This window comes from Hypanus sabinus, unplaced genomic scaffold, assembly GCF_030144855.1.
Source record: "Hypanus sabinus isolate sHypSab1 unplaced genomic scaffold, sHypSab1.hap1 scaffold_591, whole genome shotgun sequence".
Taxonomy (NCBI): domain Eukaryota; kingdom Metazoa; phylum Chordata; class Chondrichthyes; order Myliobatiformes; family Dasyatidae; genus Hypanus; species Hypanus sabinus.
This window is the reverse complement of record NW_026781448.1, coordinates 82600-154688: the sequence shown is the minus strand read 5'-3', so window position 1 is coordinate 154688 and position 72089 is coordinate 82600. Positions and strand designations below refer to the sequence as shown.

Sequence of the window (72089 nt, the reverse complement as noted above, 5' to 3'; positions counted from 1 at the left end):
CTCCCGTGGTCAGACACAGAGTGAATCTCCCTCCACACCGTCCCATCACAGACACCCAGGGTCAGACACAGGGTGAATCTGTCTCCGCGTGGACCCATCACACTCTCCCAGGGATAGGCACAGAGTGAATCTCCCTCCACACCGTCCCATCAAACACTCCTGGGGTCAGACACAGAGTGAATCTGTCTCCGCGTGGACCCATCACACACTCCCGGGGTCAGACACAGAGTGAAGCTTCTCCTCACCGTCCCATCACACACTCCGGGGTCAGACAGAGAGTGAATCTCCCTCCACACCGTCCCATCACACACTCCCGCGATCAGGTACAGAATGACGTTTCCTCCACACCGTCACATCACACACTCCCGAGGTCAGACACAGAGTGAATCTCCCTCCACCTCGTCCCATCACAGACACCCGGGGTCAGACACAGGGTGAATCTTCCTCCACGCAGCCCCATCATACGCTCCCGCGATCAGGTACAGAATGAAGTTTCCTCCACACCGTCCAATCTCACATTCCAGGGGTCAGAAACAAAGTGATCCTCCATCCAAACGGTCCCATCACGCACTCCTGTGGTCAAACACAGAGTGAATCTTCCTCCTCCCTGTCCCATCGCACAGTCCTGTGGTCAAACACAGAGTGAATCTTCCTCCTCCCTGTCCCATCGCACACTCCCGGGGTCAGACACAAAGAAAAGTTCATTGGACAGCATCCGAAAACACGATCCTGGTGTCAGAGAGGGAATGAATCTCCCACTGCACCGTCTGATCTCACAGTGCCGTGGTTAGACAGAGATTGAGGCTACCTCCCCACCGTCCCGGCACACACTGCCGAGGTGAGGTACAGAGTGAAGCTTTCTCCAAACTGTCCCATCGCACATTCTCTGGGTCAGACACAGAGTGAACCTCCTTCCACACTGTCCCATAGCTCTGGGGTCAACCTCGGTCTGAAGCTTTCACTCCACCACACTATCACACCCTCCTTTGGTCAATCATGGAGTGAAGCTCCCTGCACACTCTCCCATCACACAGTACTGCGGACAAACACAGAGTGAACCAACCTCTACACTACCTCTATAAACCCTCCCGTGATCAGATAGGAAATGAGACAGTCTCTGCACCATCCCGCCGCATACTCCCGTGGTCAGTCAGAGTATAATGCGCCTTCTAGCCAGTGACGTCACACAGTACAGGGGTCAGAGAACGAGGGAAGCTCCCTCCGAACCGTCCAATCAAACAACGCTGGTTTCAGATATGGGGCGGCATTCCGTCCAGGCACGCGTCACCGTTACTTGTGTAAGACACAATCATGACCACGGCACATCCCATCCCAAAAGCACTCACCCCCCACCGCCCAGCCAGACCTTCCCATCACACGCACGCACTGTCAAACACAGAGTCCCATCACAAACACACGGGGTGAGGGGGTGAGACACAGACTTAAACTCCCTGCACACCGTCCGGTCACACACTCACAATCAGACGGAGAATGAATCTCTCTCTCCATGCCCCATCACACACTCCACCGGTCAGACAGAAGGAGAAGCTGCCACCAAATGGTCCCATCGCAAACACCCTAGTCTAACACAGCGTGAATCTTCTTCCTCCCATCTTATCACACAATTCTTGGCGTGTCAGAGAGTGAAGCTCCCTCTGAACCGTTCAATCACACCCCACAGTGTTCACACAGAAGGCGAAGTTCCGTCCACATTCTCCAATGGCGCACTCCACAACATCGAATCACACAATCCATTGTCACACAGAATAAACGTCTCTCAATAACGTCCCATCACACACTCCCGATATCAGACACAGACTGAAGCTGTCTCTCCACGAACCCATCACACACTCCGGGATTCAGATTGAAACTCTCTTTCCAAGGTGCCATGACACACTTCAGGGGTCAGACATGTGGTGAATCTCTCTGTGCACTGTCCCATCACACAATCCCGCTGTCAGACACAGAGTGAAGCTGGATCCACACAGTAGTGAAGATGCAACTTGTTCCACGCAGCCCCATCACACATCACTGGGTCAAACACAGAGTGACGCATCGTCTCTCCATGCCTGCCCTGTGATGAGGAGAGGGTGAAAGAGGGGGATGATGCCTCACCTCTTCTGCTGGTCAACAATTCACAGATTTGAGCCTTGGTTTCGTTGACAGATCTGTACTTCGTTTCCATCTCAGTGAACTGCTGACGGAGATCGCTGTGCATTCGTTTAAAAGACGGACGAATCTGTGATACTGAGAGAGATGGTGAAGGATGTTTAGCGTTTACAGAGAAACGGGAGTCAGCGTCACGCTACCGAACGGGTCACAGAGAGTGTTGAGTCAGTGTCACGGTGAAGCGTGTCACAGTGAAGGATGTGCCGGTGTCACAGTGAGAGGCGTCATCGGAAACATGAGGGGCGTGTCTGTGTATCTCTGAGGGGTTATCAATGCCCTGGTGAAGGTTTTGTTGTTGTTACAATGTGGTCTGTGTCGGTATCGTGGTGATGATCAATTCACAGTCACAGCGCGGGGCATGCTCGTGTTGCTGTGATGGAGGTGTCTCTCGACATCACGGAGAGGGAAATGTCAAAGTGAGGAGTCTGTTCGTGTCACGGTGGGTGGAGTATCTGTGTAACGTGTGGATGCTGCTCTCATTGAGAATGGTGTCTGTGTCACCGTGGGAGGCATGTCATGGCCACGGTGTGTGTTCGGTTGCCACGCTGAAGTGTGTGTCGGTATGATGGATAAAACTTTGTCGGCGCCGTTGTGAATTTAGATGTCGGTATCACAGTAAGGGTTTTGTCTGTGTCAGGGTTAGGTGTGGGTATTTGCTTCGGGGTGAGGGGTGTTACAGTGACGTGTAAGTCTTTGTCACGGTGCGGAGCTGGACGGGTCACGTTGAGGAGCCTGTAGGTGTCAGTGGTGTCTCAGTGTCACAGTGACGGGCGTGTCGGTGTTACTGTGAGGTGTGTTTCGGAGTCTCCTTGTGACAGGTTCTCTGGGGTCATACGGGTGGGAAATCTCACATATCTTACATTCAAAGTTTGAGTTTAACTCTTGGACTGGTATTCGACATTGGCGTTGGTTCCTGTTCATCTCCTGATTTTCTGCCCAAAGGAGTTTGTAGTTTCGTTCAGGAGAGATCTGAGATGGTGAAGGATGTTTGGCGTTTATAGTGTGTCAGTGTCACGGTGAGGGTGTAACAGTGAGGTGTGTGCTGTTGGCACAGTGAGGGGCGTCGGCGCCACAGTGCGATACGTGTCTGGGACATGCTGAGGGGTATATTATGTTACCAGCGAGGTTTTTGTTGGTGACACGATGGGAGCTGCGTCAGTATCGCGGTGATAGTTGATTCCGTGTCACACCGAGTCGGTGTTTCAGTGAGAGACGTCTAGCTGTCATTGTGATAGGTGTTTCTGGTTCAATGTGAGAAATGCACCGGGTCATATCGCGGTGTTTCTCTATGTCACGGTGAGAGATATGTCGGAGTCACAGTGCGAGGTGTGACGGTGTTGCAAAGAGAGACTCGTCGGTGTCATAATGTCCGGTGTATTGGTGTGACAGTGGACAAAATGCCGATGTCACGGTGAGGGGCGTGTCTGTCTCACGAGGAAGGACCTGTTGTTGTCACGGTGGATGTGTCGGTGTCACGGTAAGTGTAGTGTTATTGACACGGTGCAGACTGAGTGGGTGACGCTCTGAGGGCTTGTCGGTGTCACGGTGAGGAAGGTGTCATTGTGACGGTGAGTGTTACGTCGGTGTTTCGGTGAAGTGGCAGTTACTGTCATAATAAGAGATAAGTCGTCTTAAAATTGATGGACATGTCTGTGTCACAGTTAGGGATGTTTCTACGTCACAGTGCGGGACGTGTCAATGTTACAGTGACTCGGTATTACATTGGTATTACGTTGAGGGATATGTTGGTATCATGTTGAGGGATGTTTTGGTGGGGGTTGTGTCGGTGTGACGGTGAGGGGTGAGTCGTGGTCATGCTGAGAGACCCGTCAGTACCACAGTGAGGGGTGTGTCGATATCACCGTAAAGGGGTTTTCTGGGAAATGATGGGAATGTGTCGCTGTTACAGTGGCCATTTTTATTCTCTGCGGTTTTGTCGTTCCGACCGGTGTGAAACTCACCATGAATCCTCCAGCAGATACCCGTGATAATGAGGGTCGCTGTTAAAACGCAGATTAGCCATATGCTTGGGTCTGATCTGTCACTCCTAGTGGATCGATCACTGCCCATTCCGTCTGCTGAAAAATCATTCCTTGTCTTTGCCAATCCATCGTCATAGTCCTTGATCCCTGCTGTTCCCACCCTCTGCGTTCAAATCACTCATGCCGAGCAGTGACCAGAAATCACAGAACGGAGCAGACCCTTCGGCCCGAAACTCGGCTATAACAATTATACCTTCTATCTAAGCCGGTTTTACGACTTAGTTGCTCATCTCCATGCAATCCCTGCACATACACGTGCCTACCAAAGAGCCAATTTAACGCCTATGTCGATTTGCCTCCACCTCCACCTCCAACCCGGACAGCACATTCCACTCATCGCACTCTCTGGGCAAACGAAACATTGCCGTTCACCTCTCCTGAAAGGATACTCCCTCTCCACTTCCACCGCGCTATTAGTCATTTCTCTCCGGGGATGGATGAGAAAGCTACCGGTTGCCTGGTCTATCTCTGTCTTGTTATCCGTCTGCTTGTTATATTATGCATCTGATAGTTATCTTTCTGTCTTGTACATTCCCTCTGTGCTTTGCGCCCTGCGTGACCGTAGGTTTTCTGTTTGGCATTCGGTGACATTTTCCCTCCCGAGTAATGTCACCCCACCTCCTTTAATTCCTTCCGTATGTAGACGGCTGAAACTAGGGATCCCAGAAATATTGGTCTGTCCGACTTGTTCCTCCTGCAAGGACTCAATAATGTCTACAATATCATCAAAATGTGTTAGTTCATGCCCTGAGCTCACCCGCCTTTAAAAAAAACTTACAGCATTGAAATATACACAGCTCAGAACACCAGTATCATCGTTGACAAAGTTCCGCACGGAAGGTTAGTGAGGAAGTTTCAATCGTTTGGTATTAATTTTGAAGTCGAAAAATGGATTCAACAGTGACTGGATGGGAGGTGCCAGAGAGTAGTGGTGGATAACTGTTTGTCAGGTTGGAGGCCCGTGACTAGTGGTGTGCCTCAGGGGTCTATACTGAGTCCAATGTTGTTTGTCATATACATTGATGACCTGTATGATGGGGTGGTAAATTAGATTAGTAAATCCGAAGATGATACGAAGATAGGTGGCGTTGTAGATAATGAAGTAGTTTTTCAAAGCTTGCAGAGAGATTTAGGCCAGATAGAAGAGTGGGCTGAAAGATGGCAGATGGAGTTTAATGCTGATAAGTATGAGCTGCTACATTTTGGTAGGAATAATCAAAATAGGACATACATGGTAAATGGTAGGGCATTGAAGAATGCAGTAGAACAGAGTGATCGAGGGAGAATAGTACATTGTTCCCTGAAGGTGGAATCTCATGTGGATAGGGTGGTGATGAAAGCTTTTGGTATGCTTCCCTTTATAAATCCAAGTATTGTGTATAGGAAACACGAGGAAATCTACAGATGCTGCAAACTCAGGCAACAGACACAAAAGGCTGGTGGAACACAGCCGGCCTGGCAGAATCAATAGGAAGAAGCACTGTCGTCTATTCGGGCCGAGACCCCTTGTCCGGACTAACTGAAAGAAAAGATAGTAAGAGATTTCAAAATCGGAGGGGAGAGGGACGCGAAAACATAGGAGAAGTCCGGAAGGGGTTGCGTGAAGCAAGGAGTTGGAAAGGTGATTGGCTAAAAAAAAGATACAGAACTGGGGAAGGGAAAGGAACAAGGCGCTGAAGTCCAAGGGAGATTGAAAAGGAGAGGGGAGCACCAGAGGGAGATGGAGAACAGGCAGTGATGGGCAGAGAGAGAACTAAAAGGGGAAGGGAGAAAATAAATAAATCAGGGATGGGGTAAGAGAGGAGGAGGGGCATTAAAGGAAGTTAGAGAAGTTTGAAAAAGTTAGGTCTTTATTCTTTAGAACGTAGAAGGTTGAGGGGGGACTTGATGGAGGTATTTCAAATTATGAGGGGGAAGATGGAGTTGACGTGCATTGGCTTTTTTCATTGAGATGACGGGCGATTCAAACAAGACAACACGAGTTGAGGGAGAGGGGGCAAAATTTCAGAGGTAACACAAAGGGGAATGTCTTTACTCAGAGAGTGCTGGCTGTGTGTAACGAGCTTCCAGTATAAGTGTTAGAGGCAGGCTCGATATTGTTATTAAACTTAAACTTGGATAGGTATATGGACAGGAAAGGAATGAAGGGTTATGGGATGATCGCAGGTCAGTGGGATTAGGTGAGAGTAAGCGTTCAGCACGGTCTACAAAGGCCGAGATGGCCTGTTTCTGTGCTGTAATTTTTAGATGGTAAAATATAATACAAAACATTGCATTTCTTCCTTCCTGATGACATTGCCCAGGAATTTTAGTTTCCTCTCATTTAATGTTCTCACTAAAGATCTTGCTATATGGGGACGATGGAGTATTGTCTCATTAGTACCCCATCTCTATGTGATATTTTCAGCATTCTTCTAAGAAACCACCTTCCTGTTGCTTCTAAGTTTCTTTTGAGTTCTGGTCTTACAGTCCACGTTTCGGAAGCACACAGCAAGATTGACCGGAAGTAGTATTTCAGTAGCCGAAGCCTTGTTGTCATAGAAATCTGTCAGTAGGTAAAATGGGTTTCATTTTTTGGAAGTTGGTTTTGGCAATGGCAATTCTTATTTTTATTTCTATTCTACATCCAGCATCTTGTGACGTAAAGCTGCCAAGGTAATTAAAGCTCCAGAAAACATGTTGTCCAAATCCACACATTCCAGATCCTTTCTGTACCCAACAAATATGGCCTTGCTCCATTTCCGAATCGCAACCCAACGACTGCCCTATACTTTCCTATAATCACCTGGAGACAAATGACTTTATGATCACTCGATACAAAGTCTGCTCCTGCACAAAGCGCTGACACCTGCCGTCTCATTCCGCAGTAGATTATAAAGTAGTGTTTTCTCTCACTGGGACTGATCAAGGATCATCCCTGAATATTTTTGTTAAACTCTATCCCACTGGTCCTTGAGCAGTAGGCGACTCAGTCAATACGTGGAAAGCCGAAATCACCTGCTATAACAATTTTATATATACTGCAACAGTCTGCGATCTTTCTGCTGGTTTCTTCCTCCTAATCCAGCAGACTGTTTGCTGGTCTATAATGTAGCCCCATAACATGACCACGCATTTCTTATTCCTCATTTCCACCGATAAATCTCACTTAGACGAGCTGCCTTGTATGTTGTGCCTGCGCTCTGCGGTGAGATTTTCTCAGTCCTATAATGTCACCAATCTTTCTGAAATTCTTCCGCTTTCTCACGCCTAAAAATAGGGAACCCCGAAATATCGTGCTGTCCTGCTTGTTCCTCCTACAACCAATTCTCAATAATGGTCACAATATCATAATCGAATGTGTTCATCCATGCCCTCAGCTGGGACGGGTAGTTATCCTGTCCTTTATTTTAACAGATAAATCCCTGACTTCACTTTGCAAAACCACCTTCCCATGTCGCTGGTACCGATATGGACCAGGACATACTATTGTTCACTCACCCACTTCAGAAACATATAGAAGGAATGGTGTTGGGAGAATAGAGGAAGGAAGGGGAGGAGATTGGAGGCTATAGAAAGGGTGTTCAGACTGCAGCCGTTGGAGCAGAACGTGTGAGTTGCCATTTTGTGGCACCCATCTCTATTTCGAGTCAGCTTAAACGCCGAAATCCACTGACCCGTGACTAGGAGTCACAGACAGAGCGAGAATCCCTCCATACAATCTCATCACACGCACCAGGAAATATGCACTGAGTAACGCTCCCTCAGCTACGATCCATCACACACAGTCCGGGGCCAGGCACAGAGTGAAGTTCTGTCCACACCTCGCGATCACACACTTCCAGGGTCACACAACCAGCGAAGCTGCCGAAATATTAAACCATTACTCTCCCGGAGTCAGACATCTGAGGTACCTCCCGCACCATCGCAGCACACTCTACTAGAATCAGAAAACGTACCAAACCCTCTCCCTTCTCCGGTCACCCCACTCACCAGTACCCAGAATTTCGGTTTCCCAGTAGTACGAATTGTGTGTGTCTCTCGGAGATTGTTTGTGTGTGAGAGTGGACTTTGTGCTGCCGAAAGAGGAAGGAAGGGGAGGAGAGAGGAGGCCAGGGAAAGGGTGGTGAGATTGCAGTTCCTGATGCAAGTGATGTGGAACCACACGACCGGACTGTGTCTGCAGAGCTGTGGTGAAGCTCAGATCCTGGTGATAGATACCCAATGGAACGGGGGAGTAGAAATACCAGACGTCATCGCTCCCCCATACTCTCCACTATTGCCTGTGACACAGAGTGGAAGGAGAGTGGAGGGACGGCGTAGATGGGGAGCGTTTCGCGGGTGGAGTGTATCACGGAGACGGGGGAGGGGCACCTGGGTATGTACGGGATTATGGAGAAGCCGAAGTGTGGGTCAGGGAGACGCGATAGTTTGAGTGCGAGGTATGGGTGACGGAAACGGGAGTGGTGTACTGGAGACGGAGTGACAGTGACGTGGAATAGTGGAGGAGAGAGAGAGTTTGACGGATTCGGGAAGGGGCTTTGGAGAGGGAGGATGTTATGCATGCGGGGAGGAATGTTTTCGAGTGTTTTCGAGTTACAGTGCAGGTTCAGTTACTCCCACTGTGTCCTCGCTATCACACCCTCGCCTTTCCGAATGACCCTGAGTTCATCCAGTTCATTTTCCCACTGCTTAACGCGGCGTGTTAGAAGCTGCAGCTGGATGCGTTTAAGACCGTATGGCAAAGGAGCAGAGGTCGGCCATTAGGCCCATCGACTCATTTTATTTTCATGAGTTGATCCATTGTCCCATTTAGTTCCATTCCGCCGCCTTCTCACCATAAACGTTGATGTCCTTACTACACAGATACCTATCAATCTCTGAATTAAATACACCCAAGGACTTGGCCTCCACTGCCGCCTGTGGCAACAAATTCCACAGATCCCCCACCTTCTGGCTAAAAAAAATCTTTGCATCTCTGTTCTGAATGGGCGCCATTCAATTCTCAAGTCATGCCCGCTCGTACTAGACTCGCCCACCGTGAGAAACCACTTTTTCACATCCATTCTCTCCATGTCTTTCAACTTTCAAATTGTTTCTATGAGGTTCCCCCCCCCTCCGGATTCTTCCAAACTCCAGTGAGCATACTCCAAGAGTGGTGAGACGTTTTCCATATGTTAACCCTCCCTTTCCGGGAATCATTCTAGTGCATCTCCTCTGAACCCTCTCCAACGTCAGCACATCCTTTCTTAAATAAGGGTCCCAATGCTGCTCACAGCCTCAACGTCACATCCCTGCACCTATATTGTTCTAGAAATGAATGCCAAAATTGCATTCGCCTTCTTCACCACCGACTCAACCTCTTCTCTTTCTCAAATTTCACAGTGAACTCAGTCATGTTATGATGACTGCCTACGAACTGTGTGTGTCTCTCGGAGATGGTGTGTGTGTGTGTGTGTGTGTGTGTGTGTGTGTGTGTGTGTGTTAGAGAGAGCGGATTGTGTGTGGATTGTGAGCGGATTGTGTGTGTGTGTGTGTGAGCGGATTGTGTGTGTGTGTGTGTGTGTGTGTGTATGTGGGTGTGAGCGGATTGTGTGCTGCCAGAATTGGAAGGAAGGGGAGAAGAGAGAAGGCCAGGGCAAGGGTGTAGAGATTGCAATCACTGATGCATCTTGTGTGGAGCTACTCGAACGGCATGTGCACACGGAGCCGTAGAGAGGATCAGATCATGTTTATGGATATCCAGTGGAATGAGGGAGGTGTAACTCTCCCTCATACACGCAACAATTGCCTGTGTCACAGAACGGGAGGAAAGACGACGACGTAGATGAGGAGCGTTTAGCGAGTGGAGTGTATCACGGAGACGGGGAGGGGCGTATGGCAACGTATGGGAGGATGAAGAAGGCGATGTGTGCAGGAGAGGGCATGGGTCACGGAGACGAAGCTGCCTATAGGCGAGGGATGAGTGCCGGAGACGGGAGTGGTGCACCAGAGACTGAGTGACGTAGGCTCAACTTTTTGCTTCCTGACTTTGTCAGAGGTCTTAACAACATCTGTCCTAACAACCACTCAACTATTTGCAATGGCATTCTTATTTTCATAAAGTTTTAGAGAGTTCTTACAACATTCGTTCATACCAGCACTACCCTCTTTTAATGGTAAACCTCACCGATGGGGTAATAGTTCCAATCCAGTTGAGGTGTAAAAATGAGGGAGTTGTTCATGGGATACGACATGAAGCAGCTGAGCAAGGTGATGGCGGTGGCCGCTGCCTCAAAGCAGGAGCCTCTGCTGCCCCCCAGTGTTCACGTGGCAGAAAACAATCTCTGAGGTGAACAATTGTAGATTACCGTAGCATTCAAAGTGCCCAGTGGCCTCAAGTTGCATAACTCTGTGTGTGTGTGTTTGTGTGTGTGTGTGTGTGTGTGTGTGTGTGTGTGTGTGTGTGTCTGTGTACATAATGCGTGAAGGTGTTTTATTGATATCCTCCATATGCTTGCTACGTTTTTATTGTATACATTTCATGTGTGTGTTTTGCCGTGTTGGACTGTTGGTAATGCAATTAACAGCCAGATCCTGGCTTTTTTCATGGGCATTCCCGTGTGATGGAATTACAATTAAACTTAAATCGAAATTAATTGAAATGAAATGAAACCGTCTGGTCTGAGGAGTTCTCACCTTCCGTGGAAGAGAATCCAGGGATACATATACCTGAAGTTCTCATTCCAACCATAATGCTAAACTGACATTTCTTTCTAAATTTGACCACAAATGAACGTACATAAATTTGCAGAACCTACTCCCCCTTTTTTTCCTATATATTGGCGTCTGAAGCGTAGAGAACATAGAAACATAGAAAATCTACAGCACAACAGAGATCCTTAGGCCCACGAATTTTGCCGAACATGTCCTTGCCTTAGAATTACCTAGGCTTTATCATTAGACCTCTATTTTTCTAAGCTCTAATTAGTCATCCACGAGTCTCTCAAAAGACCCTATCATTTCCGCCTCCACCGCCGCCGCCGGCAGCCATTCCACGCCGTCACAACTCTCTGTGCAAATAAACTTACCCTGAAATCACTTCTGTTCCTACTTCCAAGCACCATAAAACAGTACCCTTTTGTGCTAGCCATCACAGCCCTGGGGAAAAAGTGTCCGACTATTGTTACGTACCCCGTACCTGGGTGTCTTACCAGCAAATATAGAAGTATCCGTTAAAGTCTGGTGGTACTATTTTCAGCAGTGTTTATTAGTAAAATATACAAGTCAATATCAAGGCAAATATACAGATAATACACGTTAGCAATACTAAACCTAAAATAACAATCAATGATAAACAAGCTCTATCGTTGTCTAGGGGATAATGAATTATCATGAGAAAGTATAAAGTTCAGTTCAATTCATGTAGGCTCAGGTAGTTGCTGGTCGATGGGTTGTAATTGTTGGAGAGAGAGAGAGCGAGAGAGAGAGAGAGAGGACGATCAAACAGTGACAGCTATTGTCTTCCAAACCTTCCTTTACGATCTTGATTCGTCGATGTGTTGTTGTGGCCATTCAAGTATGACCCCTCTGTTCTTTAGCTAGACCGTTCTTCCGTGGTGGACTCGTCACTCCGGCAAGGTGGACACACACACAAGCCCCCACCGGCCTTGCTATAACCGCTGTGAGTGAAATTGACCGATCCGTTCGGTCCCCGATGCCCCACACTGTCTCGTGGGTTTCCGATGCTCACTAGTGTGTCTCCTGCTGCGTCTGAGGGGGTGACACCCCAGACCTCACTTTTATCACCACTCACGGGGTCTCAGGTGTCAATCAGTTTTGAATGGCTTAGCCCATCAAACCAGCCCACTCCGGCTGCCTACTGAGGAATTTTAATGAACAGAATAGTACCAAGTAAACAGCCCTCTCCGCAGCCATACGTCTTTCGGGAGTCATAACATGGTGGATAAACATAACTCTCTCTCAGGCTGTTATCGGTAACAGAGGTCCTGGCATGTTTTCTTTTGTCTCTCCTACTCTCTCGTCAGCAGCGTGGTAACAGCAACAGTTTGTGATTCTCCCAGGGGAGGGGGACATTGACAACCTTGCACCCTTCTGCCCACCAGAGTTATTCATTCTTCGTAACACTATCCACTGATAAATGCCTCTCATTATCGTATACACGTCGACCTATTCATCTCTCTTCCTCGGTCGCTGCAAGGAGAAAAGGTCGATTTCACTAAACCTCATAAGGCATTCTCCCCAATCCTTGCTATATCCTTGTACTTTGGGGACCACATACCATTGAAAAATCACGTTCTCATCCACAGTTTCTCTTTTCTGTTCCACTAACAAGGAACACTCTATCGATACAGCTCGCCACATCTCAACCCATTACCTGCTGAGCCACAGAACCACAGTCAGTGCCAGAGACCTGACCGTTGAGACTTTCCCCAGCTTCAGCATTTGCACTTCTGTCCTCCCATCCAGAAGTATCCAAAGGGTCTACATGCTATTGAGCGGGTTGGTCACAAGGGGTCTCTGCACGTCTCTGGATCTGCACTGTCTGTCACCCAGGTTCCTGTATCCTGCACGTTCGGTCTAAATACATCTCTATATATCTCTATCACCCCTATGCACACAGCGAGGAAGTTTCCTTGTTGCCGGGTCTATCAGTGTGTGGCTGTCACTATGAGGGGCGTGTTCGTATTACGACGAGGGTTGTGTCTGTGATACAAAAGCATTCTAAGGGGTTTTTCAGTGTCCCTTTGAAGATGGTGTCTCTGTGCGTCTTTTTCATGCCGTATGCCTTCTGTGAATTGGTCGTTCCCTCTTGTTATCGATAAATCGTCAAGTTCCTTTTCACAAACTAACTCCCTGCACTTTCCACCGGATGAGGTCAGATCACTCTGCTCTTTCTACAGAGCAGAGAAGGTAAATCACACAACAGAACAGACGCTTTGGTTCAAGAATTGTGATATCTCAATTCTGAATTTGTTCTCCCGACATCTGTCGCCTTCCATTCCTTGCACACCCACGTACCTATAGAAGAGCCAGTTAAAAGTCTGTATGGATTTACCTCCACCACCAGAGCTGCCAGAACTTTCCAATTACCCGCCAATCTCTGTGACGACAAAAACTTGCCAAATTCATCTCCTTTGAACCTACCCGCTCTTACCTCAATGCAGTCTTCTAATATTAGACATTTCCATCCTACGGGTAAAAGATACAAGCTCTGTGGTCTACTTGCGTCCCGTATTGTTATAAACCTCAAAACTAAACTTAACTCGAGGTTGCATCTATCCTTTTCCATACTTATCCTGTATCTAATGGCATTACCAACACTAGATGCAAATTGCTCCCTGACACACACTTCTGACCCCTGGCGTGTCCTAATCGCTAGGATGAGATCAAGTATTGCACTCTCTCATTGGGACTAACTATCTGCTGATTAAGGTTCCTTCCTTAACTGATTAAGAAAACTATCCCAGTGGTCCTTTCACAGTCAGTACCAAGAATCTTAAACTCACCCGATGCCACAACCTGATGTCTCTTACAACAGACTCCGAACTCTCCACAGATTTGTTCCTCTAAATCCCCCGACTGTACGGTGGTCGATAATGTTGCCCCATGAACGAGTTCATACCCTTCTCAGTCCTCAGTTCCACCTCTGAAGCCTCACCTTAGCTTAAATTATATAAACATTAGTCCGACAAAAACAGCGGTAAACTGGAAGGCTGAGCTAACAGACTTGCCCCTCCTGCAAACAAATCTTACCAATGGCTAAACTATCATGCTTTCAATCGTTGGCTCCGACCCTGAGCTCATCTGCTCTTCGTATAATACTTATTGCTTTGAAATGGACGTAGCTCAGAACATGAGATCCAGCAGGTTCAAAATTTTGCTCGCTGACTTTATCTGAGGTCTTAACAACATCTGTCCCAACAATGACTCAACTTTCTGTTCAATCATTCTGGTTATCATCCCCCTGCAACTCTAGCTTAAACAACACATCGACCCCTTTCTTAATGGCAAACCTTCCCGCTGGGATATTAGTTCCACTCCGGTTCAGGTGTAAACTGAGAGAGTTGCCAGATGGCGGAGAAAATGAAGGAGCTGCACAACGAGGGGCGGTGTGGCGCGATCTCCAGGCAGGAGTCTGTGCTGTCTCCCAGTGTTCATTCGGCAGAACACAAGAGCAGTTGTTGTAGTTTCTAGATTTCGGTGGCTTTTACACTGTCTAGGACCTCAAGCTGATTATATATACATGTGCTCGTGCGCGCGCGTGCGTGTGTGCGCCTGTACATAAAGCGTGAATATATCTCACTGATACCCTACATATGCTTGCTATCTTGCTATTTTATACATATTATGTGAGCTTGGTGTATCGTGTGACAGTTGGTATTGCGTTTTGAAGCTTGGCCCTGGCGGTCATATGTGATGGAATTGCAAATAAACTTGAAAAGAATTGAATTGAAATGAAATAAACCGCTCCGTTTGCAGAGGTCGCAGCTTCCGAGCAGGAGCGCCCAGTGATACAGATATCTCAAGACTTCGTTCCAAATCCTAACATTTCAGTCACAGTTTAAACTGAATGTTCTTTCAAAGTTTGCAGAACCGGCTCCATTTTCCTGCCTATATACTGGTTAGTATATCGACCGCATACCATTGAGAAATCTCGTTCTCGTCCTCAGTCCCTCTTTTCTGCTCACCTAACAAAGACTACCCTCAGGATAAAGCTCGCCAAATTTCACTCCATTCCTTACTGAGCCACAGAGCCATAGTCTCTGTCAGAGACCTGACCGGTGAGACTTTCCCCTGCTTGGTAATTTGCACCCCTCTCCTCCCATCCAGAAGCATCCAAACTGGTCTACCTGTTATTGAGCGGATTGGCCGCAAGGGATGTCTGCACTGGCTCTGGTCTAAAGTGGTCTAACGCATCTCTTCCGCACATCTACCCTCACCCCATCCGCCCACCACCCCACTCGGGATGAAGTTTTGTCCAAACAAACGATCGGCCTGTTCACACAGAACAGAGCAAAGGCTCAGAAACGAGAGATCAATATCCGTTTGAAGGGAGCTGGTTGGTGTAACACTAGACGTCACCTCTCCCCCTTCCTCGCCATACTTCTATATAAACAGTGAGAGGGAGACGTGTAAAGGAGGAAGACGGTTAATGGAAGCGGGGTGGACCTGCAGGGGATCAAGCAGATCAGGGAGACGTGGAGAGGTGTTGGAGAAGGAGGAGATGACGAAGACGGCACGCAGCGCAGTGAACGGAGGGTTGCTAGAGTCAAGAAGTGTGGAAGAAGAATGCGGTGGCGGAAACGGACTGGGCTGCAGAGGAAGTCGTGGCGGACGGTGACAAGGATGGTCGTCTGGGAAGGAGGGTTGACGAGAAACAGGAGGCCGAAATCTCAATGATCCAGAAACACCTTCTTCCCTTCCGCTGGCATTTTCTTGAACGTATGAGCACCACCTCCACAATTTTTTGCGGCATTTATTAGCTTGTTGCATTTGACGGTAATTTTTACATATTAGCGCCCCACTGATCCTTCAAAAGAACAAATCTCAGGTGGTCTACGTCACAGATAATAAAACAGACCGTGAATCCGGTAGAGAAGATGCGATACTGGTGGACAGGATATTTGACACGCTGGCCTTCATCAGTCAGGACACTGAGTCGAGTCGGAGGTCACGTTGCAGTTGCAGATGACGTCGGTCGGGCCGCACATGGAGTATGGAGTTTAGTTCTGCTTGCCTTGCTCTGAGAACACTCTCAACGAACTGGAAAGATTACAGAGGGAGAATTCCGAAGTTTCTGCCAGGATTTTAGGAGCTGAGTTATGGTGCAGTCGGAAATTTTCAGGCTTTATTTTGTGACCATGTAGAGCTGTACAAAACTACAAGGGGCACGGATAAGGCGAATACATGCACTCTTATTCCACAGGACTGGGGTATCGAGAACATTGACGCGCATGATTGAGGTGAGAGTAGCTGAAGACAGAAGCGGGAGAGCGAGTTGAGTTCCATAAAAGGGAAAGAGAGGGATTGGGAGAGTGTGTAGAGGGGGAATAGAGAATCGAGAGAGAGACAGGGATAGAAGAGGAAGAGTTCGGGGAAAGGGAGGCGAGATGCGGGAGAGAGAAAATGCGGATGAAATGGAAGAGGCGGGAGTGGAGAGGGATGAGAGAGAGTGTTTAGAGGAACGAAGGTGAAGAGTGGGCAAGATGGTGGGTAAGATTGCGATAGAGGGAAAGATAATAAGGCAAGGGTGAGGGGCAGAGCTGATGATGTAATGTGAGTCGGTGAGATAAAGACGGTTTTGCCACTTGTTTAAGTCGACCCTATTGACTGTTGACAGAGATCTTGGATCTTTTCAGAAAGATCTGAGCACAGAAGCGCCGACTTCTCGCAGATGAAGCAACGCTTATCCTCACTGCAATGTTCAAAGTGAGGGTACCATCCACATTCAATGCATTCGAAGACTCCAGCCTTCATTTGGAACACGATATTCGAGGCCACTCTCCTATCAAGAAGGGGTAAGCAATATCAGCGTACCTTCAGCAGGCAGCCGTGTGTTAGTCCCCAAAATCACTGACGCCCACTCTCGCCAACGACCTGCGGCACCCCAAAATTTCCCACAATCCCACTTTCCCAGCACAGCCCTGTGTCAGTATCCAGAATTTTCACAATGGTCCACTTTCTCACTGCAGCCCTTTGTCAGTCCCCAAAATATTCCCACAGCGCCAGTCTCTCCCAAGGCCCAATATCAGTCCTCAAAATGCTGCCACATCTTCAATGTCTCCCCACAGGCCTGTGTTTTCTGCCTAAGTACTCAGACTCACCACTCCCACCACACAGATCAGTGTCAGTCCAAACTACACTGCCTGACTCTCTCCCCACAGCCCCGTGCCGGAACCCAAAATAATCCCACTGCTCAACCCTCTTCTTAGAGACCTGTGTCAATCACCAAAACACCTCCCGCTTCCCATGCTCTCCCCACGGACGTGTCTCAGTCCCCAGAGTACTCCCACTGAACTATTCTCTCCCCACAGATCTGGGTGTGTCCCCTATGTACACCCCTCCCTCATTCCCTCACCACAGACATGTGCTAGGCCGCAAAGTGTTCCCACTGCCTCACTCTCTCCCACAACCTGGGTCAGTTCCCAAAAGAGCTCTGCAGCTCCAGTCTCTCCCCACAGTCCCGTGTTAGTCCCCAAAATACGTGTACATCCCACTTTCACTCCAAGACCCCGCGCGAGTCCCCACGATAAACCCAATACCTAGCCTTCTCCCTAAAGATCTGTGTCAACCACCAAAACACTCCCACTTCGCACTCTCTTCCCACAGCCCATGTCAGTTCCAACATTAATTCAACTGCACACACTCTACCAACAGACTTTGTCAATCCCCAAACAAAGCCAATTGCACACGCTCTCCATACAGCCCTTATCAGTCCGCAAACTAATATCAATGCCCACTCCTTCTAGCAAACAGCGTCAGTCCCCAAACTAATCTCACTGCCCACTCCCCTCTCGCAGTCTGTGTCAGTCCCCAAACTAATCTCACTGCCCACTCCCCTCTCGCAGACTGTGTCAGTCCCCAAACTAATCTCACTGCCCACTCCTTCTAGCAATCAGCGTCAGTCCCCAAACTAATCTCACTGCCCACTCCCCTCTCGCAGACTGTGTCAGTCCCCAAACTAATCTCACTGCCCACTCCCCTCTCGCAGACTGTGTCAGTCCCCAAACTAATCTCACTGCCCACTCCCCTCTCGCAGACTGTGTCAGTCCCCAAACTAATCTCACTGCCCACTCCCCTCTCGCAGACTGTGTCAGTCCCCAAACTAATCTCACTGCCCACTCCCCTCTCGCAGACTGTGTCAGTCCCCAAACTAATCTCACTGCCCACTCCCCTCTCGCAGACTGTGTCAGTCCCCAAACTAATCTCACTGCCCACTCCCCTCTCGCAGACTGTGTCAGTCCCCAAACTAATCTCACTGCCCACTCCCCTCTCGCAGACTGTGTCAGTCCCCAAACTAATCTCACTGCCCACTCCCCTCTCGCAGACTGTGTCAGTCCCCAAACTAATCTCACTGCCCACTCCCCTCTCGCAGTCTGTGTCAGTCCACAAACTAATCTCACTGCCCACTCCCCTCTCGCAGACTGTGTCAGTCCCCAAACTAATCTCACTGCCCACTCCCCTCTCGCAGTCTGTGTCAGTCCCCAAACTAATCTCACTGCCCACTCCCCTCTCGCAGACTGTGTCAGTCCCCAAACTAATCTCACTGCCCACTCCCCTCTCGCAGACTGTGTCAGTCCCCAAACTAATATCACTGCCCACTCCCCTCTCGCAGTCTGTGTCAGTCCCCAAACTAATCTCACTGCCCACTCCCCTCTCGCAGACTGTGTCAGTCCCCAAACTAATCTCACTGCCCACTCCTTCTAGCAAACAGCGTCAGTCCCCAAACTAATCTCACTGCCCACTCCCCTCTCGCAGACTGTGTCAGTCCACAAACTAATCTCACTGCCCACTCCCCTCTCGCAGACTGTGTCAGTCCCCAAACTAATCTCACTGCCCACTCCCCTCTCGCAGACTGTGTCAGTCCCCAAACTAATCTCACTGCCCACTCCCCTCTCGCAGACTGTGTCAGTCCCCAAACTAATCTCACTGCCCACTCCCCTCTCGCAGACTGTGTCAGTCCCCAAACTAATCTCACTGCCCACTCCCCTCTCGCAGACTGTGTCATTCCCCAAACTAATCTCACTGCCCACTCCCCTCTCGCAGACTGTGTCAGTCCCCAAACTAATCTCACTGCCCACTCCCCTCTCGCAGACTGTGTCAGTCCCCAAACTAAACACATTGCCCACTCCCTTCACTCAGCCTGCACCGATCCCCGACTCACTCTTTTCTCAGAAACTTACCATACCACAAATCTCACCCATAGTTGCATTTTCCAATCCAGTATGAACTGCCTTGGTCGCGGACAGATTTCTCAACAAAATTCTGTGAAAATAAATTACTATCATTAAAGTTTGAATTTAAGGAGCGTCACGTTACGTCTGACAAAGGGAGAGCGCGAAGGGATGGTGTGGAAGGAACTCTGTATCTCACACCAGTAGAATGTGATGGCAAGATACAGGGAGCCTCACTCTGTGTCTGAACCGGGGAGTGTGTAATGCGACGGTGTGGAGGGAGATTCACTCTGTGCCTGACCCCGGGAGAGTGTGATGGGACGGTGTGGTGGGAGATCACTCTGTGTCTGACACCGGGAGTGTGTGATGGGACGTACTGGAGGGAGACTCACTCTGTGTCTGAACCGGGGAGTGTGTGATGCGACGGTGTGGAGTGAGCTTCACTTTGTGTCTGATCAAGGGAGTGTGAGTTGGGACGGTGATGCTGGAGCCTATCTCTGACTTTGAGCCCCGGAGTGTGTGATGAGACCGTATGGAGGGAGCTCTGTCTCTCTCTCTCTCTCTCTCTCTCTCTCTCTCTCTCTCTCTATCTATCTATCTATCTATCTATCTATCTATCTATCTATCTATCTATCTATCTATCTATATATATACTGCTCTTCAGTTCATCTGACAAATACCTCTTCCTGGCTTGAACTGATTTCAAGTAGATTCGATTTAGAGTTGCAGCAATGCAGATCGGCCTCAGTGTAGGATCTTTCAATCGTGGATATGTAATAAAGCCGGTCTTCATTTCTTTTTTTTAAACTTTTTTATTGCATTTTTAAATGGTTACAAAGTAAAATATGAAAAAAACAATGTATATAACCCTTACCCCCTCCACTTAACCCCTCCCCCCTAACTGCCCTATAGAAAAAAAAGAGAAAGAAAGAAAAAAAAAGAAAGAAAGAAAGAATGCCTTGTTGTTGGAAGATCTCCACATGCTCCATGGAATTCGTAATAACTTTAATATGTATATTTATTTCTTTCCCCTAATAAGCAATTGTTTCATCTTCAGAGCATCTATAGATTTAATCCTGTCTTTTGTAAATAAGGGCTCCAAATTTTCAGAAATGTTTCATATTTATCTCTTAAATTATAAGTATTTTTTTCTAATGGAATACAACCATAGATTTCTTTCTTCCAAGAGTCTATACTTAAATGTGTATCCGATTTCCAAGTAACTGCAATAGCTTTTTTGGCTACTGCCAGTGCAATTTTTATAAATTCTTTCTGATACTTATTTAGTTTCGGTTTTATCCCTTCAATATCACCTAGTAAAAATAATATTGGATTATGAGGAAATGGTGTTCCTGTAATTTGTTCCAGTAAAAGTTTTACATTTGTCCAAAAAGGTTGAATTTTAGAGCAAGACCATGTCGAATGTAAAAAAGTACCAGTTTCCTGGTTACATCGGAAACACTGATCCGATAAATTTTGATTTAATTTTTTTTATTTTTTTTGGTGTAATATATAATTGATGTAGAAAATTATACTGCGCTAATCTTAACCGAACATTTATTGTATTTGCCATACTATCAAGACACAGTCTTGACCAATTTGTTTCTTCAATTTTAATATTCAAATCACTTTCCCATTATTGTCTTGACTTATGGACTCCTTGTTTAAATACCTGTCTTTGAATCAAATTATACATACAAGATATATTTTTTTTATTATTTCCTTTTTGAATTAAAATTTCTATTTCATTAGATTTCGGCAATAACATTGTTTGACCTATTTTTTCTCTTAAATAAGCCCTTAATTGAAAGTAACAAAATAAAGTGTTATTTGATATTTTTTATTTATTCTTTAATTGATCAAAGGATATTAATATACCTCCTTCAAAACAATTCCCTATATATCTAATCCCATTTTGAATCCAATTATATAAAAGTTGATTGTCCATTGTGAAAGGAATAAGTCTATTTTGAATTAAAGATCTCTTTGCTAATAAAGATTTTTTTGTCTCATCATCAACATTTATCTTATTCCATAAATCAATCAAATGTTTTAATATAGGAGATTCTTTCTTTTCCCGTATCCTTTTAGATTCCCATTTGTATATACAATCTTCTGGTACGTTTTCTCCTACTTTATCTAATTCTATTCTAATCCATGCCGCTTTTATCTTTCTCGAAAAAAGATGCAATAAATCTAAGTTGATTTGCTTTATAATAATTCCTAAAATTTGGAAGTGTAATCCTCCTGGATCAAATTTCCATGTCAATTTTTCCAACGATATTCTTGACATCTTACCTTTCCAGAGGAATTTCCTCACATATTTGTTTAACACTTGAAAAAACTTCTGGGGTAATTGTATTGGTAATGATTGAAATAAATATTGTAATCTAGGGAATATATTCATTTTTATAGTATTTACTCTACCTACTAATGTTATTGGTAATGCCATCCATTTTTCAAGATCTTCCTGAATTTTTTTCAAAAGTGGTAAATAATTTAATTTGTATAAGATTTTATATCATTATCAACTCTTATACCTAAATATTTTATACCATTTGCTGGCCATCTAAATTGAGTTATTAATCGACATTGATTATAATCTCCTTTAGTAAGAGGTAAAATTTCACTTTTATCCCAATTTATTTTATAACCCGATATTTTCCCATATTCCTCTAGTCTATAAGATAATTTGCGTAGTGAATGTAATGGATCTGTTAAATAAAGTAGAACATCATCAGCAAATAAGTTAATCTTGTATTCTTCCCGATTAACTCTGAAACCCTTAATATCTGGGTCCATTCTAATTAATTCAGCTAGTGGTTCTATTGCCAACACAAATAAAGCAGGTGATAGTGGGCAACCTTGCCTAGTTGATCTGGTTAACTGAAATGATGTTGAAATTTGACCATTTGTCACTACTTTAGCTTTGGGATTAGTATTTAAGGTTTTAATCCATTTTATAAATGATGTTCCTAGTCCATATTTTTCCAATACCCTAAATAAAAAATCCCATTCCAATCTATCAAATGCTTTTTCTGCATCTAAAGCAACTGCCACACTCATTTCCTCCCTCTTTTGTGCTAGATGGATTATACTAAATAACCGAGTTACATTATCTGCCGATTGTCTATTTTTGATAAATCCTGTTTGATCCATATGCACTAATTTTGGTAAGCATTTAGATAATCTATTAGATAAGATTTTTGCTGTTATTTTATAATCGGTGTTTAATAAATAAGTAGGTCTATATGATGTTGGTTTTAAAAGGTCTCTATCTTTTTTTGGCAATTCTATTAAAATAGCTGTTGAAAAAGATTATGTAAGTTTATGCGTTCATTCCGCTTGATATATTAACTCCATAAAAGGAGGAATTAATAAATCTTTAAACTTTTTTATAAAATTCAGGTTGAAAACCATCTTCTCCTGGAGATTTATTACTTTGAAGTGATCCCAAAGCTTCTTCAACTTCCTTCAATGTAAAAGGCATACCTAATCCCTTCTGTTCTTCTGTATTTAATTTTGGAAGAGTTATTTGTGATAAAAATTCTTCTATCTTAACGTCATCATTCTTTGATTCTGATTGATACAACTCAGAATAAAAATTCTTAAAAGCCTCATTAATTTCTAGAGGTTTATAAGTAATTTCATTCACTTTTGTTCGAATTGCATTTATTGTTTTAGAAATCTGATCTGTTTTTAACTGCCATGCAAGAAATTCACCTAGTTCATAATATCTCTGTTTAGATCTCATAATTGCTTTTTCTGTTCGATATGTCTGGAGTGTATTATGTTTTAACTTCTTATTAATAAGTTGCCTTCGTTTTTCTTCTGTCATATTTCTTTGAGATTTTTTTTCTAATTTTATAATCTCTTTTTCCAATTGATCTATTTCTATCTTATATTCCTTCTTAATTTTAGAAGTATAACTTATTATCTGGCCTCTCAAATATGCTATCATTGCTTCCCACAATATAAATTTATCATCAACTGAATGTAAATTTGTATCTAAAAAGAACTGTATCTGCTTTTTCATAAAATCACAAAAATCTTGACGTTTTAGTAGAATTGAATTAAATCTCCATCTATAAATTGATTCCTCTTTATCTATCATTATCATTGTCATTATTAAAGGAGAGTGATCAGACAATATTCTTGCTTTATATTCCACATTTTTCACTCTATCGAGTATTTGTTGATAATAGGAAAAAATCTATCCTTGAATATGTTTTATGTCTATTTGAATAAAATGAATAATCCCTTTCTTTTGGATTGATTCTTCTCCATATATCAATCAAATTTAAATCTTTCATCAATGATAGAGTTAATTTTGCTACTTTTGATTTTGTAATAGCCTTTGTTGATCTATCTAAAACTGGATCTAAACAAAATATTAAAATCTCCACCTATTAATATTTTATCATGTGCATTATCCAAATTCAAAAAGACCTCCTATATAAATTTTACATCATTTTCATTTGGTGCATAAATATTCATAAGAGTCCATAGTTCTGAAAAAAATTGACAATGTATAATTAAATATCTTCCTGCCGAATCAATTAATATATTTTTTATTTTAATTGGTAAATTTTTATTAACCAAAATTGCAACTCCTCTTGCCTTTGAGTTAAGTGAAACTGCAATAACATTTCCAAGCCAGTCTCATTTTAATTTCTAATGTTCTATATCCGTTAAATGAGTTTCTTGTAAGAAAGCAATATCTATTTTCATTTTTTTATTATATGTTAAAATTCTTTTTCTTTTTATTGGTCCATTAAGCCCACTAACATTAAAACTTAAAAAATCAATAAATTAGTCATTATTTTTATTTATGTCACTCCAATCTATAATAATACCTAATCTTTCAACTTTCATTGCATCCTGGGAAATCTTTTTAGAAGTCACCATGTTGCTATGTGTGTCCCCACCAATCATCCAGGCAAAACAATAGAAGAAAAATAGAAAATAAAGAAAAAAACAAAATACCCCCTTACTAATGTTGTGAAAGAAAAAAAAACACAACATTACCCCCCTCTATTGTACGGGTCATGGCAATCGCCATGATTACACACGTGAATCCCGTAGTAACCGATTCAAAGCTCCGCAGCCCCCCGCAACATAAAAAGTATATATAAAAAAACATACTATTCTCAATTAATATTTCTAAAATTTTACTTTTCTCCCTTATATCGTCCTTAAATGTCCATCAGTTCCATTTGCTTTCTCTGTCTTCGTCTTTAACCATTACATTTAGAAATCGCTACGTTTAATTAACGAAGAGATGGAAGTTTTTGTGCAAACACCGCCGCATCTTGATAATTAGAAAAAAATCTTTTTCCTTCCTCCAAACAATTTATCAGTGTTGCTGGGTGACGCATTAAAAACTTATAACCTTTTTCACATAAAACATTTTTAGCTGGATTAAATTCTTTCTTTCTCTTCAAAAGGTTATAACTTATATCAGGATAAAAAAGAACTGGTTTCTCTGCTATCATCAACGGACCATTTCTTCTTTTAGCACCCTGGACAGCCGCCCTCAAAATCTTTTCTTTATCCTGGTATCTTAAACATCTTATCAAAATTGATCGCGGATTTTGATCAACTTGAGATCTTGGTCTTAAGGCTCTGTGCACCCTTTCAATCTCAATTAAAGTTTCTTCTCCCATTTCCAATTTCTCAGGAATCCATTTTTGAAATAAAAATATTGGGTCTTCTCCTTCGGTACCTTCTTTAAGTCCAACAATTTTAATATTGTTGCGTCTACTAAAATTTTCAAGCTTATCAATTTTTCCCACGAGTTGTTTTCTTTCTGATGTCCAGGCATCATTATCATCTTCCATCTTCTTCATTCTTCCATCCATTTCTTCCATTTTGACGTCCAAATCTGTAATTTTCTTTTCCATTTTTTCCTGTTTCTTTGTCATTTTATCAAACATAGCCTCCATATTTGTTATTGTTTTCTTTAATTACTTTTTGGTTACTTTTAATTACTTTTAATGCATTTAATTTATGCATTATTTGCCTCAACATCTTTTTTTGTATTTTCAGAGGAACTTTCATCTTCTTCTTCTTCTTCTTCTCCATCTTCGTCTGATTTTTCCAGAGAGTCCGCCTCTCTCTCAGACTCGATTCACTGTCGGTTTCAGTCGTTGCTGGATTTTGTAGTTCTGGTTGCTCTCTTTTGCGCATGCTCGTTCCTTTACGCTTGCGCAGTTCTCGTTGATCTTTTCCTTTAGAAATGGCCGATGCTGCCGCAGTCTCCTTTTCTGTTTCACCGGTGGTGTGTTGTACCCGAGTCCGCGGTTCTTCAGTAGAAGTAGGCCTTGATTCTGTTCCAACTTGAGCGGTCTTCGCGGTAGCAGTTTTCTTCGCCCTCTGTTTATGAGGCATAGCTTAAAACAATCCAAAGTAATTTATAAGTAACCTTAAAAAAGTATTAATTAACTTTTCTTCACTTAAACATTAATTTATTAACTTTTTTACGGGAGGACTGGGTTCCAGCGTCCCGATCCTATGTCACCCGTGACGTCCCCCCCCCCCCCCGCCTTCCCGGTCTTCATTTCTGATCCAGTCCTTGGAACAAGCATGCTCTGGAATTCAGGAACAAGGAACAGTGATTCTCCCTCTGCCCGTCTGGGAGTCGGTCATTGAATCGTTAACCCCTCCACACCGTCCCATCACACACTCCCGGGGCCAGACACAGAGTGAATCTTCCTCCACACTGTCCCATCACACAATCCCGGGGTCAGACACAGAGTGAATCTCCCTCCACACCGTCCCATCACACACTCCCGGTGTCAGACGCAGAGTGAATCTCCCTCGACACCGTTTCATAACACACTAACGTGGTCAGACACAGAATGAATCTCCCTCCACCCCGTCCCATCACACACTACCGGTGTCAGACACAAAGTGAATTTCCCTCCACACCGTCCCATCACACACTCCCGGGGTCAGACACAGAGTGAATCTCCCTCCACACCGTCCCATCACACACTCCAGGGGTCAGACACGGAGTGAATTTCGCTCCACACCGTCCCATCACAAACTCCCGGGGTCAGACGCTGAGTGAATCTCCCTCCACCCCGTTCCATCACACACTCTCGTTGTCAGTCACGGAATAAATCTCCCTCCACACCGTCCCATCACACACTACCGGTTTCAGACACAAAGTGAATTTCTCGCCACACCGTCCCATCACAAACTCCCGGGGTCAGACACAGACTGAATCTCCCTCCACACCGTCCCATCGCACACTCCCGGTGTGAGACACAGATTGAATCTCCCTCCACACCGTCCCATCACACAATCCCGAGGTCAGACACAGCGTGAATCTCGATCCATACCATCCCATCACACAGTCCCGGGGCCAGACACAGAGTAAATCTCCCTCCACACCGTCCTATCACAGTCTCCCGGGGTCAGACACAGAGTGAATTTCCCTCCACACCATCCCAGCACACAATCCCGGGGTCAGACACAGAGTGAATCTCCCTCCACACCGTCCCATCACACAATCCCGGTGTCAGACACAGAGTGAATCTCTCTCCACACCTTCCCATCACACACTCCCGGGGTCAGACACAGAGTGAATCTCCCTCCACCCCGTCCCATCACACACTCCCGGGGTCAGACACAGAGTGAATCTCCCTCCACCCCGTCCAATCACACACTCCCGGGGTCAGACACAGAGTGAATCTCCCTCCACCCCGTCCCATCACACACTCCCGGGGTCAGACACAGAGTGAATCTCCCTCCACCCCGTCCCATCACACACTCCCGGGGTCAGACACAGAGTGAATCTCCCTCCACCCCGTCCCATCACACACTCCCGGGGTCAGACACAGAGTGAATCTCCCTCCACCCCGTCCCATCACACACTCCCGGGGTCAGACACAGAGTGAATCTCTCTCCACCCCGTCCCGTCACACACTCCCGGGGTCAGACACAGAGTGAATCTCCCTCCACACCGTCCCATCACACACTCCCGGGATCAGACACAGAGGGAATCTCCCTCCGAACCACCATGAGAGGCCTTGTTGAAAGCTTTTCAAATTCGACTAATACAATATCCAACCCGGGCTTCATCAATCAACCATTTTTCATAAACAATGTGATCAGGTTTGTAAACTATAATCTTACCCACACAAAGCCATTTTGCAAACCTCAAAAAAATATGCCTTTACCGATGTGAGTTGAGTCTATGAGTAAGAATTAATGTAAAGACTGATGCACGAGTCAACCATTTACCGGACGTACAAAAAAGCTGGATGAGCTCAGCAGGGCCGGCAGCATCAGTTGAAAAAAGCAGTCAATGTTTCTGGTCGAGAACCTTCGTCAGGTCTAAAGAAGCAGGGGGCAGGGGCCCTATGAAGAAGATGGCGGAAAACGAATCAGAGGAAAGATCAAGGGTGGGGAGGGGAAGCAGGGCGGGGTTAAGCAGGAGAGGAGAAGAAGGAATCTAAGGGAAAAGCACAATGGGTTGTTGACCCCACCAGACCACCACACCAGCCTCCGGAACCAGCATATTATCCTACGCAACTTCCGCCACCTTCAACAGGACCCCACCACTAAGGACATCGTTCCCTCTCTACCCCTCTCTGCTTTTCGCAGGGATCGTTCGCACGCATCTATCCGAACTTCTCTTAAATATTGAAATCAAACTTGCATGCAACACTCATTCTGGCAGCTCGTTCCAACACTCTCACAACCGTCTGAGTGAAGAATTTTCCTTTCCTGTTCTCCTTAAACTTTCACCCATCATCCTTAACTCATGCGCTCTGGTTGTAGTACCTCCCAACCCCCATGGAAAAAGCCGACTTGCATTCACCCAATCACTGGGACTTCACCTCTGCAGGGGTGATCGATACCAAAGGGATAGTTTGCATCTTCACTAGAAAGGGGTGGTGGTCAGTATCCTGAGGTTCTGCGCTGTTTTTTCACCACACGTTTTCTGACAAACGATCATCACAATTGGCAAACAAGAGGAAATCTACAGCTGCTGGAACTTCGAGCAACAAACTCAAAATGCTGGAGGAGCTTCGCAGGTCAGGCAGCATCTTTGAAAAAAAAAGTACTTCTTCTGTTAATGCTGTCTGGCCTGCTGAGTTCTTCAAGCAATTTGTGTGTGTAGACCATCGTACGTTATAGTCTGTAACTTCCTTTTGGAATTGAAGACAATTCGATGTGGCTGAACCGAGGCGAGATAGCCGATCCTTTGCTGAGAGCAAGGAAGACACAAGCTTCGATCGGTGTCAGCACCGTGCGAAAGCCAGTTGCAGGTGCTGAGGTTTGGGCAAGATTGAGTCTGTGTTTTACTTTAGTAGCAATGTTAGATCTGTGAAGGGAGCACTGGTCTGAACTGCCCAGAGAAATTACTCTTGCCAATGGAACTGTTTTGAACGCTGACATTAAATTTCTTATAATGGACTGCACGAATCCTAATCTCTGAAACAACTTCACGAGAATGAGTGTGAAGTCCGTTATTGCATCTACGGGGTAATGGGATCAGATTTAGCTAACTGTACGGACAATAGCTATGTCCCCAGTAATATCACAACTTCTGCTGATGGCAGTTACAGATTCGGCTGGCAGGCTGAACAAACGCTGTCAAGGGGTTATTACAATCCGGCATATGTAGTACCAAATAGATACCATCTGCCAGCGTTGAAGGATGAAGGAGACTGAGCAACGTTACTGGATTGCAGTGTTCCTGTTCTGGGACCGTGGATAGACATGAAAAGCCAGAGAAAGCAGCACCTCCTAGTGGCCCCATATTTTAATTCCGCGTCCCATTCCCATTCTGATATGTCTATCCACGACTTCTCTACTGGCACGATGAAGCCACACTCAGGTTAGAGGAACAACACCGCATATTCCGTCTGGGTAGCCTCCAACCTGATGGAATGAACATAGATTTTTTCAAACCCGTTAATAAACTTCCTCCCTTTCTTAGCCCATCCCTGATCGATTTATTCCCCACCCTCCCTTTTTACGGAGACACTAATCTTACCTCCACTAATGCCCACCTTTAAGTACTCACCCTGGCATTTTAAAGCTGCACCTTGTCATATTTGATACTTGCACCCTGGGTAAGTGATTCTGCTTGTCTACGCCTCTCTTAGTTTTATAAAGTTCTACCATTTCACCTGTCAGCCTCCTTCACTTCGTGGAAAACAGTCCAAGTCAGTATGATCTTTCCTTGTAACTGAATCCCGCGGTCCATGTAACATTCCTGTGAATCATTTTTGCATCGTTTCAGCTGAACCACATCCTTCCTCTCGTGGTGACCAGAACTGCACAGGGTACTCCTGATGTGGTTTCATTATTGATTTGTACAACTGTATTATGATGTCCCAGCTCCTCCCAAAGCCTTTTGCCGATGAAGGCAAGCATGACGTGCACCTTCTTCACAACCTTGTCTACCTGTGTTGGCACCTTCATGAAATTATGTACCTGTACCCCAAATCTTTCTTTTCGTCAACAATCCTCAGGAACCTATTATTCTCTGTCTGTGTCATAACCTGCTTTAACTTTGCAAAATCCATCATTGTGCATTTGTCTGACACTGTAACAAAACCTCTCTATTTCTCTACAGCAATAAATATCAATGAACCATTCACCTCTGAACCTTGGTCATATATGATTTTATGAACCACTCACTACACCCATCTCTAATTCGTTGTGCAGGAGAACACATTGACGCCTCTCTATTTCTCTCATTGACAATTTATCTCTACATAAATAATTGTCTGACTTTTGTTTCCTCCTGCTTCTCTGCATGCCATCACACTTTACCACATTAAGCTTCATTTACCAAGTATTCTTCTCACCAGCTTCCCCATGTCTTGTTGGAGAGACCAGATGTTCAAACACAACACGTCCCCTCATCACGTTCCCCATCATTGACACCGTGGATTCCGCACATTCTGCCCTTTCATCGGGTCATTAATATCAATAAGTCATTGATGATCCCTGGAAAACTCCACCAATTATATCCTCCTTACACGTTATTCTGTCTCAGTATGATAACCTGACTTCAATCAATATTAACACACTTCCTTCCCAGCACAGAGCTCTTGTCTTGTGCACTTGCCTTACATGTGGTAAATGCCCCTGAAAGTACAAAGACACACTTCTCCAACTTCCCCTATAAAGTCTCAAAACTCTGGTATCACACAAAATGCTGGTGGAACGCAACAGGCGAGGCAGCATCTATAGGGAGAAGGGCTGTCGAAGTTTCGGGCCGAGACCCTTCGTCAGGACTAACTGAACGGAAAGATAGTAAGAGATTTGAAAGTGGGGGGGAATTCAAAATGTCAGGAGAAGACCGGAGGGGGTGGGGTGAAGCTGAGAGCCAGAGAGGTGATTGGTAAAAGGGTTACAGAGCTCGAGAAGGGAAAGGATCATGGGACGGGATGCCGAGTGAGAAGGAAAAGGGGAGGGGAGCACCAGAGGGAGATGGAGAACAGGCAGAGTGATGCGCAGAGAGAGAAAGAAAAAATAAAGGGAGAAAGGGGAAAAAAACTAAATATGTCAGGGATGGGGTAAGAAGGTGCATTAACGGAAGTTAGAGAAGTCAATGTTCATGCCATCAGGTTGGAGGCTAACCAGCTGGTATATAAGGTGTTATTCCTCCAACCTGAGTGTGGGGTGAAGGGTCTCGGCCCGAAACGTCGACAGTGCTTCTCCTAATAGATGCTGCCTGGCCTGCTGTGTTCCACCAGCATTTTCTGTGTGTTGTTTTAATATTCAGTAACCCAGGTTACAGGGTCCAAGACCAGGTTCCAGATGGACAGGGTGGTGAAGAGGGGTTTGGAACACTGTCCTTCAGTCAGGGCACCGAATATAGAAGCTGGGAAGAAATGGTGCAGATGCACACCACGTTGGTTTCGCCGCATTTTGCAAATAGTGTTTAGTTCAGGTCGCCCTGCTGTATGACAGACACCAATCACCTGGAAAGAGTGCAGAGGAGATTTACTGGGATGTGACTGGATCTCAAAGGACTGAATTGTGAAAGGTGTTTTGGACAATTTTCCCTGGAATGTCAGAGAATGAGTGCTGGTATTGCAGAGGTGTATTGCAGTGTGGGTCGAATAAAACAGTCTTTCTGCCAGTGTTGGGGAATCAGGAACCGGAAGGCATTGGTGTAAGAGGAGATCTAATAGGAACCTGAAGGGCAACATTTCCAAGCACAGGCTGGACAGCAAATGGAATGAGCTACTGGGGGAGTGGTTGAATGAGGTACATCGAAGCAGTACTCGGACAGGCTAATGGGAAGGAAAGGTTTTGAAGGATATGGGTCAGAAGGTGGGAAATGGGACGGAGGATAACATTGTTCATAATATCGTTGTGAGGCGGTTACAGACCAGAAGCTCAGATGGGAATTTTGGTCAGTGTGGACCATTTGAGCTGAAGACTTGTTTCTGTGCTGTGTGAATCTGACTGTAAACCCTCTTGGTTTAGTTCAATGACATTAAACTTTTCTAAATGACTTGTCATTTCTTCACAGATTATAGACTCCAGTACAGTTACCTACTTTGTTTTCCTTTCTCTTCCACCCTTCAGCAATGGTTTTCAGCTCCACTGGGACCTTTCTGTAACAGTGATTTTTGACAGATTCCAATGTCTCTACTTTCTCTCCAGCCTTCCTGTGAAACCGTCTGGTGCAGGTCGTTGGGAACTGGATATTTTTGCTTTTAGTCCCATTAGTTTATCACCCCTGATGGTGATTGCTACACATTATGGCACAGCATTGAAATGTCACCGTTAGATATCTGTAGGATGTTTGCTGTGTCCCCACTGAAAACACTAATGGAAATTATTGAGTTAACTAATCTGTTTTTCCTTGATATTTTTATCTTTTGTCGCATCATGAGTTACTGGAAAAATCCCGACTGTTTTGTCCACCCTGTCTTTGCCTCTTTGTTTGTTCTCTGAGTTAATATTTACCTTGAACTCTTTTAACCACAGACTGTTGTTTGCTCCCTGTGATTCCTCTGTCTGATCGGGATAAATGTCGGCTCTAACGAAACTTCTCCTTAAACATCTGCCACTGCTCATATTCAGGATCCTTCACCGCAAGAACTCTCTGTAATACCACCTCTTTACACAGATTACAACTGAAATGGCATGTTCCTGGGTAAATAAACTACTGTATGAAACTGTCTCTGACCATTCCACAAATTCCTCTTCCACTGAACCAGTCTGATTATTTTAATCAATAAACAAACAGAAGCAAACACACAGAGAATGTTGGAGGAACTCAGCAACCAGTCGACAGCTCGGGCTGGGAACCTTCATTCTGATTAAAGAGAAAGAGACAAAAGCCAGAATTAGGTGATGGGGGAGGAGTAGAAGGACAAGTGAGTGCGGGAGGGGTCTGGTTTCTGGAGGAACGATTATGTGAAGAGCTGAGTGACAGGCAGAAAAGGCAAAGAGATGAAGAGAAAGGAATCTAACAGGAGAGACGCAGGACCACGGGATTACACAAAAGAGATGGAGAGCCAGACAGAATTGATGAGGAGGTCATGGCGGTGCGTGAGGGGAAGTGAAGGAGTAAAAAGCCACCAGAATGGGGCGGGGGGATCCGAAGGAACGCTGAGGTGGAGTGGGCGGAAGAAGCACAGGATATTCATTTCTTGAATTTGAAGAAATCAATGTTCATGCCGTCGAGATTGGAGGCTACACAATCGGAATATGAGTCGTTGCTCATTCAACATATACTTGGCCTCATCGCAGCAGGAGAGGGGGCCATAGTCAGACATGCTGTTGATGGCCCTCCGCTGGTCAGGTTCGACCATGGATATTGTACCTTCGCGGATGAAAGTCAATATGCAAGTCAGGGTAGTACGATACATAAAGCAAGCTGTTGCCCATGCAGGGGTGAATGCTCTCCACGCAGCTGATGAATCCAGAGCAATGGTCGAGACCGATGCAGTCAGGCACCAGAGGTGTCGCAGAATTAGCGGTGTGTCTCGAAGTAGGGATGACCGTCTCTAATGACATTTGAAATATTTCTGTCACAGCCCAAGCTGTATCTACACTAACTTCCCTCAAGGTCCAAGGGAAAATCCTGTCAGGACCCAAAGGCTTTTGCCATTTTATATTCGTTAAAAGCGCCAGTACTTCCTCTTTTTTACTCATCATAGTTTCCACAACTACCATACTTGTTTCCCTTATCTTCACGATACAATTTACTTCTCCTTATTGAATACCGAAGAAAATAAATTGTTCAAAATCGACCCCATCTCTTTTGGCTCCACATATAGCTGTCCACTCTGATTCTCTAAGGGACCAATTTTCTCCCTTACTATCCTTTTGCTATTGATATAACTGTAGAAACCTTTAGGATTTATTTTCACCATACTTGCCAAAGCAACCTCGTATCTTCTTTTAGCGTTTCTATTTTCTTCCTTAAGAAAATTTATTTATATTCTTTATATTCCTCAAACACGTCATTTACACCATGCTGCCTATATTTATTATAGATCTTTCTCTTTTTCGAAATAATCTTCCAATGTCCCTTGAAAACCATGGCTCTCTCAAACATCTCACACTCTCTCATACCCGGACTCCAGCACCATCAATACTGGTTCAAAAGACCATGTAATGGCCCCCCGTCGATCTCGGCTGCCACAGCAACCCAGGGCATATTCAAAATCCGGACTCCAGCACCATCAATGCTGGTTCCAAAGACCATGGAATGGCCCCGCCGTCGATCTCGGCTGCCACAGCAACCCAGGGCATATTCAAAACCCGGACTCCAGCATCATCAATGCCAGTTCCAACGACCATGGACACCTTCAACGCAATTGCGCAGACCCCAACTGCGACTCCAGCCTTGAACACCAGGCCGGGTCTTCACGTGCAGCGGTTGTGACTCCTGTCTGACCTTCCCCAAGCACCACTCTGCATTCTCCTCTCCCTCAATCCCATCGTCAGCTCCTGGACCCTCAGAGGCTCCACCTTCCTCTCACCCTAATCCTCCCCTCTCCACCGACTTCACCAGCCTCTCCCCTGTGATCTTATCTCTCACCCGTGCCGGGAATTTACCATCCCCTCCGACATTCAACTCCCTGAGGCAGAGTGCTCTGTCCTCAGTAAAGACCTCATCTTTGTGCTCCTTCGCCCACACCTCAGCGAGTTCGACGTACGCCATGATGCTGAACTTTTCTTCCGCCGGCTCCGTCTACGAGCCTAATTCTTCGGCAAGGACTCCCACCCCCACCGATGACCCGTCTTCAACCAAACTCCTCTTCATCAACACCCCGCTCTGGTCTTCTGCCTGCTCTGGATCTCTTTATTGCTAGCTGCTGACGGAACATCAACCATCTGGACTTCCACTTGTTCCACTTCCAACCTCACTTCTTCCGAAAGCTCTTCTCTCCGCTCCAACCCCAAACTCAGTATCAAACCCGCTGATAAGGGGGCGCTGTCGTGGCCTTGTGTACTGACTTCTACATGGCCGAGGCACAGCGACAACTCACTGATACCTCCTCTTACTTACACCTCGATCATGACCCTACTAAGGAGCACCAGGCCACTGTCTCCCACACCATCACCAACCTTGTCAGCTCAGGGGAGCTCCCATCCCCTGCCACCAATCTCATAGTTCCCACACCCTGTACTTCCCGTCTCAGCCTCCTGCACAAGATCCACAAATCCACATGCCTGTCCAGGTAGACCTATTGTCTCAGCTTGCTTCTGCCCCACCGGACTCATTTCTGCGTATCCTGACACTGTTTTATCCAACCTTGTTCAATCCCTTCCCACCTATGTTCGTGACACTTCTCATGTTCTGAATTTTTTCAGTGATTTTTAGTTCTATTGCCCCCCACTGCTATATTTTCGCCATAGACGTGCAGTCCCTATATACCTCCATCCCCCACCAAGAAGGTCTTAAAGCTCTCCGATTATTTTTGGATTCCAGACCAAACCAATTCCCGTCTATCACCACTCAACTCCGTCTCGAGGAATTCGTTCTCACTCTCAATAATTTGTCCTTTGGCTCCTGCCACTTCCTCCATACCAAAGGTGCAGCCAGGGGCACCCGCATGGGTCCCATCTACGTCAGCCTTTCTGTTGGCTTTGTGGAGCAGTCCATGTTCCAAGCCTATACGAGTATCTGCCACCCTCTTTTCCTTCGCTACATCGACGACTGCATTGGTGCTGCTTTCTGCACGCATGCTGAACACGTTGATTTCATTAACTTTCCCTCCAACTTCCATCCTGTTCTCAAATTTACCTGGTCCATTTCCGACACCTCCCTCCCCTTTCTTGATCTTCCTGTCTCCATCTCTGGAGACGGCTTATCTACACATATCTTCTATAAGCCGACTGAATCTCACAGCTACCTGGACTATTTGTATTCCCACCATGTCTCTTGCAAAAATGTCATCCCCTCTTCGCAATTCCTGCGTCTCCGCCGCATCTGCTCTTGGGATGAGGCTTTTCATTCCAGGACGAAGGAGATGTCTTCCTTTTTCTATATACCGTCTGGGCAGCATCCAACTTGATGGCATGAACATTGACTTCTCTAACTTTCGTTAATGCCCCTCGCCTTCTTACCCTAGCCCTGATTTAGTTATTTCCCCCCCCCGCCACTTTTTGTACTCTCTCTGTCCATCACGCTGCCTGTTCTCCATCTCACTCTGGTGTTCCTCTCCACCTTTCTTTCTCCCTAGGCCTCCCGTCCCATGTTCCTTTCCCTTCTCCAGCCCTGTATCCCTTTTGCCAATCAGCTCTCTAGCTTTTTGCTTCAACCCACGCGCTCAGGTCTTTTCTTATATTTTTGCATTTCCCCCTCCACCTCCTATTTTCAAATCTCTATCTTTTCTTTCAGTTAGTCCTGACGAATGGTCTCGGCCCGAAACATCGACAATGCTTCTTTCTATACATGCTGCCTGGCCTGCTGCGTTCCACCTTCATCTTGTGTGTGTTTCTCGAATTAGCAGCATCTGCAGATTTCCTTGTGTTTACATTGATTTCTTACAATTTTAAAAGTAAGGTTGCTATTAATTGATACCAAATTATTCAAAGGAAAATGTTCATTCTTATGAAAATTTATTTTATGTCCTGAAAACTGGCAAAAACAGGAGAATGAAGGAAGTACGAAAGGTAATGAAGTCTTAACATTAGAAATTTAAAGCAAAAGGTCATCGGCATAATGCAAAAGTTCTAAAGAAAGGACATATTTGACACAGCTTTGTGGACCAAGAAGCCTGTATTGTGCTGTTGCAATTCTACGTTCTGTATGTTCCTATTCTACCTGTTTCCTCAACACTACATGCCCTTCCACGAATCTTTCTAACATCTGAAACTTGGCAACACAGCCATCTATTCTATCATATAAGTCATTATATACAGCAAAAAAAAAGAAGTGATCCCAACACCGACCACTGTGGAACACCACTGGCCACTGGCAGGTAACCGGAAAAGGAGCATTTTATTCCCAATTGCTGCCTCTTACCAATCAGCCAATGACCTGACCATGTTAATAACATTCTAGTAATATCATGGGCTCTTACTTTTGTAATCAGCCATCTGTGTGGTAACTTGTCAAAGGCCTTCCTGACGTCCAGATAAACAAAATCCGCTGCATCCCATTTATCTATCCTACTTGTATTCTCCTCAAAGAATTCCAACAGGAAGACGTGAATTATTCAACGAGTAAATAAATAGACTAAGCTCAGAGATAGTGCTTAGCCGATGACGAATTATTTTGACACAACTAAAGCATCCATTTATCACTGACTGAAGAGTCGTGGAAGATTGAAGATTGTCACCATCCAGACTTTAGGTGATCCTAACCCTCTGTGCAATTCCCAATCTACAATACAAGGTCAGCAATATTCATTTGTTACTGAAAGCTTGGAGCCATAAAAATGTTATAAAATAAACATTTAACATTGAATCGGATAGAAAACCTGATTCATAAAGGTTTGGATACAGGAGGAAGTGGTTTATGATGAATGTTAAATTGTGTCAATGCTTAAAATAAGGGATAGCAAAAAATAAAGGCCTGAAAGAGGACCACAAGCTTTAGGTTTGGAGGCCATTGTGCCTCAATGACCCTGAGTTCTATGTTGTCTGGAGACAGGGGCTTCCGCTTTGGCTCTCGGCAGTATCAGCCGTACCAAATAGGTCAATAAGTAGAGGCCAGGCTAAGAGAGGTCCACGGGTCTGGGCGTTCAGCCAAGGAATAACAACTCTGACTAGTAAGACCAAACTGCTCCAGAAACAGCAATGAAGAATTATTCTAGATCTGAGTGTAAGGCTTCTCCTCAGTCTCCACGTGGGATGTGTACTGGACTGCACTGAAACCCAAGAGGAAGCTAGTGACATGGTGAAGAAAGCCCTGACCACGGCCAGAGAAGGAAGACATTTATTTCTGCCCTAACTGTCAGTAGTGTAATTGGCAGAAAATATAAATATAATAGTTGCACTTGGACTTTTAGCATTTTTCATTCTCAAATTATAACAGCTCAGAAGTGGTAGTCGGATGCAGCAAATTGAAGTACTTTATTACACAGAAGGAAACAACTCCAATGTCATGATGAACATCCTCTTATCATTAGTCGTGTGCTCTGAATCATTCACCAGGAAATGCTGATGGATATTTGCCATACACACACATACTCATTGCAGAAATCAAAATCATATTTCTGGAGGTGTATTTCCTTAGCATCAGCTTGGCTTACAATTGAGACTGGATACAATTGGAAAGGAAGCTGAAATGTTTTCTCTGGAACACCAGAGACTGAGGCGGGATCAGATAAAAGTTTATAAGATTAAAAGAGGCACAGATAGATTAGACAGGGAGTATCTGTTTCCCGTGGTTGAAATGTCAAATACCAAAGGGCAGGCATCTAGAGTGAGAAGGCATGGGTTCAAGGGGCACATGAGAGGTAGGCTTTTGACTCAGAGAGTTGTGGATGACTGGAATGCATTGTTCTTACGAGCTCTTAACAGATCTTTACTTACCAAACGGTTACCTGCTGTGTTCTGGACAGCTATGTGGGAATATGCATCTCAGACTTTCGCACATATTTTCCTGTGAATTGACAAGAAACAAAGAACAGTGAATTCAGCTTGCAGCTCCGTTATCTCAGACTATTGACTTTGTTGCCCATGGAAGAATTCCACAGCATGCTTTCTGGAGTGCTGTTGCACTGAAAAGGGTTCAGGTATGAGGACAGGTGACAGAAAATAGTTGAGAGAATAACACACGCCAATCCTCATGGAGGGATCAGAAATTAAATGAGGGAGCTAAGTTCCTGGGTGTGAAAATATCCGAGGACCTAACCTGGACCCAACATATTTATGCTGTGGTAAAGAAGGTATTTCGGCGGCTATATTTCAATAGAAATTTGAGTAGATTTTGAATGTCACCAAAAACGCTATACTTTCTTGGAAGCTTGACAAAATTTGACATGTTAGCTGAAACATTTACAAATTTCCACAGTTGTTTGTTAGAGAGTATATTGACTGGTTTTCTCGTGGCCTGATATGGAAGCATCAATGCCATTGTACGGAAAAGCCTGTCAGTAGTAGTAAATATGGCCCAGTCCGTCATTGGTAAACCAAACCCACTAATCCCTCCTACCTACACCATGTCCAAATCCCTCCATCTTTCTGCATCAGATCACCTCTCAGTCTCTGGAGTTGCAGTGAAAACAACTATTTTATTACCCCTCTTGTGATAGTACACACCCTTTAACTGAGGCAGCATCCTGGTAAACATACTCTGCACCCTCTACTGAGCCTCCACATCCTTCCAAGTGTGGGGCCACCGGAACTTTATGCAGTGATCCTGACGTGGCCCAACGAGAGTTTTACCAAGTTGGAACATGAATTTTGAACTCAGTACCTGGACAAATAAATGAAAGCATTCTGTAAGCTTCTCTGAAGCAACATATCAACCTGTGTAGCTACATTCAACTAGCAATGAATGGGGATGCCATGATCTCTGCTCAGCAACACTCTAAAAGACCTTGTCCATAACAGAGTTCTGTCTCTTTGCATTTGCCCTGCAGAGTTGCAGTTCCTCACATTTCTCTGGGTCAAATTCCATCTGCCATTTCTCAGCCTATATCTGCAACTGATCTATATTTTGTTGTATTTATTGCCACTCCCTTGTACTATCCACAGCTCCGTCAATCCTGGTATCATCTGCTAATTTACTAACGAATCCATCTACATTTTCATCCAGGACATCTAGAGACATTACAAGCAGCAGAGGTCCCATAATAGTTCGCTGTGAAACTCCACTAATCGAAGACCTCCAGCTCCAATGTTTTCCTTTAACCACTCCTCCTGTCTCTTATGCGAAAGCCAGTACTGACTCCAAACAGCCAATTCCTTGCCAACCACATGCATCTGAATTTTCCGGATTACCATCCAAAAAGACTTTGCCCAGCGCCTGAGTAAAATCAATGTAGATACACGCACTGCCTACCCTTATCAAGCTCTATGTAAATAGCTTCTATTTGGATAAACAAGTTTGCCAAGAATAATCAATTGAAGGTGACCATGAACAAACAGGTCCTGACTCAGTGTCGTCAGTTGGGGGTCGTATGTCCGCACTGTCCCTGGGATCAAATCCACATATTTAGACATCAAAGTTAACACTATTGCTGCCAGAAGAAGTGAGAAACAAGATACACTTAAACATCATCCATAACATTTCCAATCTGTTGAACCCATTTCCCTGCAATTTAGTGAAAGACTGTCTATAGCCGTAGTTATGTGACTTGTCAGGACCTCAGTCCGAGCATGATTCAGCTGTACCCTGTCCAATCAAATCATCTCCATTCCTCCCCAAAAGTGGGACCAAAGTATCATGAATATCAGCAATCTTCCTCCAGTCTTTGAGGCACACTTTTAACTCCCTAATCTAATTGATCCTGTAACAAGCGCACGCACTTTACATAACAATGCAGAGTATATTAACCTTTTGATTCTGATTCCTATATTTATTTCTTAGCTGCTTAGCAGTCACTTTTCAGTGGTTATCCTATTTGCTGGACTCACCTGGACCAGGACCACTGATCATTTTTTTTCTCCCACCCCAAATTCCTCCGCAGTTCAGATGTGATGCCCCAAATCTATTATTTACTTATTTATTGAGATGCAAGATGGAACAAGGACTTCCATCCCCTCAAGCTGCGCCACCTAGTAAACCAAGGTACAAGCTGTGTAATCACAGGACAATTTGTAATGATCAATTCCCAAGCCTATCGGTCTTTGAACTGTGAAAAGAAACTCGATCAGTCGGGAATATCCCAAGCTTTCCACTCAGTGGATGTAAAGAGACTCCGAGCATGATGGGACTGGAATTGTTCTCCAAACTCCGGAACGTCCCAGTCGCCCTACTCTTTGAGAAATGTGAAAGGCAGAAGATAGGAAAGAAGGGGCCAGATAATCAGACTTTAGTGGTAGGGACGATGTTGGAGTTGATTGTAAAGGATGTGGTTTAGGGATTCTGGGAGGCACGAATAGCTTGTCGGTTTCCTTGAGAAAACCATGCCTGACTAATCTGTTGGAATTCTTTGAAGAAAGAAAAAAATAAGATAGACAAATATGTTGATGTTGTGTCGATGTAGATACGTTGATGTTGTGGACATAGATTTTCAGAAGGCTTTTCACAAGCTGCCACACATAAGGCTGTTTAACAAACTATAAACCCATGGTATTATTGAAAAGATACCAGCACGGATTCAAGAAGTGCTGCTTAGCAGGAGGAAAAGAGCGGGGAGAATGGGATCCTTTTCTGATTCATTACCTTGACTATTGGTGTTCCTCATGGCTTTGTGTTGTGACCAATTTTTTTTTATTATATGAGAATGATTTGAATGATGGGATTGATGGACCTGATGGAATTGATGGCCTTGTTGCAAAGTTTGCAGACGATACAAAGAGAAGTGAATCGGCAGGTAGATTTGAAAGAATAGGGAAGATACAGAAGAATTCGACACATTAAGGGAATGGTCAAATAAGTGGCAGATGAATCCAATGTTGAGAGGTTTATGGTTGTAAACTTTGTTAGAAGAAATGAAAGTTTTACTGCTTTCTAAATGGAAATAAAACATAAAAATCTGAAGTGCAAAAGCATTTGGGATTCCTGTGCAGCATTTGAAAACTTAATTTGTTGGTTGATTCTGTGGTCAGGAAGGTAAATGCCGTGTAAAATTTTATTTCAAGAGAATCAGAATATAAAACCGAGGATTGAATGTCTTGTAATATGAAGAGCATTTAGAACATAGAACATGGAAAACTTCCAGCACAATGCAGGTCCTTTGGCCCACAATGGTTTACCGAACATTTTTTTGAATTTCGAATTTACCCCGGATTACACATAGCCCTCTATTTTTTTCTAAACTCCATGTTCCATCCCAGGAGTCTCTTCAAATACCCTATTGTATCCTCCTGCACCATTCCACAAACTCATCACTCACTGCTTTAAATACTTACCCCTGACATCTCCTCTGTATCTACTTCCAAACACCTTCAAAATGTGCCCTCACTCATTAGCCTTTTCAGCCCTGGGATAGGACCTCTGACTATCTGCACAAACAAAGCCCCTGATCATCTTATACACCTCTATTATGTCACCACTCATCCTTCGTTGCTCTGAGAAGAAAAGGACAAGATCATTCAATCTATTCTCAATGGGCATGCTCCTCACTACCGGGACCATCCTCGTAAATCTCCTCTGCACCCTCTCTGTAGTCTCCACATTCTTCCTTATGTACAGCGACCAGAACTGGACACAGTATTCCAAGTGGGGTCTGACAGGGGTACTATATAGCTGCAATATTATCCTCTCGGCTCTTGATCTCAATCCCACAGTTGGTGAAGGCCAATGCACCGTATGTCTCATCAACCACAGTCAACCTGAACAGCAGCTTTGAGTGTCTTATGGACTTGGACCCCAAGATCCCTCTGTTCCTCCACACTGCCAAGAATTTTACTATTAATACTATATTCTGACATCATAATTCACCTACCAAAATGAACCACCTCACATTATCTTTGTTGAACTCCATCTGCCAACTCTCAGTCCAGTTTTGCACCATATCAATGTTCTGCTGTGAAATCTGACAGCTTTCCACACTATCCACAACACGCCCAACCTCTGTGACATCAGCAAATTTACTAAATCCTCTTCCACTTCCTCATGTAGACCATTTATAAAAATCAGAATGAGAAAGGCGTCCAGAACAGGTCCCTGAGGCACACCTCTGGTCGCCGACCTCTATGCAGAATATGACCCGTTTAAAATCACACTTTTCCATCTGTGGGCAAGCTAGTTCTGGATGCTCAAAGCAATTTCCCTTGGATCCCATGCCTGCTTAGTTTCTCCATAAGCTTTCCATGGGATATCATATGAATTGCATTACTAAAGTCCATATACACTACGTTTTCCGCTCTACCTTCATCAATATATTTAGTTACATCCTCAAAAAATTCAATCAGACTCGTAAGGCACAACCTTCTTTGACAAAGCCATGCTTTTAATTTATAATCATATTATACCTCTCCATATGTTTATAAATTCGACCTCATGGGATCTCTCCACCAAAGTACTAACCATCAACTGAAGTAAGACTCACTGGTCTTCAATTTCCCGGGCTAACTCTGCTTCCTTTGTTGAATAATGGAAAAAGATCTGCAACACTCCAATCCTCCGGAACTACTTCTGTCCCCATTCATGAAGCAAATATCATTGCCATGGGCTCCACCCCTCGCCTTCCACAGTCGCCTGTGTTCCATTCACACGTATCCCCCGGCACTCTTTATTGGTCCTATTCTCTCACGTCTTATCCCCTTGCTATTCCTGTCATTGTATAATGCCTTGGGGTTTTCCTTTATCCTGCTCATCAATCCTTCACCTGGCCGCTTCTGGCCTCAATCTTCCAGATCTCAATCATTATCTAGTCTTTCGCACCTTTCATGAGCTTTTGCTCTCCTCTTGATTAGATTTACAACAGCATTTGTACCCCATGGTTCCTGTCCCGTACCATCCTCTCCCTGTCTCATTAGAACACATCTCTTCAGGAATCCACACAAACATCCACTGAACATTTCCCACATTTCTGCCATACATTTCCTGATAACATCTGCTCCCAATTCAAGCTTCCACGTTCCTACCGGATAGCATGATATTTCCCCCTACTCTTATGAAACGTTTTCCTAACTTATCTGTTCCTATTCCTCTCCAATGTTATGGTAAAGGAGATAGAATTGTGATTTCTATCTCCAAAATGCTCTACCACTGAGAGACCTGACACCTGACTAGGTTCATTTCCCAATACTCGATCAAGTACAGCCTCTCCTCATGTAGGCTTATCATCATATTTTGGCAAGAAACTTTCCTGAACCCACCTAACAATGCCACTCCATCTAAACCCCTTGCTCGATGGAGATGCTAATTAATATTTGGGAAATTAAAATCGCCCACTAAGTCAACCCTGTTATTATTGCATCTTTGATGTCCCTGTCATCTGAGTCACAGGGGCAGACTCTGTGTCAGAAGTGCCACCATAGTTGCTTCCCCCATAGACTGTCTCCCCCCAACAGTACTCTGCATTGTTTTCAAAGCATTTTCATAGCACCAGACATGTTAGACTGCCACCAACATAATAGTACCCTCACCCCATAACCAACATTTCTACTTCATATCCAAGATCCACAAACCCGCCTGTTTCAATGAATTTCTCCCAGAGCCATGAACAGTGAGATCTCTTCCTAAAGGTAAATGCCTTTTCAAAATACACTTGGCCTCTGTTTGTTAACCCTGAGTTTTCCAGAGCCCAACGTATACTCAAAAGTATCAGAAGCAAAGTGGATCTACCTCAGTCTGCACAGGTGAATTTGACTTTCCTCCACTTCTGTAATTTGTGCATTGTTAACCTGCACCGACAAATACACTAGCTCAACAGGTTCAGTAACTCAAGTTCAAGTACAGACAACCAAATAAAGAAATGTTCCTCCAACCCATGGTGCACTCAGAAAACATATACCCACAAAGCACAGCACATAAAACACACCATTGTCACAAATAAATGGCTAAAATAAAATTCAAATACATGCAGTGGGCAGCACGGGTGAATTGTAAAGAGTAAACAGTAAACAATAAACAGCTCACATTGCTCGTGATGAGACCTTGGTGGTGCGAGGATATTTATTAGGTTCTCAGCCTGAGGGAAGAAGCTGTTACCCAGTCTGGCAGTCGTAGATCTGATGCTCCAGCATTTAATTCCTAAAGATTGTGGGTGTCAAAGAGATTGGCGGATGTGTGGTACGAGACCTGAACAAATTCAACTTCGTTATTTCACTAATGCTGCCCTCAAACGTTGTTAACATTCATTCTGTCTTTGTTCCTTGAGCGTATCCTGTCAACCAGCCAGTCCAGAATTCTTGTTGTCATGGAGAATGGCTGGGAACAGAAGCAGTTCTTGCAGTCTCCATTTCTCTAAGTTCATCTTTCTCCCTCTATGATACGTCAGTCTTCCATCAGCTGAATAACAGAACTGAGCAGCAACAAGATAAGCAAGGCCACATGGTCGACAGGCACCAGTAGAACACACAAAGGGTGAAATATACATTGATCAATTTGTACTTTTTATGACTGCACAGAAAATATATTGGAATACGATGCACTGTTTCGATGTAAGTGAACAATTGGTGAGGTGTAGAAGAGGATATTTTAGGTCCGAATGTAAATGTCTGGGTCAATACGAGTGGCATTCAGATCTGTCACTGAAAGGGTAGCGATGAGCGTACTGGAAATATAGGTGCAGCAGATAAACACCAGTAACATTTTTAAACCTGATGTGGATGTAAGGCAAAGAACACCATGAATGTATCAAGTTCAGACAGTGACCAGCCTCTGATCTCTGCTGGACAGTGGAACAGGTTTAGTAGTCCCACAGGAAACACTGAGATTCTAAAGTGTTTGAGATTATCACTCATCATTCACTCAAAATCTACATTATGCAAGCTGTCCTCTTACTACAATTGTTCTCTGGAGAACCTGCTCAGCATGGCCTACGACAATTCATCTGGGTATGTTTCCATCTTGGCACACAGACACTTCATAACGCCAGTCCATGCCAGCCCGAAAGCTGAGTGCTGCTTACTATATATAAAGTCACACTCGATAACGGAGTCAGCTCACAGGGGAGCTGGAAGCACCAGTGACAGTAGATCAGTTTGACAATTGATCCTCTGCACTGGTTTGCCAGCTGACTGCACATCAGCTGGACTCGAAGAGCACAGGGCCAGTTCCAGAGCGAGCTGCTGCTCTGCTGACATCGGCAATCAGTGAGGAGCTTTTTCCACAAACTCAGTGTTAAAGATTCATCGGCTGAAAACACATGTCCACTATTACAAAAAGAAAATAATCTGAACTACTTAATAAAATAGATTTGGAGAAATATACTGCACAGAAAACAGGCACTTCAGCCAAACACATCCACGCTGAGCAAGTTACCTGAATGAGCTTCTTATTTGCCCTCAATGACCCTCTAAACCTTTCTAATCAATGCACATGTCCAAATGTCTTCTAAATGGTAAAAACATGTCTATTAACTTAGTTTGTACTTAGTAAATCTGAGATGAATTTAGCCAGGGGATTTCCCAGCTTGTGAACTGGGAAGATCTGTGGAATGTCACTCTCTCTTTTTGGACTCTATGGAAAGTCTATGGTGGAGCACAGGGGCCGTCGGCTGAGTCCAATGCAGGATTTACAGTTGTCCAGTTATGGGGATTTCCCTCCACAGATACGTATTAGTCCCAATTAGAGATCAGACTTGACATCTATTGCACAAAGACCAGCTCGTTCAATTCATACAAAGTCTGCAGGGTAACATAGTATTCCTCAGCTGACGAGAAATAAATCTCAATAATTTATTCACGATGCCTGATGACCTACCTTTTTCCCTTCAGGAGCTGGGGTTTGGATTCAAAGATATTAAGTGGTGTAAAGTGCTGACCACTGATTTGCTACGTGGAAGTGGGTGAGATGCTTCTGCATTGACAGAAAAGCTGATGTCATCCTGTTACGTATTCCGGCAACAATGAATATATGAGTTCGGCAAGGGGTTCTGTATAACAAATAACACGTTTATTAAACACAGAAAACAAACCCCCCAAAAGTAACCAAACACTAACGTAACCGGAAACAGCTGTTGTGCGGCAGCTCAAACAGTCCTTAAAGCGATATTGCAAAAAGAGTTCTTTAAAGTAGTATTGCCAAAAGTTCGATATGCTCACAGTTCAGCTAAAAGGAGAGACTTTATAAGACTATTTAAATTTTCTTTCACGTCGCTTCACTTCGATACCCGATGTCGAACTTCTCCCACGACGAATTTACAAAACGGAACGGCTTAAAGGCACTGACCTTTCCTTTATCGCACTGTCCTCAATCTCCTGCTTTCCCGCAGAGATTAACACGTGAACAGTCCACGAAATCCTTTCGAATAAGGATTAAATAAGGTCGAACCCGTTTCACCGTCGAAGTAGATCCTCCTCGATCTTCGATCTTCACTCTCCACTGATTTCGGAACTAGCAGTATTTCAAGAACCTGCTGGCAATGATCTTTTAAACTTTTGGCATTTGATAAAACTTCACCCTTCAGCTAAACTGCGTCATCCCATTAAATCACGCAGTGGCATGAAATCAACTTGACAAATCCAGCCACGAGCTGTCCCTCCTCACAGGGTGGAGTCTTCCTTTTATAACCAGTTAAAAAAAAAACTGTCACATGATCTCTACTGGTGGGAAACTGACGTTATTTCACCATCACAAGACCATTACCTCAAGTCCAGTACAGCTTCAACCCCTGTCAAGTGACAAGGGCACCACTGTCATGTCACGAGTACGTAACCATCCATTCAGGGAATATACTGTTTTTAACTTTCCATTTGTTTTACAGTACCCAGTGAAAAGCATCCACTTCATGTGACAGAAGCCATAACAGATCATAAGTCTGTTGGTTATTCAAACTCTATCTGGAGACCTAATAGAGAAATCCCATCCTTACCCATTCTGGTTTTTCTTCACTCTCATCCCTACATCTAGACTCCTGACTCTTATCTGCCTCCAGACAAGCCTTTTGATAGTATCAAGTCTCCAGGAGCTTGTCAGGACGGGGACAGGATTGGACCCAAATGCAGAACGCAGGCACTGAAGTACTAGGGGTAGGACAGGATGGGGATGCCATGGCATGCAGGGGCTTATGCAGGCGGGGCTGGATCCCCGATTTCGTGATAGGGCAGGAGGATCCCAGAGCTCGTGGCGGGCCTCATGGATCCCGGGCAGGGCCACCTCCCAGGCTAAAAACACGGAGGCATCTGCAAGGAGCGGACACCTGGGCAGGTCGGGGCACAACCCTTAGTGAGTAATGGGTGGAAAGGGCAGAATCCCCACCGGGCAGCGGCAGTCCAGCCAGTCCTGCCCGAGGAAGGCAAGGAATCAGAAGAAAGTTGGGTCCAGGGAGAGCAGTAGGGCTACCATGATACACCGGTTTATTGGGAAGGGCAACCGACAGCGTGACAGCGCAGGCAAGGCGACTAAGGCGGAACAGCGGGACCAGCGCACAGGAGAGAAGCAGTGGAACAAGACCAACCGGACAGAACAGATGCAGAAGAGGCCGGCAACCAGGGCAAAACAGGATTCCGAGCAGGCCGGCAACCAGGGAAAGAGCAGAATTCAGAGCCGGCAGCCCAGGTACAGATCGGGTAAAACCGGCTTCGGAGTAGGACAACCCACACCCAGGCTCAGTCCGCGAGTCCCTTATAAACACCTGCCCCCTATTAGGCGACAGCTGTCCCTCCTTAAGTCAGGACGATCCAATGGCTCCGGGTGACAGGAGGGCTGGCTGGAGGAAGAGAAGAGTGCTTAGATTCATGGTACTTTGCTTCCACTATTGGGGAAGGATGGAGATGATTTGATTGGACAGGTTCCAGCTGAAACATGCTAGGTCTGAAGTCCTGACAAATCACATAACTAGGGCTGTGGACTGTATTTCACTAAATAGCAGGGAAGTCGGTTCAACAGATTGGAATTGGAATGTTTTTATTATTGCCATAGGTACCGCAATAGTGAATGTTTTGCATGTGTACCCTTGAGACAAATCAAATCATATCGTTACACAGTGTAATGAGGTAGGATAAGGTAAAACATTAATAATGCAGAAGGTGTAGAATAATGTGCTGAATAATTACAATAGAATTAAGGAAAAGTATGGATGAAATAATAGCATCCATGACATCACTGACGAGCGCTGCCTCAAAAAGGCAGCATCCATCATGAGGGACCGCCACCACCCAGGACATGCCTTCTTCCCATTTCTACCATCATGGAGGAGGTACAGGAGCCTGAAGGCACACACTCAATGGTTCAGCGACAGCCTCTTCCCATCTGACATCGGATTTCTTACTTATTTAACTTTTTTATACTATTTTTATAGAAATCTCACTGTGATTTACTGGTTTTATTATAATGTATTACGATGTACTTCTCGAGCATAACAAATTTCAAGACATATAGCAGTGATATTAAACCTAATTCTTTTTGTGAATATTAAAGAGGATACAAAGAGTACTTTTACAGATGTATAAACAGTAAAAGAGAGTGTAGAATGGATATTGGACCTCTGGGAAATGACACTGGAGAAGTTGTCAGATACACTGAAACGGCAGAGAACTGTACACGTACTTTGTGTCAGTCTCCAATGTTTTCCGTCATGAAGAGATGCCAGAAATTGAAGCCTGGGCGGCATTGAGTATCATCACTTTTAATAAGGAGATATTGCTTGGAGAGTTGTAAATCCTGACGGTGGATGGACAAGACACCACGGATTCGCAAAAAGAGGCTGAAGCGATTGTGAAGGCATTCATAGTGCAAGAATAATTAGTCAGGAATTGCTCCCTGTGACCGGGAAATCACAAATGTCACTCTACTCCTGAGGAACACAGGAAGGAAAAAGATAGGAAATTATTGGTTGCTGACCAAGATTGCAGTGGACGGTGCAATTTGAGAGTCCATGCTACGGATGAGGTATAAGTGCATCTTGGTTCTTACTTCTCCTAACAGTAAGAGTGTTCACTTTGATTTTGTAAATATGTGGATTTCATCTCCAGGCACAGTGAGTATATAAGATCCCCATTTGAATACACTAAGATATGAACTGTTTGTTCATAGTCACAGTGCATTGATTAATCTTCACAAACATGTTTATCCAAATATTTGCGCCATTGCAAAATACTCCATTTGAGGTTGTTCCCCTCCCTGAATCACAATATATAGGGGACAACCACCGAAATCTGATACAGCAGGTCAACGAAAGCAACTTAGATTTCTTCGTTACAGGTAAATCTGATTTGTCTGAGTCTTTCTGAAATAATTATTGACAAGCATTAAATGGAGATGGCTTCATTGGTAAATTGGCAGATGATGAAACAATTGATGGAGCTGTGGATAGTGTGGAGAACTGGCAATAAATTTAGCAAAATGTAGATCAATTGCAGATATAGGCTGGGAAATGGCAAATGGAAATTGACCCAGATAAATGTGACGAATTGCACCTCAGTAAGGCAAACGCAAGACAGAACACTGTTATGGGCAAGGTCCTTTGGTGTTGCTGAGCAGAGAGATCATGGCATCCTAGTTCATTGCTAGTTGTAAGTAGCTACACAAGTTGGTATGTTGTTTAGAAATAGGCTTACAACATGCTTGCATTTATTATTCAAATAATTTAGCTCAATAGTCATGTTCCTACTTTGTAAGACTCTCGTTGGGCCACATCTGGATGACTGCATACAGTTCTGGTTGCCCCACACTTGGAAGGATGCGGAGGCTTTGGAGAGGGTGAAGAATATGTTTACCAGGATGCTGCTTCATTTAGAGGGTGTGTGCTATCACAGGAGGAGTAATAAAATGTTGTTTCCACTGGAGCTCCAAAGGCTGAGGGGTAATCTGATAGAGGATTGCAGGAAGATGGAGGGTATGGACATGGTATAGGCAGGAAGGATTAGTGTTTGGGTGTTTTTGATTTGCTTTATAGCTAGTTCATCACAACATTGTGGCCCAAATGGCCTGGTGCTGTGCTGTACTCGTCATTGTTCTATGTTCTCAAAGCATTTTCATAGCAAACTGACATGTTTGACTGTTACTTTGTAGCTGTTGGTTAAATCCTTTGCAATTTACAACTTGCTATTTCTAAACTCAAGGTAAAGATTCCAATTAGAATTTTAAATCTCTCACAATATCATTAAACATGTTGGCTCCTAAACTACACAAGCAGCAATGACGTTAAATTAGTTTCGACATTCCATGTTCATGAGATGTAGATGTTCTTCTGCACACCATTGATTTAGCATGTCGTAATTTGAGTTAATAGCACCTTTCTGTCACCTTAAACAGTCTGACATATCACAGAAACAAATATTTTCACCCATAGAACTGCCAAAGATCAGATGACTTATCTTTAAACGCTGGAATCTCTTGTACATGAAAGTCGCTGAAGGTTCTGAGATTCTCAAACCACCCTGCCTGGCACATGTGATCAATCCATGGTCAAGGTCACTAAGATCTCATTTCTCTTCTATGCTGATGTTTGGTCTCAACAGCAAATGAATCTCTTGACCATTCCAGAATGCTTTTATGCATTAAGTTACATCGAAAATTTTGGATGATGAGATATCGGCACTAACAAGTGTAATGGGATGTACGGGTGTCCATAATAAAATGGCCACTGAATGTATTATGCTCTGATTGGGCTGTCCTGAACCATTTCTCTGTCATTGAGGTATTTTAGAAGTAGAGTTTCTGATAAATTGAAAAAACAGCATCCAATCTCACTCATGCAGCAATGTTACGACAATGTGTTTGATAATGACACTGATAGAAAGGACAAGGACTGAACACCAGGGAGAACTTGCCCATCTTTTCCAAGGTACATGGAAATCACTCAAGAGGCTTTAACATCTCTGTCTGGATTGCTTCAGAGCTGCATTGAAATAGCATCCTAGAATTTGAACTGTTCACAAGATTGGACCTTGAACCCATTCTATAGCCTCAAGGGAAGAATCACACCACCTGGTCACACTTGACACTGATACGAACTCAGCATAAAAACAACTTTAGGGAAATGGAAAACAATCAGCTCAGCAAAGGCAGCAGTACAGGAACTTGCAGCTCATACGGAATGGAATCTAAATTCATACTCTCTGTGATTAAAGAAGAGAATAGTAATTTTAATGTTATTCTATGTACAATTGAAGGGTCTTCTAAAGTAGTCTTCAAGGCTACTAGAGTCTGTACTTCTGCAGATAATCTATTACCTTCAGTGACAGGTATCTGATTGTACAAGACAATATGTGGGAACTGAATTCAGCACAGATATACTATAGCCTATTGTTGAACACACACAACTTAAACTACAAAAATACAGTATTGCCTTTAAAACTGATCTGATTTACTGTCCCAGCTATCCAACGATAAGTCATTCTTGTCATATAGAAGTATGTCTGTATTCACTTTACCTGTATTCTCAGTTTTCTGAAATATTCTACCTCTCAATTTGTAGTTTCCAAAAGTCATAGGAGCAGAATTAGGCCATTTAAACCCAAAGGGTTTGCCCCACCATTCCATTTTGGCTGATTTATTATCCCTCTCAACCCCATTTGCTTCCCCTGGTCAGGAACCTTTCACAAACATACTAATGAATAATCTATCAATCTCCACTTTACACATCCCCAATCACTTAGCTTCACAGCTGTCTGTGGCAAGCAATTCCACAGATTCACCACCTTCTGGCTCGAGAAATCCCTCCTCATCCCTGTTGTAAAGGGACATACTTCTACTCCAAGGCTGTACCGTCTGGTCCCAAACTCCACCACCACAAAATACATCCTCTCTACTTCAACTCTGTCTAGGTCTTTCAATAACCATAAGCTTTCAATGTCCTTCTTTTCTCTTTACCAGAGCTATCAAAAGTGAGATACCTTCCTCCAGATAATGGCCTTCCAAAAAACACTTGTCGTCCTGGTGTTTCTCCTGCTGCTTGTTAACACTGAGTTTTCCAAAGCTCAAATGACCGGACATTTTGAACACAGATTAAACAGTAATGCAGAGGGAATTTCTTCACAGGTAGGATTGTCTTACCTCCACTTCTTTAACAGTGTTCATTGTTGAAATTGCCTGCAATCCCAAAAATTGAACAGGTTCAGGAACTCAAGTTCAAATTCAATTTTCTTCACAGATATACAACCAAACGAAACAACATTCCTCTACAACGTGCTCCAACCACAGAACATTGATCGCACAAAGCGCATAAAACTAAATATTGTCAAAAATAAGTGAATAAAATATAATTCACAATGCATGCAGTGTGCAGCACATTAAAAAAACAACTAACAGTAAAGAGCTCACTGTCTTGTGATGAGAGGTCGGGAGTGGCAGGGCATTCATTGGTTTTGTAACCTAATGAAAGAAGCTATTACCCAGTCTAGCAGTCATAGTCCTCAAGCTCCAGTACCTCCTTCCCGATGATTATAGGTCAAAGAGATTGGGAGATACGTGCAAGGGATCCTCAATGATGCTTTGGGCTTTGACTAAATCAAATGTGTCAGATCATTAATATTCCAAACAACATTTTATTTAAAGTCAAACATCTATTTTTTGATATAATGAACATACTGAAATGCAATAAAAAAACATTAATTTTTCCAAGTCAAATTGAGTTTATTCTTATTATCATAAATTCAGTGAGGTGCGGATTCAGTACCAAGGAAAATTTGCATGCAGCAACATCACAAAGATGAAGGGACAGACAGCACACAGAATATAGATTATGCATTAGCTCTTCCTTAAGTCATGCCATATGCAATAAAGTCGATTTGCCATCATGAGTATATATTTTCAGAAGTTAATTGGCTGGAATAGTAATGAATGGGAGATTGGTTTGACTAGACAAAATAGATGAATGTTACTTGAGGCAGGCATCCCCAACAGGGCTGAAAACAACGTCAATTACAATTTCCCACGAAGTTACTCACGGACAGTTATAGAAAATCGTGTTGGTCTTGCAATGGAAATGTTCCCATGATACTTCAGGGTTTATTCATCGAGAAGATACTTTGATTGATGCACAAGTGGGGTGGGAGGTGGACGGAAATTTTGGAAATATTTTCTGAGGAGCTGTCTGGTCAAATTAAATAGTGAGAACTGGTGCCGAATACTTTCCTGTGTTCAATGGTGGATGATGTTCACCAATGACGGACTGGGCCATATTTAGTACATATTACAGGCTTTTCCGTACAATGGCATTGATGCTTCCATATCAGGCCAAGATGAAACCAGTCAATAAACTCTCTAACAGACATCTGTAGAAATTTGTCAATGTTTCAGATAATAATTCAAATTTTGTCAAGCTTCCAAGAAAGCATAGCATTTTTGGTGACATTCCAAATCTCCTCAAATTCCTATTGAAATATAGCCGCCGTCACACCTTCTTTACAGCTGTATCAATATGTTGGGTCCAGGTTAGCTCCTCGGACATACTGGCCCCCAGGAACTTTAAATGGCTCCCTCACTGCATTTCTGATCCCTCCATGAGGATTGGTGTGTGTCATTCACTCAACTATAATGTGTCATCTGTCCTCATACCCGAACTCTATATTCTCAAACCCGACCTCCGGAAAACACGGTGAGGAATTTTTCCATGGGCAAGAAAGTCAATGGTCTGAGATAACTGAGCTGCAAGTTGAATTCACAATTCTTTGTTTCTTGTCAATTCACAGGAAAATATGAGCGAAAGTCTGAGAAGCAGATTCCGACGACACAACAGGTGACTTTGTGGTTTGTTAGAAGTAAAGGTCTGTTAAGATCTATTAAGAACTGTGCATTCCAGTGATCCACCACTCTCTGAATAAAAAAAAAACCCTACGCCTCACATGCCCTTTGAACACACGCCTTCTCACTTTAAATGCCTGCCCTTTGATATTTGACATTTCAACCCCGGGAATCAGATACTCCCTGTCTACTCTATCTATGCCTCTTTTAAACTTATAAACCTTCATCGGAATTCCACACAGGATCTGGTGCTCCAGAGGAAACAACTCACCGTCCTTTCCAATTGTATCCAGTCTCAATTGTAAGCTAAGCTTTCGCTGAGGAAATACAGCTCCAGTAATATGATTTTTATTTCTGCATGTGTGTGTGTGGCAAATATCCATCGACATTTCCTGGTACATGCTTCAGAGCATCGACTGATGATAAGAGGATGTTCACCATGACACTGGAGTAAACTCTAGATGTCTCATTCTCCTGTGTAGTAAAGGACTTCAGTTTGCTGCATCCTACTGCAAGTTCTGAGTTATCATAATTCAAAAATGAGCAATGCTAAAAGTTCACGTGCAACGGTTGTATTTATATTTTCTGCCCATTACACTACTGGTGTTTTTGGCAGCAATAAAGGTCTTCCTTCTCTGGCTGTGTTCAGTGCTTCCTTCATCATGTCAGTGTTACGCCTGTGACAATAGACAATAGGTGCAGTAGACCATTCGGCCCTACAAGCCTGCACCGCCATTTTGAAATCATGGCTGATCAATTACTATCAATACCCTGTTCCTGCTTTGTCCACATATCTCTTGATTCCCTTATCCATGATACCTATCTAGCTCCTTCTTGAAAGCATCCAGAGAATTGGCCTCCACTATCTTCCAAGGCAGTGCATTCCAGACCCCCACAACTCTCTGGGAGAAGAAGCTTTTCCTTAACTCTGTCCTAAATGACCTCCCCCTTATTCTCAAACCATGCCCTCTGGTACTGGATTCTCCCAGCATCTGGAACATATTTCCTGCCACTATCTAGTCCAATCTCTTAATAATCTTACATGCTTCAATCAGATCCCCTCTCAATCTCCTTAATTCCAGCGTGTACAAGCCCAGTCTCTCTAACCACTCTGCGTAAGACAGTCCAGACACCCCAGGAATTAACCTCGTGAATCTACGCTGCACTTCCTCTACAGCCAGGATGTCCTTCCTTAACCCTGAAGACCAAAACTGTACACAATACTCCAGGTGAGATCTCATCAGGGCTCTGTACAAATGCAGAAGGATTTCCTTGCTCTTGTACTCAATTCCCTTTGCAATAAAGGCCAACATTCCATTAGCCTTCTTCACTGCCTGCTGCACTTGCTCATTCACCTTCAGTGACTGATGAACAAGGACTCCGAGATCTCATTTTATTGCTCCATTACCCAACTCTAAACCGTTCAGATAATAATCTACCTTCCTGTTCTTACTCCCAAAGTGGATAACCTCACACTTATTCACATTAAACGCCATCTGCCTAGTATCTGCCCACTCAGCCAGCCTATCTAAGTCACCCTGAATTCTCCCAGCATCCTCATCACATGTCGTACTGCCATCCAGCTTAGTATCATCAGCAAATTTGCTGATGTTATTTTTTATGCCTTCATCCAAATCATTAACGTAAGTGGTAAACAGCTGTGGTCCCAATACCGAGCCCTGTGGCACCCCACTAGTCACCACCTGCCATTCCGAGAAACACCCATTCACACCTACCCTTTGCTTTCTATCTGCCAACCAGTGTTCTATCCATGTAAATGCCTTCCCCCCGATGCCATGAGTTTTGATTTTACCCACCAATCTTCTATGTGGGACCTTATCAAATGCCTTCTGAAAATCAAGGTACACTACATCCACTGCATCTCCCCCGCCTAACTTCCTGGTTACTTCCTCGAAAAACTCCAACAGATTAGTCAAGCATGATTCACCCTTGGTAAATCCATGCTGGATCGGGCCAATCCTATCACTCCTATCTAGATATGCCACTATTTCATCCTTAATAATGGACTCCAGCATTTTTCCCACCACCGATGTCAGGCTGACAAGTCGATAGTTCTCTGTTTTCTCCCTCTTCATTTTTGAGAATTGCAAGATCGCTATTAAGTCAGGGTAGGAGACCCAGGAAATGAGAGAGAGAAGTTTGGAATGTCCTGGCCCCCAGCGATACAAAGCCACGGAAAAGGTCATTGTTTCTTGGAGGCGGAATTGTGTATTGAGTACTCTGCTTCATGGAAGCCCTCAGGCAACGTGGGCAGGTTAGGGGATGGCATCATTCCACCCTGAGTGACATCTGAGACCCTATGAGTGGGGATAAAAGAGGGTCTGGGGAACAGCTCCTTGAGACGCACCAGAAGAAAGGCTAGAACTCCTGTAACAGCGTAATAGTGAAAGCCGGCAGAAAAGCCCACGTAGAAATATAGAAATATAAAACCATAAATAATTAAATAATAATAAATTATGCCAAGTGGAAGTAATCAGTGATTCATAGTCATTTTATTCGTGACAACATTAATTCGTTATCTGCTAAGCACTGTTTCTGAGTTTAGTCTATTCATTTACTATATTAATAATTCACATGTCAAGACAAGACAAGGTAAAGGAGCAGAAGTAGGCCATTCGGCCCCTTGAGTCTGCTCCGCCACTTCACCATGAAGTTAAGTATTCTCCCATCTCCAATTTCCGACTTTTTCCCCATATTCCTTGATACCCTGACTAATTAGATTCCCATCAATCTCCTCCTTAAACACCCTCAATTATTGGGCCTCCACACTGCATGTGGCAGCGAATTCCATAATTCCACGACCATGATGCCTCAAACAGAATTACAGGACAATGAGTTCCAATCAATTTGCAATCAATGCCCACATTACACAATAATCCGTTTTGCTTTGGTATCATACTACAAACTTTCTCAATGTTTCTGTTGACATGTCACTCATTAAGTGAATACCAAATCGTCAGTCCTGTTGTAGTGATTTGAACTGCTTTGTAATTTAATTAAAATTGTCATTTGATAACGTATATTGATAACTTTCAAGAAAAGTAATCAGTCTATAATATTAGCTAAGCAGAGTCTGCTGTGTCACATATCGGGGAATGTTTCTGTTCTCTTGATAAAACTAGATCTATGTAAAGGCAACAAAGGAGCACATTATGAACTTTAATTAATATTGTATAATACAATAGTTGTATCTAGTCTCAATTGTAAGCCAAGCTGACACTGAGGAAATACAGCTCCAGAAATAATATTTTTATTTCTGCAAGGAGTATGTGTGTGTGGCAAATATCAAGCAGCATTTTTTGGTGCATGATTCAGAGCACACGACTGATGATAAGAGGATGTTCACCACGACATTGGAGTAAATTCCAGATGTCTCTTTCTTCTGTGCAGTAAAGGAATTAAATTTTCTGCATCCTACTATAAGTTCTGAGTTATCATAATTCGAAAACAAACAATGCTGAAAGACAAATGCAACTGTTCTATTTATATTTTCTGCCCATTACACTACCGGTGTTTTTGGCAGCAATAAAGGTCTTCCTCTCTGGTTGTGTCCAGGGCTTCCTTCATCATGTCAGTACTTCCACTTAGTTTTCTCTACTGTCTAGTATGCATTTCATGTGGAGACTCAGGAATACAGTTACACTCAGATGTAGAATTATTCTTTATTGCTTTTCCAGACCAGTTTTGATTTACCAGTCTGAATTTTTATTGCTGAACTGAAACCCTGAACGGGCAGGACCCATGGACATCTCTTCGCCTGGCCTCTACTTATTGACCTGTTAGGTATGGCTGATACTACCAAGAGCTAAAGCAGAAGGCCCTGACTCCAGACAACATAGAACTCAGTGTCATTGAGGCACATGGTCCTTCAAACCTGATGACATGTCTGTGGTCTTCTTGCTGCCCTTTATTTATTGCCATCCCTTATTTCAAGCATTGGCACAATTTAACATTCATCATAATCCACTTCCTCTTGTTCCAAACCTTTATGTGTCAGGTTTTTTTTTATCCTATTCAATATTAATCATTTGTTGTATTCCAGGTTTTAAGGTACTATGCTTTCAGTAACAAATGAATATTTCTGAACTTGTGTTGTAGATGGCGAGCTGCCCAAAAGGAACGAGCACTCCCAGCAATGATCCATCGGAAGGAATTCAGTCTGCCAGAAACTTCAGTCAGACAGACAGACTGAACGACATACTTTATGGATCCCGAAGGAAATTGGGTCTCGTTACATTCATACTAAGCAGGAATTGTGTAGAAATATAGCAATATTTAACCAGAAATAATTAAATAATTATAAATTATGCCAAGTAGAAATAATCAGTGATTCATAGTCACTTTATTTGTGTCAACATTAATTCGTCATGAGCTAAGTACTGTCTCTGTTATAGTCTATTCGTTTACTCTATTAATAATTCATATTACATTCGACCCATTGAGTCTGCTCTGCCACTCCACCATGAGCTGAACTATTCTCCCATCTAGATCCAATTTTCGACTTTTTCCCCATATCCCTTGATACACTGACTAATTAGATACCTATCAATCTCCTCCTTAAGCACCTTCAATGATTGGGCCTCCACACTGTATGTGGCAACGAATTCCATAATTCCTCCACCATCTGGCTAAAAATATGTACCTTTTGCGATAATTTGATAAGAATGCCAGCAGGATAGATAAAGGGGATGCAGTGTATTTTGTATATCTGGGCGTTAAGAGGTCCTTTGACACAAGTGCCACACAGAAGGCTGCGCATTTAATTAAGAGCCCATGGTATTACAAGAATGTTACTAACATGGGTAGTACATTGGCTGATTGGTAGGAGGCAGCGAGTGGGAATAAATGGATCCTGTTCTGGTTGGCTGCCAGTGGCTAGTGGTGATCCGCAGGGTTCCTATGGGGCCACTTACTTTTATGCTGTATATGATGACTTAGATGAAGGAATAGATGACTTTCCTGCCAGGTTTGCAGATATTAGGAATATTGGTGGAGGGACATGAAATGTTGAGGAAACAGATATTATAGAAACATAGAAACACGGAACTACTGCACAATACAGGCCCTCCAGCCTACAAAGCTGTGCCGAACATGTCCTTACCTTAGAAATTTTGCATTATGCCGATGACCTTTTGCTTTATATTCCTAATGTTGAGACTTTATTAGCTATCGTACATTCTTTTGTCTCCAGTTTTAGTCAGTATTCAGGATAAGAGTGAACTTATTCTATTGAATCATTTAGTATCAATTAATACTAACCTTCCTTTTAAAATTGTAAGAAATAAACTTACTTATTTGGATGGAACAATTACTAAGAACCATAAATAGTTATTTAAAGAAAATTTGGGCCTGGGACCCCAAGAACCCTCTGATCCTCCTCACTGCCAAGAGTCTAGGCATTAACTCTACATTCTGCCATCATATTTGACCTACCAAAATGAACCAGGCCACACTTATCTGGGTTGAACTCCATCTACCATTTCTCAGCCCAGTTTTGCATCTTATTAATGCCTCATCTCATTAAATTACCTCGTCTCAGTCATTTATAAAAATCACGAAGAGTTGGAGTCCCAGAATAGATCCCTGAGGCACAACACTGGACTCTGGCCTCCATGCAGAATATGACCCGTCTCCAAGCACATTTTGCCTTCTTGGGGTAAGTCAGTTCAGGATCCACAAAGCAGTGTCTCCTTGGATCCCATGTATCCTTACTTTCTCATGGGGTTGAGGAGGAGATAAAACAAAGGATCATCAGTGATTGAATGGCAGAGCTGATTCAATGGGCCAGATTATCTCATTCTGCTCTTATGTCATATGGTCTTAAATAAGTACGTCTAAAATTAATTATTTATAATAATTTTGTGTTTAATGGGGACAATCTCAAGAGCACAGATATTAGGTATGGTGAATAAATGTTGCCAATATCAGTAGTAACCACTTCCAGTCTTACAATAAATGCTAATGAAGAACACATTGTTTGTATGCTTCATTGATTGTTAATTATTATTACAAGTGTTGCACTATTTCACATTTCTTTAACACACATTATACAGTATTGAACTTCTATTGGCTGGAACTTTTGGTAGTGACACTAAGTTTCTGACCTTGTGCTGTTGATCAGATTTAACCCAGATGCTCACTGTAACTTGCGGAGAAGATATTCCTGATGTCACTTTCAGGGTCTATGGTGCAGCTGTCTGAAAAAAATGAACAGCACAAATGTCATTATTGTAATCGACATACGGCAACATACATCATCTCCAATATCTATATGATTTTCACTCCAATGGAAGAACTGCAGGAACGAGACTGCAGGATTTTCTGGGATTTGAAATCAGATGGTGTCATTCTCGTAAATGCTTATGTAGTGTTCTCGCACAGCTGTAAAATAACTCTGAACTAAACACCAAGCATAAACCAATCAATGAGGCGGTCCCAGTAAGATTAACCATTTAATGTTCACTCTTCCACATTAAGGTATGGTGAAAACTGTTGATAAAACAATACAAAAAACATACTGTATTTGTTTCCTTCTTGACATCACATTTACATCATAAACACTTGCAAAAGTAAAACGACAACAACAATCTTACATTGAAGTGCAACATACAGTCAGAATCTACCCATGCCATTGACTGGCTTTAAATACATTTCAACACAAACTATCCGCAACGCTTTAAATAACAAAAAACATAAACTTTATCAATCATCATTACTTTTAACAGAATCAGCGTTAACATTTTTAATTCAACATATCGATTATCTCATGAACTTAGGGCGTTGATTCACTAATGTTTCTCGTGCGTAGAAAGAAAACTTTTCTCGCGCTGATACTGTACACATAAGCCCCCTCCTTCCTGTTTCTCCAAACCGGTATTCTCCCACAACACACGGCGAAACCGGGAGTGACGTCATCGCATGCCGCTATATATCACAGAAAACGAATTTACTTTAAACAACCTTAACTTTAACTAGAAAATGATAACAAACAAATTACTAAAGCAAAAGTATAATAAACTAAACAAATGCCTTAAAGGCAACACAGCTTAAGATCTCAAATGACTGCTCCGAAGATAAAATAATTGGTTATTTGGGGAAAGAAACAAGTATATATAATAAAGTTATTACGAACTCCGTGGAGCATGTGGGGATCTTCAGATATACAGGCACTCTCGCTTTCTTTCTTTTTTTTCATTTTCTTTTTTTCTGTAGGGTTGTTAGAGGGGAGGGGCTAAGGGTATATTTGTTTTTCTTTCTGTAATTATTTGAAAACGCAATAAAAACGTTTTAAAAAGAGGATCATTAAAAAAGGTCATTTAGTACAGAGTTATGGAAAAACTTCTTCTCCAAGAGAGTTGTGGGGGTCTGGAATGCACTGCCTCGGAAGGTAGTGGAGGCTTTCAAGGAGCTAAATAGGTATCTTATGGATAGGGGAATCAAGGGATTAGGGGACAAGGCAGGAACAGGGTATTGATAGTAATTGATCAGGCATGATCTCAAAATGGCGGTGCAGGCTCGAAGGGCTGAATGGTCTACTTCTACACCTATTGTCTATTGTCACAGGCGTAACACTGACATGATGAAGGAAGCCCTGAACACAGCCAAAGAAGGAAGACCTTTATTGCTGCCAAAACACCAGTAGTGTAATGGGCAGAAAATTTAAATAAAACAGTTGCACCTGAACTTTTAGCATTGCTCATTTTCGAATTATGATAACTCAGAACCTGTAGTAGGATGCAGCAAATTGAAGTCCTTTACTATACAGGAGAAGGAGACATCTGGAGTTTACTCCAGTGTCATGGTGAGCATCCTCTTATCATCAGTCGATGCTCTGAAGCATGTACCAGGAAATGTCGACGGATATTTGCCACACACACACATGCTCCTTGTAGAAATAAAAATCATATTTCTGGAGCTGTATTTCCACAGCGTCAGTCTGGCTTACAATTGAGACTGGATACAATTGGAAAGGACGGTGAGTTGTTTCCTCTGGAGCACCATAGCCTGAGGGGAATTCCGATGAAGATTTATAAGTTTAAAAGAGGCATAGATAGAGTAGACAGGGAGTATCTGATTCCCGGGGTTGAAATGTCAAATACCAAAGGGCAGGCATTTACAGTGAGAAGGCGTGTGTTCAAAGGGCATGTGATGGGTAGGGTTTTATTTATTCAGAGAGTGGTGGATCACTGGAATGCACAGTTCTTAATAGATCTTAACAGACCTTTACTTCTAACAAACCACAAAGTCACCTATTGTGTCGTGGGAATCTGATTCTCAGACTTTCGCTCATATTTGAATTGACAATTAACAAAGAATTGTGAAGTCAACTTGCTGCTCAGTTATCTCAGACCATTGACTTTTTGCCCATGGAAGAATTCCTCAACGTGTTTTCCGGAGTTCGGGTATGAGGACAGATGACACATAATAGTTGAGTGAATGACACACACTGATCCTCATGGAGGAATCAGAAATGCAGTGAGGGAGCTATTTTAAGATCCTGGGTGCCAGTATGTCCGAGAGCTAACCTGGACCCAAAATATTGATACAGCTGTAAAGAAGGTGTGACGGCGGCTATATTTCAATAGGAATTTGAGGAGATTTGGAATGTCACCAAAAACGCTATGCTTTCTTGGAAGCTTGACAAAATTTGAATTATTATCTGAAACGTTGATTAATTTCTACAGATGTCTGTTAGAGAGTTTATTGACGAGTTTCATCTTGGCCTGATATGGAAGCATCAATGCCATTGTACGGAAAAGCCTGTAATAAGTACTAAATATGGCCCAGTCCGTCATTGGTGAACCTCACCCACCATTGAATACAGGAAAGTATTCGGCACCAGTTCTCACTATTTAGTTTGACCAGTCAGCTCCTCAGAAAATATTTCCAAAATATTACCCCGTCCACCTCCCACCCCTCTTGTGCATCAATCAAAGTATCTTCTCGGTGAATAAACCCTGAACTATCATGGGAACATTTCCATTACAAGACCTACACGATTTTGTATAACTGTCCGTGAGTAACGTCTCGTGGGAAATCGTAATTGACAATGTTTTCAGCACTCTTGGGGATGCCTGCCTCAAGTGACATTCATCTATTTTGTCTAGTCAAACCAATCTCCCATTCATTACTATTCCAGCCAATTAACTTCTGAAAATATATACTCATGATGGCAAATCGACTTTATTGCATATGACATGACTTAAGGTAGACCTAATGCATAATCTATATTCTGTGTGCTGTCTGTCCCTTCATCTTTGTGATGTTGCTGCATGCAAATTTTCCTTGGTACTGAATCCGTACCTCACTCAACTTATGATAATAAGAATAAACTCAATTTGACTTGGAAAAATTAATGTTTTTTTATTGCATTTCAGTATGTTCATTATATCAAAAAATAGATGTTTGACTTTAAATAAAATGTTGTTTGGAATATTAATGATCTGACACATTTGATTTAGTCAAAGCCCAAAGCATCATTGAGGATCCCTGGCACATATCTCCCAATCTCTTTGACCTATAATCATCGGGAAGGAGGCACTGGAGCTTGAGGACTATGACTGCTAGACTGGGTAATAGGCTTCTTCCATTAGGTTACAAAACCAATGAATGCCCTGCCACAACCGACCTCTCATCACAGGACAGTGAGCTCTCTACTGTTAGTTGTTTTTTAATGTGCTGCACACTGCATGCATTGTGAGTTATATTTTATGCACTTATTTTTGACAATATTTAGTTTTACGTGCTTTGTGCGATCAATGATCTGTGGTTGGAGCAAGTTGCAGAGGAATGTTGTTTCGTTTGGTTAAAGAAGTGGAGCTAAGACAATCCTACCTGTGAAGAAATTCCCTCTGCATTACTGTTTAATCTGATATCAAGTCGTCTGACCCCTCGGGCTTTGGAAAACTCAGTGTTAACAATCAGCAGGAGAAACACCAGGACGACAAGAGTTTTTTGGAAGGCAATTATCTGGAGGAAGAAATCTCACTTTTGATAGCTCTGGTAAAGAGAAAAGAAGGACATTGAAAGCTTATGGATATTGGAAGACCTAAATAGAGTCGAAGTAGAGAGGATGTACTTTGTGGTGGGGGAGTTTGGGACCAGACGGTACAGCCTTGGAGTAGAAGTATGTCCCTTTACAACAGGAATGAGGAGGAATTTCTTGAGCCAGAAGGTGGTGAATCTGTGGAATTGCTTGCCACAGACAGCTGTTAAGCTATGTAATTGGGGATGGGTAAAGCGGAGGTTGATAGATCATTCATTAATATGTTTGTGATAGGTTCCGCAGCAGGGGAAGCAAATGGGGTTGAGAGGGATAATAAATCATCCAAAATGGAATGATGGGCAGACCCGTTGGTTCTAAATGGCCTAATTCTGCTCCTATGACTTTTGGAAACTACAAATTGAGAGGGAGGATATTTCAGAAAACTGAGAATACAGGTAAAATGAATACAGACATACTACTATATGACAAGAATGACTTATCTTTGGATAGCTGGGACAGTAAATCAGATCAGTTTTAAAGGCAATACTGTATTTTTCTAGTTTAAGTTGTGTGTGTTCAACAATGGGCTATAGTATATCTGTGCTGAATTCGGTTCCCACATATTGTTTTGTACAATCAGACACTGTCACTGAAGGTAATAGATTATCTGCAGAAGTACAGACTCTGGTAGCCTTGAAGACAACTTTAGGACACCTTTCAATTGTAGATAGAATAATATTAAATTTACTATTCTCTTCTTTAATCACAGAGAGTATGAATTTAGATTCCATTCAGTATGAGCTGCAAGTTCCTGTACTGCTGCCTTTGCTGAGCTGATTGTTTTCCATTTCCCTAAAGTTGTTTCTATGCTGAGTTCTTAACAGTGTCAAGAGTGACAAGGTGGTGTGATTATTTCCTTGAGGCTATAGCGTGGGTTTGAGGTCCAATCGAGTGAACAGTTCAAATTCTAGGATGCTATTTCAATGCCATCCTGAATGAATCCAGGCAGATATGTTAAAGCCTTTTGAGTGATTTCCATATACCTTGGAAAAGATGGGCAAGTTCTCCCTGGTTTTGAGTCATTTTCCTTTCTATCAGGGCATAACATTGCTGCATGTGTGAGGTTGGTTGCTGTGTTTCCAATTTATCAGAAACTCTACTTCTAAAATACCTCAATGACAGAGAAATGGTTCAGGACAGCCCAAGCAGAGCATAGTACATTCAGTGACCACTTTATTAGGAACACCCGTACATCCCATTACACTTGTTAGTGCCGATATCTCATCATCCAATATTGTCGATGAAACTTAATGCATAAAAGCATGCAAGAATGGTCAAGAGATTCATTTGTTGTTGAGACCAAACATCACCATAGGAGAGAAATGAGATCTTAGTGACTTTGACCATGGATTGATCATTTGTACCAGGCAAGGTGGATTGAGAATATCAGAGCCTTCAGCGACTTTCATGTACAAGAGTTTAAAGCGTTTAAAGATAAGTCATTTGATCATTGGCAGTTCTATCAGTGAAAACGTTTGTTTCTGTGATATGTCAGACTGTTTAAGCTGACAGAAAGGTGCTATTAAGTTACCACATGTTAAATCAATGGTGTGCAGAAGAACATCTCATGAACATGGAAAGACGAAACTAATTTAACGTCATTGCTGCTTGTGTGGTTTAAGATCCAAAATGTCTAATGATATTGTGAGAGATTTAAAATACTAAATGGAATCTTTACCTTGAGTTTAGAAATAGCAAATTGTAAATCGCAAAGGATTTAACCAACAGCTACAAGGTAACTGTCAAATGGGTCAGTTTGCTATGAAAATAATTTGAGAACTAAGGAGAACATAGAACAATGAAGAGTACAGCACAACAGCAGGCCATTAGGGCCACAATGTTGTGATGAACTAGCTATAAAGCAAATCAAAAACACCCAAACACTAATCCTTCCCCTATACCATGTCCATACCCTCCATCTTCCTGCAATCCTCTCTCAGATCACCCCTCAGCCTTTGGAGCTCCAGTGGAAACAACATTTTATTACGCCTCCTGTGATAGCACACTCCCTCTAAATGAAGCAGCATCCTGGTAAACATATTCTTCACCCTCTCCAAAGCCTCCACATCCTTCCAAGTGTGGGGCGACCAGTACTGTATGCAGTCATCCAGATGTGGCCCAACGAGAGTCTTACAAAGTAGGAACATGACTATTGAGCTAAATGCTTCGAATAATAAATGCAAGCATGTTGTAAGCCTATTTCTAAACAACATACCAACTTGTGTAGCTACTTACAATTAGCAATGAACTAGGATGCCATGATCTCTCTGCTCAGCAACACCAAAGGACCTTGCCCATAACAGTGTTCTGTCTTGCGTTTGCCTTACTGAGGTGCAATTTGTCACATTTATCTGGGTCAAATTCCATTTGCCATTTCCCAGCCTATATCTGCAATTGATCTACATTTTGCTGTATTTATTGCCAGTTCTCCACACTATCCACAGCTCCATCAATTGTTTCTTCATCTGCCAATTTACCAATGAAGCCATCTACATTTAATGCTTGACAATAATTATTTCAGAAAGACTCAGAAAAATCAGATATACCTGTAACAAAGAAATGGAAGTTGCTTTCTTTGAGCTGGTGTATCAGATTTAGGTGGTTGTCCCCTATATATTGAGATTCAGGGAGGGGAGGAACCTGAAGTGGAGTATTTTGCAATGGCGCAAATAGTTTCTATTTGGATAGACATGTTTGTGAAGAGTAATCAATGCACTGTGACTATGAACAATCAGTTCATATCTGAGTGTATTCAAATGGGGATTTTATATCCTCACTGTGCCTGAAGATGAAATCCACATATTTACAAATCAAAGGAGAAGTAAGAAGTAAGAAGTAATGTTTTCTTTTCTTCTTGACCAGCCTTTGTACACCAGAGTTTCTGCACACTACCATCACTTCCGTGTCTCATGGGAACGTAACTGTTGCAGAACTTCACTCAAGTATTCCCTGAACATTTGCCACACTACCGTACTTTTCCTTGAGAGCATTTGTTTCCAAATTCCTGCCTGATAGCCTCATAATTCCCCTTATTCCAATTAAATTCTTTTCTAACTTGTCTGCTCCGAATATCTCTCCAATGATATTGTAAAGGAGATAGGATTATATTCACTATCTCCAAAATGCTCTCCCACTGACAGATCTGACACCTGACCAAGTTCATTTCCCAATACCAAATCAAGTGCAGCCTCTCCTTTTGTAGGCTTAACTACGTATTGTGTCATGAAGCCTTCCAGAACACACCTAACAAACTCCACCTCATAAAAACCCTTGCTCTAGAGAGATGCTAATCTATATTTGGCAAATTAAAATTTCCCATCATGACAACTCTGTTATTCTTACACCTTTCCGGAATCTCTTTCCCTATCTGCTCCTCGATATTGCTGGTAATATAGGCTCTCCCCTTTTCTGTTCACTGTTTTGGGGGATTTTCACTGATTTTGAAGGGCCGTGCCTCACACAGCCAGACTGTTGCAATACAATACTCTCCTCTGAGGTATGAGCAGAATGGTGGGTAAATATTCGATGGAGCAGAAACAAGTGGGGTCAGCAAAAAGGAGGCTCTAGATGTGATGGAGGCTCGAGTTGATGGGGAGTAGAAAGAGGGAACCAGAGCAGGAGGATGAGGCTACAAATGAAAGTTCAGCAACATCTGGAAACTGATTGACTGAAAAAAAAGAGGTTTATGCTTGCAAAATGCTGGCGGGTCTCAGTAGCCCCAGCAGCATCTATGCAGAGGAATAAACCGTGAATATTATGGGCCCAAACACTTCATCCTACCTAGACTGTTTATTTCTCTGCTGAGATGCTGCCTGACTTGCTGAGCTCCTGCAGTACTTTGTGTGTTACTTTGCAGTTTATTCTCAGCATCTGCCGAACCTCGAGTTTCATATCTGCAGTGGGACTTTGACAGTTGTCATACAGAATGCCTGTTGACATTGAGTAATAAAGAGGAGAAAATCTGCAGTTATTGAAATCCAAGAACACACAAAATGCTAGAGAAACTCTGCAGGCCAGGCAGCATCTGTGGATAAAGTACAGTTTACATTTTGGGCCAAGATTCTTCAGTAGGACTGGGGAACAAACAATGAGGAGTAAATTTAAAGGTGGGGGAGGGGGAGAGAAACACAAAGTGATAACTGGAACTGGGAGAGGGAGAGATGAAGTAAGGAGCTGGGAAGTTCATTGGTAAAAGGCCTACAGGGCTGGGGAAGGGCAAGTCTGATAGGAGAGAACAGAAGTCCGTGGAAGAAAGAAAAGTGGGGTTGGGAGAAACACCCGAGGGAGGTGATGGGCAGGCGACAAGAGGGAAAAGTGGATGGGGATTGATGAGGGAGGGGAGGCATGACCGGAAGATCAAGAAATCGATGTTCATGCCATCAGATTGGAGGCTGACCAGCAAGAATACAAGGTGTTGTTCCTCCTACCTGAGTGTGGCCTCATCGCGACAATATAGGAGGCGATGGATTGACATTTCCACTGACTATATTGTTTCTGGAAGCTTGCTGTGTTGAAGTAGATGCTGAGATTTCTGCGTAAAAAACATTAAAAAAAAAAAAAAAAAAAAAAATTGACTGCTTTTGGGACATGTGCTGTTGAACCAGCAGTTGTCCCCTCAAACTAATCCAGTATATTAACAACAACATGTCCCCTCCCTTTTCCAAAATATAATTCAACCACTCTAATACCATATATCCCATATGTTTACACAAATGGGAAATCAGTAATATTGGTCTATAACTAGGAGGATCCAACAGGGGTTTACCAGGATCCTGAATAGACACTACAATTGCAATTTTCCATGAGGAAGGAAGATGGCCTGAATGCCAAATAGGATTCAAAAATGTAATATTATCTCCAAAGAGCTCGGGCCATACGTTTAAACATGCAATAACTTATATCATCCTTTCCTGGAGCCGTCAGCCCTGTATTAATAATCATTTTCCTAAATTCACACAAATAAAACTCTACATCACTGTCATTGCTACAGCAGGTTTCCAACACGTCTGGGTATTCACTTAACAGCTTATCCCTACATTGTTTAGTCTCTTCATTATTTTGATTATGAGTTACAGCAAATGACCAAGCCAGTAACTAAACCCTCTCAGTTTCAGTCACAATTGTATCACCTTCTTTAATCAATACTGGGAACCCTATGAATCCCTCACCCCCATTTTCTTAATCATTCCCCTAACACCTCCAAGTTTAATAGTCCTTCGAATTCTAGCACAATATGACCTCTAGTAAATATTTTTCACAACCTTCATTACTTTCCTCACCACGGCCTGTGACCTGTTACACTTAATAAGATCACGCGGACAGTGATACTTCTTAACTTTCCAAAATGCCACATTTTTCTCAATAATTGCCTCGGCACACTCCTCCGTCCACCATGGTACAGCTTTTCTCCTATTAATGCACTTTTTAATATGAGTCTCTTCCAGCAAATTTGAGGAATAACGTGACAACCTTTCTTTGCAGAAATCGACATCATGCTCTCCATTCCATCCACACAGATGTTCCATTCATCACATAAAACATTAAAACTTCTCCAATTTGCTTTACCGAAATTCCACCTCCTCAAAGTGGCATCTTGGTCTAAACCCAGGCTTATAAATAGAGGAAAATGATCACTCCCCAATGTTTCATCTCCCATGACATACCACTCACTCACTGCAGCATGAATGTTTGAAACCAAAGTTAAATTTACAGCAATTTCAGAACTATTATGAACATTAAATCTCATAACTCTCCCACCAGTTAGACACAGTGAAATATCTAAAACTCTTCTGCAATCAAACCAGCACCATCATTCTGAGAACAAGCCCACAGTGAAGTCTATGCATTAAAATCCCCAACCATACAACCCTTAGTGAGCTGGAGCTACATATACTCTCCAAGACATCAATCGAAAGCTTTCCACCATGGTTATAATAATATACCTCTTTAATGTCGCTCCCTGTTGAATCAAATACTTCTACAAGTGTCTCATACATTTCATTCACATCCACAACTGTATGCCTTCTCCCTTTCTGTATAAAATTTGCAATAGCACCTTCTCTACCAAATAATCTATCACGCGTAATTACAATATAATCCTGGAAGGAAGAATTTAATTGTGGGAAACTAGGTTTCCTGAATACATACAACGTCAGATAGATTTGATAATTCTGAAATAAACTTGGAGTCTTGACCTTGAAAAATTCTGGCTTCCGGAAATATGCGTATTCTCCCTTCATATACAGTCTGGAGAAATGTAGCGGGACGTTTATGATTGGTGAAACAGATTTAAACTAAGTGTAGTTAATATTGCCACGGTGTCTGAAGATTTAGTTCACTGATTTCTTTCAATTGATAAATGTTAGCGGACGGTCATTGTGTAAACTCACGTCAGTTTACCAGCGGATGGCCCTTCAGAAAGTGGAGCTTTAACAAATACAGTCTGAACAAACCGTGAGTGTTCAGCTCTCGTGTTGGAATGGGGTTAAGAGAAGTAACCAAAATGGGACAAAACTCAAAGAACCGCATTCTCCACGGTAATTAAAACAGAAGCAACAATTAGTGTCTTCTTCAGAGAAACCTGATGACCGAGAGGAAATGACAGGGAAGGGGTGCGTCACGATTCCGTGCCTGTGCAGAACGCAGGAATGCAACAGAGAAATCGGGATTCTGCTGAATAGTGGACAGCAATTTCTGAGTAACGGAGATAAGATTCTGAATGAGCGCATCATAAAGCAATTTTCAAACTTACCTCAAGTCCATGTCGCAATATTCTTTTAATGAAACCGTGAGTGGCTCTTAAAAGATCCTTTGATTTTCCCGTTTGTTTTGTCAGTAAACTTGTCTTCAGTTGGAGCTGGTGTACTTGGTCACCGCCATTGTCCCTTCGGACACGGCGTGTTTAGCCAGCTCCCCGGGCAGCAGCAGGCGCACGGCTGGATCTCCCGGGAGCTGATGGTGGACCGCTTGTTGTAGTCGGCCAGGCGGTAAGCCCCACCCGCGATGCGCTCGAAGATATCGTTCACGAATGAATTCATGATGCTCATGGCCTTGGAGGAGATGCCGGTGTCGGGGTGAACCTGCTTCATCACTTTGTAACTCTCCTTCCTCGACCTCTTGCGCTTCTTGCCAGACTTGCTCGCCGGTTTGGACGGAGCTTTCTTGGCGCCCTTCTTGGGAGCGGGTTTCGGTGGATCAGGCACTTCCCCGTCGGTTTCAAACACAATAATAATCAGAAACTGTTCGGAGCCCGGACTAAATGGGCAGCGCACAAAATGGTATGTTAATTAGAATGGCGACGCTGAGCATTCCGATTGGCTGCTTGGAGAAAGGAATCACCAAGCGGAACGCTGGGGGATGGGAAGCGGCACCAATGTGTGACGGTTCGCGCTGCGTTTAATACAGGAGGAAGGACAGAGGGCAGAGACAGGCGGGGGTGCGGGCTGCAATTGAAAAGGGAAACGCAAATTTAAAAGCAGTACGAAAATAAAATTAGATGAAATATTGTAAAATTAAACACGAAGACGTTCAGTTCATGACACAGGGCAGCAGGAGAGCGAAGGAGAGATTTGGACATTTCAAAGTAAAGTTCAAATCGAGTTTATTTATGCACACAGGTGAAAGGAACAACGGATTTGTAGCAGCATCACAGACACATTTCATCTGACACAACATTGACAAGAAACACTGGAATTAAATATAAATTATACCAACATATTCAAATAGACAGAGGACTATCAGAACAAAATCAAAATAACAAAGAGATTATGCGGGCAGTCGGAGAATCACCCCTTTTGTGTTTCTTCATCTCGTCACTCTCGATTCAGTGTCACGCTACGCTGCCACATTGATCCGGCACATGCCTTCATCCACCAGGTCCAACACTTGCCTTTGTTGGATCTTACTCCTCCTTACACTAGTCTTCGAGTTTGTGGGTGTGTGGCCAGGGTTAGAAAGGGTGGGTGCCACTTCTTAGGATTGGGTTTGAGGGTAGGGCTTGTGGATGTATATGTGAGGCTGGAAGAGATAAAGCTGTGGAGTTTAGTATGGTGAGATATGTGGGACTATGGTGG

The 72089-nt window shown here is 43.3% G+C and overlaps 1 long non-coding RNA gene across 1 annotated transcript; it reads left to right on the top strand.

Moving 5' to 3' along the window:
* Positions 1 to 52093: 52093 nt before the first annotated feature.
* LOC132389529 (uncharacterized) lies at positions 52094 to 58246 on the top strand. Its single transcript, XR_009510581.1, has 3 exons — positions 52094 to 52247; positions 53900 to 53946; positions 58071 to 58246. It is a non-coding gene; the product is annotated as an uncharacterized LOC132389529 (long non-coding RNA).
* The last annotated feature ends 13843 nt before the right edge of the window (positions 58247 to 72089 follow it).